Source organism: Motacilla alba, chromosome 1 (assembly GCF_015832195.1).
Source record: "Motacilla alba alba isolate MOTALB_02 chromosome 1, Motacilla_alba_V1.0_pri, whole genome shotgun sequence".
NCBI classification, from domain to species: domain Eukaryota; kingdom Metazoa; phylum Chordata; class Aves; order Passeriformes; family Motacillidae; genus Motacilla; species Motacilla alba.
The window spans coordinates 99,850,264-99,922,352 of record NC_052016.1 but is presented as its reverse complement, the minus strand read 5'-3'; the positions used below and the strand labels follow the sequence as shown (position 1 = coordinate 99,922,352).

Below are 72,089 nucleotides of genomic sequence, written 5' to 3'. Positions count from 1 at the left end.
ATGGAATGAGCAAGTACCTGTCCCTTTGTGCACCCTGGAAGGACACAGGGCAAGGTGCTCCAGAGGGCCATAGGGTCATGCCCAGCCCTAGAGAACATGCAGACCTTCAAGAGGTGTTTCTCTTGTGGTAGCTTGCCTGTGAAGCCACAGTTTATTGGTTTGCTGTGATTTATCTGCTTTATGCTAATGGAGAGCTGTTTCTGCAGCTTTTGAATTTATTTAGCCCAAAGCAAGACCAGCCAGCTCTCTTGTGTATACTGGAAGCCTACTGTAAGAATCAGGAGTGAAGATGAACATAACTGAACCCAAAGAACAGGTGCTGCTGTAGAAGACTGGGAGTTGGGACTAAACTGTCATTCACATGCACAAGCACAATTCCTACTGATTTCGTAACTCACATCTCTACTATCTACATGCACAGTGTCTTGTCACCCTGTCCTTGCCATCCTTCCCATCTTCTGTGACCAAATTTGCCATCAAATGAATTCCTACAACTTTCACCAAAGCCATGTGGAATTTCAAACATGTTTTACATTATATTTTAAGTAGAAGTCTTGTTTTCACAAGGATCACTGGGAATTCATTTTGTTGTATTAGCAGGTCTTGATTTTTCACAATGCAAATGTTAGTGGGCTTTTCTGAGATTGGACACATTAAATTGCTCTTTATGATTCCCCTGTCATCATGAAATGTCTTGCTCACAATGCCTGGGTAAGTGCAGATTTGCTAATCTTACCATGGGGAAAGTAAAAGAAATTTGCTAAACAGACCAACAAGGAAAATAAATTGGTGTCTGTAAGCTGAAATTGCTTATTAAAATGTTAAAAATATTACTGTAATAGGATGGTAGCACTTAAAATGGAACTCTTTAGAAAAGGGCAGAAGCAAAGATTGAAGTCAATATGGATAGAAACCTTGAGACGCTCATACCAAAACACGTCTCTGCTCCTGTGTCCTGTTACCCACTCCAGCAAAGACCTGATTGCATTCACCTGCCTCACATCGGATTCACTTCCAGTACCAGCATCAACTCTTTTCAGTTATCACTGGGTTGTGATCCAAGACCTGAATTTCCACCACGAAAGACCAGACACTGCTGTGACCTGAGCCGTGCTGCTCAGGCAGCCCCACACCTTCCCCCACGATGCCATCCAGGGAACGGCAGCCACCCCTTCACTGCAGCTCGCAGCTCAAAGCCAGACCTCTGCCCAAAGCAGATTTGCCTGCAGTCTGTACTGGGCCCATGGAAGTGCCCATTCACACACACACAGAGTCTGGTGACTCCCAAAAGGAAAAGCTTTTGGCTGCCCCAAATCCCCTCCCGGGGGGCCAGGGCCCCCACGCTCATCGGCAGGAGCCAGGTGAGTCAGTGTGGCTGAGGCACGGTGAGCACGAGCCCTGCTACACATTCTCTGGTCACTTCCCCTGCAGACCTGGCTGTGTTTATTTTGTGTTTATTTTGCAGATGATGAGCTGATCCTTTGAGCAGGAGAGTGAAGGAATGGCATCAGGAGCTAGGGCAGTAACCCCGGCGTTGCCTCTCTTCCCCCTTGTGCAGGAATGAGATCTACAAGGGTTATGTCACACTCAGCCTTAGGGAAGACATGAAATAAAAGAGACAGCTAGCAGCTAGTGGCAGAGAAAGAGAAGGAAAAAAAAGGGAGACTAAAAAAAGGTCTCTGTGAGTGGAAAGTTGACACTGGGATGCTGGTGGGATCTCTGAAACCTGAGATAACCATTGATGCAAATGAGTACAGGTACTCTGGAGCCTGGTTCAGCTGGGCAGTGCAACTGGTAAGCTGTTTAATTGCAGGCCAGCTTTCCATATGTAGTTGTTGGCTGCTGTTGTAGACCCATAAACTGTTTTTACATGGTTTTTTTTTTTTGTTTTTTTTTCTTTGTCTGAACTAGGTATTAAATAAGTTTTTTTCTCTCTTGGAAATAAGCAAATCAGCAAACATGCAGTATTAGAAGGGGTGCTTTAATGGAATGTGAAGAGGCTGAGGTTTGAATGGCCAGGTCCCCCTCCAAACACTGATGTTGTCAGTCCATCATTGCTCAAGCAGCTTCTCACAAACCTCTCACTCTTCTTGATTTCTCAGTTGTTGCCCTCCCTGAAGAAAAGTGCTTGGAAAATAAAATTTAAAAAATAGCAGCAGCATTAGAACGAATGAAATCCATATTTTTGAAAGAGTTGAAAAATATCAATACTTGCTTTTAAAGACCAGCAAATTGTTGCTTGAGAATTTCCATGTGGTCTGCAAAAATAAGTTTATCACACCATCCCTATGTGGAAGTGAAGGCTGAAGGAGACAGGAGGTATCCATGTGCTCAAGTGGCAGAGCAAGCTGGTGGGAAGCATGGATGGAACAAGCTGGGAGCTTGTAGCATGTTCTGAGGAGGGCAGAGCAGAAGGTGACATTTTGGCAGCCAATGTACTTTTAAATGGGGCCATGGTTACTGTTTCCCTTTATCTTATGATTTGGCTAAATCTTAACTCTATTTTTTTATTATTTAAAACACTATTTAGCAAACAGGACACTTCTGGGAAGGGGTGGCTGGCAGCCCTAGGGAGCAACGCCCTGTCTCCCAGTCTGGGGACAGTTTCTCCATGCACATTGCCCAGCCTTCCCTGTCCAGGCAGCCATCACCTTCCCTCCTCACGTGGCTGTGGCCAGCCTCTCCTGCAAGGAATGATGCTGCAGCAGGAGGCACCTGGGAGAAACCACACTCTGCTGGGCTCTGGGTCTTGGGCTATTTGTCTTCACCTTGCCTGAAGCCTGAGCTGCCAGTCCCTTCTCGGATCTCTCCGTACCTTCACTGTTGTTTCTGCTCCTTCACGTTGTTGTTCTGCTCATTCATATTCTTGGGAAAGTGGCTAAATTAAAATAGATTCTATAAATTGCATGGATAATATACAGCTTCAGTGACATGGCCTGAAGCTTTTATTAGTAACTGTTACATCTTACTGCAAAGCCTTTTTTGCACACAATTCCTCCCCACTAGGTTATGGAGAGGTTATTGCTGAGGCAATAATTTTCTCATATGCTTGTTTGTGATTTTGTTCTTTCAGCTCACAGGAGAGAGAAAATCACTGTCCAAAAACAGCATGCAGAGCCAGGTGCCCAGCTTGAAAGCGTGATGCAATTTTGGTATGGGGAGAGTGTGAAATAGGAATTTCTGGATGAAGAAATTTGTGCTGTGCAGAATTCATAGCCTGAGGGATTTCCCTTAGCATTACCTTTAATCAGCAAGAATCTTTCAATCACTTGCTTTTTGCCTTAGCAGCACATGGACAGGTGTTTGGTGTTTGGTCATGACCCCAAGCAGTGACCACTAGGTACAATCCTGCTGTTTGCTCATGCTGAGGAGGATTCCTGCTTCCACCTCTTCCTGCTTCTCGTCTCTGACCACACTGGGGGCACCGCCAACAGCAGGCAAGAAAAAAGTGCTGTCAGGTCAAGGTATTTATGCTTCCCAGTTCTTAAATGGTAGAGTAATGAAGAAAGACCTTTGCCTGGAGATCTGTATTTTCAAGAGTCACTACAAGCTTGAGGATGCAGTTTTGCAGGATGGTCAGACCAGAGCTGTGTGTCTCAGAGCTGTGTGGGATCACACCTGCTAGCAGGCAAAGCAGCACAAGTCTCGGCTCACATTTAAAATTCTTGTACTCCATCAAAAGACATCCAGAAATTTTGCCTCAGTTGTGCCAAAGCTGCCAGTGCCTTCACTGGACCCAGTCATCTGGTCCACCTTGCACCTCCTTGGTAGACTTCATCTCAAGGGGCTTTCCAGCCTTAATGATTCTGTAACCCTTCTTTTGCTCCTCAGTTTACTGAGCCCAGGCTTCCTTCCAGTGTGACAATCCTGGCTACATAATAGCTGCATTTGCTTTGGATACCTGGTGAAGAGGGTCTCTTTGTGTGTGTGTCTGTCTGTCTGTCTGTCTGCTCAGGGTAGGAGGAAAACCATGCCCTCAAGGATGGTATGTCAGATGCTTCCTTGAATTGCAAATTACAATACTATGTAATGCTTAATAATGTTCTAGGTACAACAAAATAAATTGACCAATCTATTCATCCGTTCTCAGATGAAAAGCTACTCCTTTGGACTGGCCTCATTTTCTTTGTCTGCAGCTCTCTGATCACATCCTATTTAATTTCCTCTTCCATCGAGACACCACACATCCAAATGTGAGTGTTGTAACCATGTTCTGCCTAATTAGCTATAATCATCCTTGTTGAGGGAGGCTGAATTCAGAGAAGTCCAGTAAAAACTGATTATTTTCCCCCTCCCCCACCATCAGCCTTGACTATCAGGCTGGTTTTTGTTGTTACAGTGCTAGCCACAGCTGGTATCATTTCCATAGCTCAAAGGCCATTAGTTGGGACAACTGGCATGGAAAGCATCTGGCATCTTCTGAAGGAGGATGAAGGCAGGCTTGAGCACCATCCTCCAGCTGGAGGCAGCCAGCAGAGACCTTGGATCAAAGCTCAGTTCATGGTGTACTCCTTCCAGAGGGGGTTTTGGCATTTTATTTACAGTACCTGAAGAGTTGGGAAACCGTGTCAGCAGGGATTTTAGGAGCCTCCAGACAAGGAGATGCCTGGGCTGCATGTTCTTACAGCTGTTACTTTCATGTGGAATTTTTTTGCAATGATATATTCCTTACTTGATTTCTCAATTGTTGCCCTCCCTGAAACTACTTTTTGGAGAGGTTTACACCCTGGTGTTGATGGAGCTTTTCAGTACCTATGCAACCAGTCCTCCCCATGAGGGAGGAGCCCATACCAGGCTGGCATGGAGCTACTGACCCTGCAGGTGGACAGATCATGGACTTGTCACCTCGGGTTCCACTGTGAAACCAGATTGATAGCCAGGCATCCTACTGAAAGATGCTTTCTTGCAGAAACAGCACATTGTCTGATGCATAACTGCATTACTTGACCTTATGTGTTCAAGGTGTGATTGTGCCCTGGGATGAGCCAGCAGCTGATGCAGCTCTGGGTGGATCTTGTGCTGCTCCTCAGGAAGGCACACCGGAGCCAATGCCCCTCAATTATTGCTCTCAGGCACATGGGGAGATTTTTCATGCTGTCCTGTGTAAGGACAGGATTTAGACTTGATGATTCTTGTGGGCCCCTTCCAGATCAGGATATTCTGTGATTCTGTGATTCACTTCTGAGGCTTTGGACACTTAAGAAGCATTGGGCTTACAGGTCAAGGCAGCAGCAGCTCTGCTGGCTGTGCGAGGCAATGAGAGGCATGCAAGCTGAGGGTCTCATTGTGAGGGCTTTTCCTGGGATTCAAGAAAGCTTTGTAAATGAACCATAGAGAAAAATGGCTGTAATTTTTCAGAGCTCACTGTATATAAAGATGACATTTACCCAGAGGAGAACTGTTTCCACAGCATACAGACATCTGGAATACACTGTTAGATTGATCCCTTGTAGCTGAAAATTACCATTACAGTTCAATTGCACACAGATATCTTAAATTATTAATGGAATTCCTGCCTGAGGGTAAACATTGTAGATTCGCATTCTGAGATTTTCTGAGAGCTCTTTGATTGCTCACAACTAGGGCTGTTAAATACAGTTATTTGCTTTATACATCTTAAATGGATCGATATCAACTGAAGAAATGTAAGGGGGAATGGAAAGTCAGAGTAAAGGAGTCAGAGTAAAGCTACCATCTGTATCCCTTGCATCTTAAGGGATTTTTAAATCTGGCTTGAGGTTTTGTCCCTTAACCTCTGTGGAGCAGTTTGGAAGCCAGCCCCAGACCTGCACTCTGCCCTTATAGTCATGGATGTCTCAGGGGCTGTTTTCTGGGGTACCAAAAGTCTGCAGCTTAGGAAGGGGGAAGGAGGAGACCACATGGCCCTTGCAGCAGGGATGCTGTCCTGGGCAGTTCCACGATCTCTTGGTAACCCAGAGAACTCATCTTTGTGCTTTTCTTTCCCTAAGAGAAGTTGTATTTTACTCCTAGATATGAATGGCTTCTTTCTAAAGACACACCAGTAGAGATGGCACACAGGGTTTCAGTCTGCTCTTTTCCTGTGTCCTGCACCTTTATTTGGCACCTGTGTCCACTACTGTTGTTCTTTCTAGTCCTGTCCCCTCACCAGCTTCTTAAAGCCAACTGCCACAGAAGAAAAGCCAGGCTGAGATGGAAGAAGCTGCTTTGCCTCCTTTCCTGGTTGCTGTTTGTGCTATTCCTCCTTTTGCAGCTGTCTTGGGGTAAGGTTTCCTAAGATGGTGTGAGCCAACAGAACAGCTCCCTGCTGCCAGAAGGGGGTGGTTCCCATGCCAGCCCCTGGCCAGAGCTCCTACCCCCACCTCTGCCAGGAATGGCATGCACCAGGCTCCTCTCTGAGCAAAACCAGTGGCCAGGTTTGGCCATTTTGGTGGGTGAATGGGAACAGGAGATGGTCTAAGAAGGTGCTAACCATGCAAGGTGTGGGGTAGTGGGGTCAGCAGCAGCAGAAGTGGGACCAAGTCCCTTTTCTCAGCCATGGGCAGCTCTGCAGGCTCAGCTGGGCATCCAGCTTCAGCGGCCAGCAGCAGCTCAGCTTTCTTTATGCAAGTGTTTCCCAGGTGCCATGTCTCTCCAGGCAGAAGGGAAGAGCCCTCAGGTTCAGGCAGACACCTGCTGGGTGCTGTGAGAGGGTGCCAGGTGCCCATGCTCGCAGGAGAAATGCGAGGGAGAATTTGAAGTCCTCCCTTTTGGCAGGATGGTGCTGTTTGCTATGACAAACTCAGTCATGCAAAAAGAGGAAAGCTTCTCCAGACAAAACTGGCACATAAGCAGAGTGCTAAAACATTGAAAAATACTTATGTCCAGGCTCTGAAGTATGTTTCTTTTTAATTCTTGTAAGCAAAATGACTTTCTCTTCAGGGAAAAGAGAGACCAACCCAGCTATTTTCTTTTTAACTCAGCCTAAACCTATGAAGACATTGGCATATCCTTTCTGATATCAAGATTCAGCCTCACTCGTGCCATTTCTATCTATTCCATTCAATCTACACCTTTCTTCATACAATCCTGCTGCCCTCTGACTTCCCAACAGTGTCAGAAAACTTCAGCACTGAAGTGAGGAAAATGGTGATTTAGCATGCCCTGTAGGACAAAGAGAAAAGATTCTTCTAACGCTGTGGAGAGAACTGTTGCTATATTTGATGCCCCATTTGCCACAAACAATATCTTAATACAAACATGTTTCACAATATGTTAATCTTAAATCAAGCATGTAATTATTGAGACTGCTGTAACACACCTAGAATCACAGCACAGTAATTAGTCCTTACAGTGCCATTAGTTTAGAGCATTTTAAAATGAATGGTGACATTCAGAGATATCGTAGGGTATGCTCACAATTCCCTAACAGTGAATCAGATAATTTCCTTCATCCCAATGTCAGCAAACATGTGGTCTGCTACAATACACACAAAATACGCACAATTGTATTTGGGATTTGAAAATGAGAATTAATTAACAAGATATGTGGGTCCGGAAAGATTGGATGGAGTTTCAAAGCCAGCATTTGAGCCATATATTAAGTGGATTCTGTGTCACTTTGCATGGTGAACAAGCACAGTGTAAGGCCCAGAAGTAAGCAAACAAAAAAAAATTAAAAATTTAAACCTCCCCAACAGCAACAACATTGCTTTTGATGGAATCAAAAAACTTTTGATGGAATCAAAAAACCTCTTAAAAAACTTTTGATGGAATCAAAAAACCTCTTAAAAAACTTTTAGGAGGTAAAATACCACACAGGCAAAGCATGATCATTCCAAATGCCCCAGGAAGTAAAAGCATAAGGGATATTGATACTACAACATGTTTTTGAAGACTGAAAACTCAAATCTGACCCCTGAAGACATATTTAGCTGGACTTGACATTCAGGCCCAGAAGGCTATGCCAAGTCATTGGAAAGTCCAGGGCCTCGTTTTTAGCCGGCTGTTCCTCCATTACAAATGCACAAATGCCATTCAAAGTTGACCTAGAAAGAATTACATGACACTAATATTGCAACATGAACCACCTTCAGGAGATGTTGCACAGCTGTGATTTTCTCTAATTCATTCTAGTAGTCAAGCTGAGGTTCAGAAGGGCTAGTGCAGTAATTTTTTAGCACTGGAGTACAAAAGCCATCCGACATAAGACAGGAAAATCCAAAACTGTGATATTTCAGCCATCTACCAGGGCTTTTGATAAAACTACCCCAAATCCCCCAAAGTACTTGAACGCTTTGAATGTATCACAGTCCATGGTGTGGATCATATCAGGGTCTAATAACCATAATAACCATCATCAAACACAGGTACTGCAAACACTTTTCAGTCATGTACGTGGTCCAAATCCTTCAGTGGCATAAATCAACCTGATTAGAGCCAAGGAGGTAATGAATGGTCCCCTTAAATCACAAAATCCTCCCTTGCAAGTCACTCTCCATCAGAGGCATTTCAAGGGCCATGGGCTGGCTGCCAGGGCCTCTTTGCTGGGCAGTGCCTGAACAGGGGGATTTGTGGGTGAAGGCACACTCAGGTTCAGGTGTTGAAGGCTCCCATTTCATGTGCCCTCCGCTTATTTATTATTCACTGATCATTGAACAAATTCTTCTCAGCCGTGAAAAAGCTGCAGATTTTTGCCAAAGAGGTTGTTAGAGAAAATTTTCTCCTTTAGCTATCACTTGATATTACTGGCTCTTACACTTGCCAGATGACTTATGACAGAAACCTCTCTGTGTCCGGCATCCTCCAACACATGTGCTGAACTGTGTGCACTGTTACTTTGTCCCAGGGCATCCTGTTCAGCAGTTTGCTGTTTATATACGGAACATCACCACCTCCTGGCTTACTTTGAGATCACTTTACTGCTCAACAAGGCTCAAAATGGAAATAAACCAGGTTTATGTGATCAAAGTAAAGTGTTAAACAAGTGTAAAGTGCTAACCTGCTTACAAAAGATTGTACCTGCCGCCCATCCTGTGTTTTAGATGTACTTTTCTCTTTGACTGCCTGCTTGACACAGCTTTACTTCAAACAAGTTTTTTTAGCAAGGAATCCTTTTCTTAACTCTTTTATTCCTGTTTGCATGTGGACATTTTATGTTTGCTCTTGAAGTGCCAAAGCATGTGGCTTTACAAAAGTGGAGTACCTCCATGTTGTGCTGATATGTTTATACTAATGAAGTGTCTTTTAAATGTGAGCTGTTTGAGTAGAGAGTCCTCGATCTCCTGTTTTTTCCTCATCTATTTACCCCTTCTCTCAAGTGTCAAGCAATTTGCAACCCTCAGATGACTTCCTAACATTTTACAAATCACACATACAGAAGAAGCCCCGGGGGACAGCACTTTTTTGTCTTCTCAGAGATGATGGGAGCCCTTTCGTGAGCTGCATGAAAATTTCCCACTTACAGAGTCTAAAATGCCTGACTTTGACACACTTCTGTTTGTGTAGTTCATGTATCTGCAGGGGCTGCACATGACTGTGGGATCGCAGATGTCTGACCCGGCAGGCCAGGTGCCAGGGGAGTCTCTGGCAGAGCATTGGTGTTGAAGTTTTGTGAGAGAAGTGCACTTCAGGAGAAAGTTGAAAAACCAATAAAGTCACCAACACAAGGAGCCTCATTGCTGCATTTCAGCTTTTTTGTCATTAGCCAGATCTCGATCTCCCTTGGCAATTTTTTCAGATTTCTTCCTCTGAAATTGGTGTAATAATAGGCTAGTGAAGATCTAAGTGGTGAGTTGTATTACTCCAGCCCTGACCTTTAAAATTCAATGCTAACATGGTTTGAGGCTAGTGAACAAAAAAAAAAAAAAAAAACCAACCAAAACCAAAACCAACCCACCAAAAACTATTTTTTATTTAAAGGGATTCTTGTCTCTCTTGCACAGTAATCATTCCCACTAAAGTAATAAAAATTGAAGGGTCTTCAGACCTCTGTCTTATATTGAGTACTGAGTTCAGAATTAAGTTCTGTAGCTCTTAGATTAGGCTGTAGGAGAAACAGCAGGCAAAAAAAAAAACAAAACCAAGGAGTGGGTGAGCTGGTCTGTCTGTACTGTGACAAACATGGGGTTAACAGCACTTTTCTTCCTCACTTGTTAGCTTCATCCAAGTGGAGAGTAGCTCAAGAAATCCCTCATGCTTCAAGTGTTCCCCCAGCACGGGATGTGCAAGACCAGGGATGGGCCCCAGGCAGCTTTTGTGTCTCACTGCTGCACAGCAGCCCTCTCCAGGAGCGAGCAGAGCGACGTGTACAGGATGGGGATGCCAGATTTGCCGTGGGTTGGAAACATCTGGAGGGCTTGCCTGAGGGAGAGCTGCTCTCCATGCCCGGTGGTGAGAGAAGAGCTGCGTCCTGCCCATCCTGCATGAAGAAGCAAGGGCTGCTCCCTTTATCCTGACGGCCCAGGGTATGAGGATATGAGGGAGGTGGGCTTGCTGGAGAGTCCCTTTAGTGGGTAGTGTGCTTCTTCAGGTTCCACCCCATCTCAGACCATGCTGCCCTTGGACTGATCACACTGTGAAGCTGTGGCAGCCATTTCTGAGCAGTCCCCTCCCAGGTCCCCATCTCAGCTCTCTCACATGCCTTTTGCAGGCTACAGCTGGGGCAAGGATGAGGGTCTGGCTGATGTTGGGTGTGCGCAAGCACGAGCTTCTGCGGCGTGTCTGCACAGAGCGCACGGTGCTGCCGTGGAATCAGTGCACGGTCCTCCCTCAGGTGCCACCTTTGGGGTTTCAGGGCAGAAGATTGGCAAGGCCACCACAGGTTATTGGGGCTGACAGTGTAGAGGTCTTGTGGCTCTAACAGGGATGGCCTCAGATCCAGCATTCCCAGCTTTCCATCTCCCTTGACTCCCCCAGTCCACCTGCTCTGCTCATAAAGAGGAATCACCTGTCAGGCTGGTCACCCACAGGGGGACAACCACACAGTCCTAGCCCATGTCAGTGAGCAGCTGTCTGCTATCTGCTCAGGCTTTCAGGACTTTTCTAGGCGAGTTCTCCTGATGGCTTTCCATTTAAACCTTCTCCCCGTTAAGAGAGTCTCCCCAGGTGTCAAAGCGCTCCTCAAATGTTTCAGTAGAAGGTGTACAGGCGGCACATTTACACCAGGTCCACCTTGGTTTCAGGAAGGTTATAGAAAAATGCCGGGTTTGCTTCAGGCAGAGGCAACTCTCCCTCTGCCCTAACAAAGCCATAACTCTGATGGCTTGCAAAGAGGCATGTGGTGAGACTGGCTGTGGAGCCTCCCAGCGCAGAACTGGGCAGCCCCGAGTCTCCAAAAAGCAGTAGGAGAGGTCCTCCTGTCTCAGGGATGAGACTGTTTCTCCCAGGTGTCCTCTTGCCAGGGTTGCACTGATGTGATGCCACTTACCTACCCTGGTAAAAGTGACTTTGTACTAAATACTTGTTTAGAGCCTGCATTATTTGAGAAAGGCCAGTTCCATGCAGTTTCTAACAAGTGATGCAGATTTCAGGTTGTGGACGCCTTCTGCTGCAGACTGACCATGCTCTGAAAAGTCAGCTCAGGCCAGTGGACAGTGCTGGCCTTTGGTTCTTCCCCCAGGTCTCTTCATGGAAAATCTTTGAAGAAACAAGGATACAGAAAAGCTTTAACATTAGCTTTAGGAGTAGGGATATAAAAGTAGGGATAAATAAGCAGCTGAAATGAGGATATGGGTGAAGCCTGAGAGAAATTTATGTTGTGATCTACATCATTCAAAATACTTGTAAGTGATGTAGGAAGAAAAGCATCCATCATGAGGTGGGAGGCTTTGTTGGTCAGAGAGTCATAGGATTGTTGAGGTTGGAAAAGACCTCTCAGATCATCGAGCCCACCTGTTAAAGCAGCATGCCTAAACCACGTTCCTAAGGCCACATCTGCAAAATTATCCCAAGGTATCTGAACTGTGACCAGCTGCAGACGGTAGCAGAAGATCTCGTGGTACAAAGTAACTGGAAGTAAAGGCAGAGGTGAAAGCTGGTGTTACAGCATTCACCCCAGGTGAGGTAAGGAAAACAATCTTAACTACATACACACAAGTATTGGTGGGCTCTCCATTTCCTCTAAATGCATAAGAAATATCTGACAGTGCTTTGAGAACACCATTTCAGTGTTAAGGAGTAAAGAGACTCTTGGTAATTACTAGGAAAAGAAGGGAGCACAAAACAGCAGGCATCATTACACCGTAAATTTATGATGCATCCTCTTTTCATACACTGTCATCTCATCTCAAAAGGTTATCATGGAAATGGAAAAGAGGTACAGGAAATAACAAGAATATGCTGTATAGATCCACTTCAAAAAAGCACTGAACAGAATGTGATTCTTCTGCTTGGGAAACAGATGATTGAGGAGAAATATGATGTAGCTCTACAAAATTGTGTGCTGCATAAGAAAATCTGTTCAATGCTTCTCACAGAACTGTGGGTCACCAAATGAAACCACCAGAGACAGCAAATGAAAATGAGCCCTTTTCAATGAAAATTGAATTTTCACAAAATACTGATTTTTTTGAGCTCACTGGCAAAGGATGTTGTAGTAGTCAAAATTATGAGCAGTTTCAAAAGCAATGAGACCAACTGATGAAGAGGAGGCAGTCAAGGGGTATGGGAAACTGGCAGCAGATACACACTCTGACTGGGGCAGCGAGCTGGGCAGGAGTTGGTGGCAGAGACAGGCAGCAGCACCTGGGCTGCAGCAGCAGGAGCACAGTGAGGAGCTCAGGGCAGGACCCCCGTGCCCAGCCCTCGTTGTCAGGGCACATCTGGGCAGCACCAGTTTGGTGCCCCGGCGCAGAAAGACGCCGATAACCGGAGCGAGCTCAGCCCTGCAGGGCTCAGGGCTGGAGCCTGGCCCCGTGAGCAGAGGCTGGGGCTGGTCCAGCCTGGGCAGAGACAGCTTTGGGGGCACCTCACAGACACCCCGGAGCCCGTGGGGAGGGAAGGAGAGGAGGCAGCCGAGCCCTCAGCAGCAGGAACTGAAATGAGAGGGCTCAGGCTGGGCACTGAAACATTCCCATGAGGAGAGGCAGGTCCTGCACAGGGAGGCTGGGCAGGTTCCATCCTTGGGGGATTATGAAACCTGGCTGGGCAAAGCCCTGAGCAACCTGGTCTGACCTCACTGCTGGCCCTGCTGTGGTGCAGGAGGCACCTCCTGTGGTCCCCTCCAGCCTGAATTTCTCAGTGATCCTATCCTCTTATTCTCTGATTCTCTAATTGTAATTCCTTTCGGGACAAATTTTCAGAGGTCAGAAAGGGGGAAAATATATGGGGCAAAATATTATATTGAACAGGACCACCCCTGATTTGAATTCAATGCATCTGTTTATTTTTAATGTGTTCTTACAAAGAAATAAATGTAGACAGTAAGAAAAAAATAGAATTTTATAAAAAGTGGAGCACAGTTCTGGGGATAACAGTACGCGAGGAGAAACCCTGAAGCCTGAGAGTGACCCGAGCCTTATGAGAGTATGAAACTGTAACTGCAGTTGATTCATGTCTATCCTGAGGAGTTATTTAAAGGAAGAAAAGTAGTTTAAGGCATCCATTCTGTCTTGTACATCTTCAGCTGGTTCCTTTTGCAAGTTCCTATTACTCAGCCAATCAATCACTCCTGCCCTGTGGCTGCAGAGGTGTCAATGAAAGCCTTCAGTACAGCACAGCCCTGAATGCACTCACTGGTGTGTCAGGCAGAGAAAAAAACAAGCTCAGACCTGTGTTCCTGGGCTGAGTTTGTAGGTTTTGTGGCTGAGAAGACTTAGCACAGGTGTTTTCCACAGCGACCCGAGCTACTGGATCTGAAGTGTAGAAAACACAGATGTGTTTTTCAACTAATTTCACACAAGGCCATTTTTCACCCAATTTCAGCCTAAGTTTTGGTACTGAGTGAATTTCTGAAAGGGTTGCAAGTGGAAACTACAGTTAAAGAGCTGTTGGTTTCCTGGAAGTCTCAGGGTGATGTTTCAAAAATGTCCATGGTGCGAGGAGGCTGCAGCTCACCTACTGGTGCAGAGCAGATGTTGTATGGACTGCAGGGTGGGAACAGTGCAAGAGACATTTCCAACCATTTCTTGGTTACAGAGAAATCTTTGTGCTGTTTAGCAGCATCCTTTTTTTTTTTTTTTTTCTTTATAGCTTTTTAGCTTTTTATAAGAAGGACAAACCAGGTCCTCCATCAAGTGCTAGACAGATGCTGGCAAATGTTGTTTCCTTCATGCCATGGGACTCTCTGAGATAGTTGTGTGTTCATGAGTCATTTCATGATGATGCACATTCATTTTACCCTCAGGTAAATTTTGGGCACAAGTGGGCTTTCCTGGCAGAGAAGAAGACCTTGGTGACACTGTATCTGAAATCTAGACTTAGCAATGGATCTGGTTAGAAGGGATCACAGTGGTCATCTCATGCAACCACCTTGCTCAAGAGGAATCATCCCAGAGCACAGGGCACAGGACTGTGTCCAGGCAGTTCTTGAATATCTCCAGTGAGGGAGACTCCACACCCTCTCTGGGCAAGCTGTTCCAGTGCATGGTGACTGCACAGCAAAGAAGTTCTTCCTCAAGATCAGGTGCAACTTTCTGTGCCTCAGTTTCTGTCCACTGCCTCTTGTCCCATTGCTTGGCACCACTGAGCAGAGCCTGGCTCCATCCTCTGACACCCTCCCTTCAGATACTGAGAGACACTGACGAGGTCCCCTCTCAGTCACCTCTTCCTAAGGCTGAACTGGCCCAGCTCCCTCAGCCTTTACTCATAAGAGAGATACTCCTGTCCCTTAAACATCTTTGCAGTCCTCCACTGGGCCCAATCCAGGAGCCCTGTGTCTCCTTTGTACTGAGGAGCCCAGACTGGGACACCATTGTGTCTCAATCAATGCCTTGTTCCACTTTGTGTAAGAGCTGAGGAGCAGGCTTAGAGCATCATGCTTTCCTGTCCCTAAACAGCAATGCCTGATTTCCCAGGGCAAGACATCACACTTCCAAATTAATCGACATAGATGTTTCCAAAGTTTGATACCAAGAAAGAAATTAATTTCAGAGTGCAGGAGCCCTGTACTTTCTTTCCCTCTCAAATCAGTTCCAAATGCTTCACTCAACAAGTTTCTCCTCTTTTCAATTACAGTTCTCCAGTGGTAGCAAATAAATTTATTTCAAACACACACTTTCCTTTTCAATTATAGTATCCTCTCAAGTAATTTAATTTCTTTCAAGTCTTCAATTCACATCCAACTCTCTCTCTAGCAAATGTGTAGCTGGTAACAGAAATGCATTCCAGGCTCTATTTTTCCATGGAGGGTTTGTGAGGTGTTTTTTTTCTCCATTACCTCTGAATTGACTGAAGCAGTTCCACGAGAGATACTGACTCATAACACATGAAAGCTGCACCAAACAAAAGTGGCCTTTTGTTTGGGCCATCTCCTTTGGTTCCAGCAGCTGCCCTAATCCAGCCACAGGAGGGACTGGAGTGCTGAATGCCAGAGCTCTCAACCCCATTTTGATAAACATTTACTCGCTATGATTTGCAGCAGTAGCTGATGTGATAGTGAAACCCAAGAAGGCCTCATCATTGGCTGCTGCAGGCTGATATTGATCTGCACCTTGTCTTCACTGAGTAACTGAAGATGTGGAGAAGGACGGGGCTGACGAGGCACATGAGGTATGGACAGAGGGGTGAAGGAGCTGGAGGTCAGCGACTTCCTTGGAGCTGAGACTGGGATGATCAGTACAGTGTCTGGCTGCTCTGGGAGGGGTGTCCTGAAAGACTGGAGGACAAGGCAAACCTAGGAGGGGTGTCCTGAAAGACTGGAGGACAAGGCAAACCTAGGAGGGGTGTCCTGAAAGACTGGAGGACAAGGCAATCTGCCAGTACGTGCACCCGATCTCTCCTGAGGATAAACAGAGGACTGAGGTGACCATTTGGCCACAGTGTTCCACATGTGCATATATTCAAGAGAGGAAAGGTGGTGGAAAATGCACATAAATTCATTACAACAAGCATTCATTTAAACTGCCCACGTGACAGTGAGGGGTTCAGGTAGTGAGGCTGTGCATGGTTCTCACTCAGCATAGCAGAGATAGGTGCTTGGACTCTGGGATATTTGTTGAGTCAGCCAGTTGAGTCAGTAGCTCATGGAACAGGCATGAATATTTCTCTGATGCTTTACTACAGCCACCTGTCAGAGGATGGGTAGAGCAGTCAGTAATCCACAGAGATCCCCAAGGAGCTTTCTGCTGCCTTTGTTGGCTTAATCACGGCAGCGAGCAGCGATGATTCAGGCTTTCCTTAGAGCTGTGTGAGGGTTGTGAGAGTGAGGACAGCTCTCCTGAGTCAGCTCTTCTGAGCTCCAATGATCTGATCTCGACAGCTGGCACGTAGGGACTGAGGTGCTGTGGTGTTTTCACTGTTCCCACCCGCTCCGTGCCCTGGCAGGTCACCAAGCAGGCAGGACCGCTCCTCCCATGGCACTGGGCAGATGGACCTCAGTGCCTGTGGTGGACAGCCACAGCCACACCATCTCCTGATGGCCATGGGAAACAGATGCTCGCACTTGCTCTCATTCTGGACATTAAAATAGAAAGCATGTTTCTGTCTTCAGGCTCCTCAGCTAATAGTGGTTTATTTCTCTCTGGATTTGGCTTTTATTGTGCACCCCAATTGACACTCACTGTTTTTTTTATTGAATCTGTTTTGATGAGTCTTTTTTTTTTCCTTTTCTTTAATTTTTTGTTGTTGTTTTGGTTTTTGTTTGTTTGCTTGGGTTTTTATTGATAATTTCTCTCTCCCCATTTCACTGTGGTTCCAGTTCATTCAGTAGCTTCCTAGTTCCATAGCTCTGACCCCGGATCTGGCACAGTACTCAGTCTGTCTCTCTGCCTATACAATACCATTTCTTTCCTTACAAAGGCTTGTTTTCCTAACATCTAAATTGTGCAGAGAGGCCCATATGTTTCCATAGCCCATGTGCTCTAAAGCACAGCAAACCACTATTTAGAAAGAGTGCTCTGCAGTCCCCTGTGCAAGCCAAAACACTCTCCTTGGCACAATGCCACTCCCATTTACAGAGCAAAGCAGTCTCAGGGAGAAGGTTCTCAAGAGGGCACCAGAGCTGATGTGCACAGCAGAAATATAGGTGCAACCAGAGACCAACTCAGCCAGTATGCTCAACATGTAATAATCTGAAAGACAGAAACCTCCCACATCTTAAATGCCACACAAGGCACATGCTGAGCTCCCCTTCCTGCGGTGTGCAACGATTAAACTCCTTCAGAGGTTCCTAAGAACACCTCTAGCCATTTGAAGCAGACAAGGGATTGTGTGGGAGTGCACAAAATGTTTGCTGGGGCTTCATTAAATGCCTTCCCCACTTTGCTTTTGTCCTTTCCCATTTTTCTTCTGTGTCAAACATCTGTTCTCACAACTGTCTCCCAATTCACTCCCTTCACCATTTGAGAGGGATTTTTGTTCCCACTGCACCAGCACACCTCATTGAAAGCCTTGGCAGTGGAAATGATGGGAATGAGGGGAGCTTGCTTGTGATCTGCCACAAAAAGCACTTACTCTCTCCTGGCAGCTGTGGCTTCTGCTGAACAGGGGAACTGCCCCTTGCTGGCAGCCCCAGGCAGGGTGGGGGAACATCTGCTTGCTGCAGACAACAGTGACAAAGGAGCTGTGCTGCATCCTGCCAGGAAGAGCCAGTGGCTCTGCACACCTTTGGGTTCAGGCACTGGGAAGGGACAGAGGGACAAAGTAGCTGCTGGAAGGATTCTTCCAACCTCTTGGCTGGCTGTCCTTCATGTCAGTCCTGTTTGACCCTGTAAATTGATTCCAGGTGGGAAATTGGGTGTGGAATCTGCTTCTCACTCCAGAGTCTTCCTGCAGCATTTAGCCTTCCACAAAGCAAGGAAGCCCTCTCCAGGACTGGGACCTCCTTCCCATCCTCCCTCCTCCTGTGAGCCATGTACCTCCATTGCTGCAGTTTGATATCCTAAGTATTGTTTGTCCTTGTTTTGGTTTTGGTTTCTTTTTCCTAGCACATTTGGAAGAATCAGTTTTGGCTTCTTTCTCTCTCTGTTTGCTGGTGCCTCTTCACTTTCAGTTTTAGGGTATTGCCCAAGCTCTGCACACCCTCAGGGAGCAGCAGAGAACCCAAGGTGGGGTTAGAGCAGAGCTGCACTCAGGGCTGCAGACAATAAATAGTGTAAGGAGGGATGGGGAATACTACACATTTGTGTTGCCTGAGAAATCAGAAGAGGGTCTTAAGATGAAATCTGAGGTAAAGGAAGGATTTTTTTTCAGACTGACATATTACAGGAGCAGGATGTGGAGGAAGACTGTTCTTAAATGTATAGTAAATCAAACTTTTCTTGCACATAATCACAGTGGGACACAATCTGTAACATTCGGAGTATTTGATATTTTTAAATAGGTTCCTATGGGAGAACATAGAGAAGAAGAGGAGAAAAGACAACATCTCAATGTTACTGCCACTCCATGTTGGAGCTGCTGTTTTCTGGACTTCTTTCAGGATGAAAAGAGGCAATCACACTCATGTTTGCTGTCTTTAGTCTCACAGTACCCAGCTGACCTGTCCAGGAGTCACCTGTGCCTGACTTGGTTCCTCCACTCTGCGAATTGAGTCCAAGGGATGATCCTGTTGTCCAGTCTCTGGATTCAGCAGGATTATTCCCTCAGCTGTTCTGCCTTTTACTATTGGGGTCATGGCAGGCTTAACCCCAGGCAGACTACCAAAGACCTAATAAATAGAGCTTGCTATTTTGGGCTCGGTGCCACGCTAACCTGGTTACAGAGCACCCAGCTGGCACACATCTGGCTGGGGCTGTGCAGTGCTGGTCAGAGCAGCTCATCAACAGCTTGAGGAACGCAGGGCTGCTGCAGCCAGTGTGCCCACCAAGCCTGTGCCATTCCCAGCAGGGGATGCCTGGCACCAGGGACTGGGAAGGCTGCTGGAAGCTTTCATCCTGCAGCCCTTGGCCCCTGCAGGCCACGCAGCAGGTCTAGCACCACTCCACCCTGCTGATGGGCAGGGGCTGCCCGTGTCAGGAGAAACTGGCTTTGCAGGCACCTTGGAAATGTGAAGGTGGGTGCTGCCACTGTGGTTCAGATCCTGGCTCCTTTTCACACCAGTGTAGTTGTGATATTTTGTGAAAATCCCTTTGCTAGGATTTTCTTCTCCTGAGAAGCTGAGAGGGCCTCAGCTTCAAGTGAAAACAATTTGTTACCTGCTACTGTGGAATGCAGCAGGTGCTTTCTCGACTGGTCAGTGTGGGATGTTTCTACTTGGTGGCCAGTCGAGGAGGCAGCAGCTCTGGGACTCTCTGGGAGTCACAGAACTTTGTTATTCATTCCTTTCTATTCCTGTCTCGCCTTCTGATGAATCTTTCTCTATGTTCTTTGTAGTATAGTTATAATGTAGTCTTTTCTAATGTAATATATATCATAATATAATAAACCAACTTTCTGAAATAGAGTCAAGATCTCTCCTTCCCTTCACCAAGTCCTAACTGCCCAGAAGACCCACGGTAATACACCAGCATGGATAATGGTGATTCTTTAGCTCCAAAAGAGCAGCTGGAATACTCTTGCCTCCTGTAAAGCTGCCATCTACCAGATGTGACAGGACAGCTGCCCCCATGGATGGAGGCAGCACTGCTCATGGAGAGAATTGCTGTGCATTCAAAAAAGGGGTGATCAATGATGTTTTATGTGATTACTGCCAGCAATGCCAACCTGTACCTGCAGGATGATGCTCTAGGATGAAGAGTGAAGATCTATCTAGGAAATGGTGACAGTTTCAGTGAAACAGTGTCCAACCCATCAGCTAATGGAAAGCACCTCTGTCATTTATCAATACTAGAATTTCAGCTGAAAAGGCAGATTTGAAATATTATTTATGTATATAGTCCAATAAATAAATCCCTAGGCATTTTATTAGAATGTACTGTATATAAAAAAATCCTAAGGATTTTACACTTCCTAGAATTTACAGGATTTTTAGTTTGGACATCTTATAGTAGGAAGAACTCCACAATCTCATGAACTACCTTTTAAGTAAGTGCTTTTTTACATCATGCATATACTTTTTGCTTGGTTCTTCTTACATTGTGTACCCGCCTGATTTTCATAATTTGTCTTTTTGGTACTGATTCTTAGAAAATATTTGTATTATACTCTGTGTTGAATATGAAGCAGAATAAATTTCAGGTTCTAAGCTAGGTAGCTAATGTTACTGACACGTGATCCAACTGGCAACACCTTTTAGAAACAATGAGAACAAAGGGAACAAACCTCAACTTCTCCCCCACACAAAACCTGCAGGCATTGTGAAGTTTGTGGCTGGAAAGCACAAGTGTCTTTGGTGAGGCTGAGCTGCCAGCTAGCACAAACAGCGCTTGACCTTTCAATAACATCAAAAGGAGAAGTCGTCTAATACGTGGTATTTCCTCTGCAGTAAGATTACATCCTGCCTTTGCAGCAAAAGAAACTCAGACAAACTTATTTTTCTCCTTTAACTTACAGTTTTAGCTGGCAAGAAGAAATATAGTTAAAACTATGCAACTTAATTTTGTGTTCAGCTTCAAATACTTGGTTATTTCCCTTGTGGAACACTGCTCAGATTAGTGATCGAGCCAGGGCACTTGTCTTCAGTATCAAATGTGTCTCCTCTGATTGCACTTCAGCCAGCTAAGCCTAATTCCTACTGATCTGGAAATGGTTATCAAGTCCTGTATGCGCAGCTCCATCTCAAGGAAGCAAAGAGAAGTTACTCATCAACACTTAAGCTTTTTGGTGAGAGAGATGATGCCCAGCTTTCATTCTCATACCACAGGTAACATTCATTATGCTTTTTGGGGAACGGGGTATGATTTTGAGAGTGATAAAGCTTTTAAATTGGATATTAATAATTCCCATAACAGACTGAAGTAGATGGATATTTTATAAATTATTCCACTGTATTAAAAAAAAATTAAAGCCAGATATGCTTTAAAAATAAACCATCTGCCTTAAACCAGAGTTCTTTTGATCCTTGCCTGTGAACAACCAGGCACCAATATGAGACAGGAAACTCTGGGAAAGGAAGGAGAGGTGTGAAATGTCTGGGAGTCATTAAGCAGCGCAGCAGAAATGTAGTTACCAGTCGCCAGGAATAGTAAATCCTGCTTACACAAGACTCTTTTTTTTTTTTTTTTTTTTTTTCCTGATTCAGCTGGGTCTCAAGGATTTTGGCTCTGTGAATCTGTGTTCCCCAGTCCTGCAGCAGCAGCAAAGTGGGATGCTCCCAGGGTACCATCTTCTACTCCTCCCCGTTATGCTTCAGCCGAACTGCTGCACAGCACTGTCCAGCACGGGAAGGTGCCACTGCTATTCCTTTTGTCCCTGTAGGATATCCACAACACTGCTCCATCCCCAGGTTACCTGACCCCAAACATGGCATCCAGGACTTCCACCCTGGAGCATCAAGAAATTGATTTTAGCTGTGTCGGGTGTCACCCCCGGATTGGGGTGACCCCAAAAGATGGAAAAGTCTCTCCTCCAACCTGTGCCTTCAAAGAAAGACTCAGTAGTCCTCTGTTGTCTGGTCTCAAGGTAGTTTATTGTTGGTTATCTAAAAGATTCTTTTCCTGAACTGCTGTGGCCCGTTCAGCAGCTCAGACAAAGGCACACTGCCCTCCCAGGGGGCTGGTGCCATCTTTTATATCACACATTACGTACTACATGTTTATACCTTTTCCCCAATGCCTATTATCTATATTGAATGGTGACTTTCTACTCTAAACCAATCTGTGAGTGCCAACATCACCAAAGACATGGAGGTTAGGAAGGAGAAAGGAGGAGGACAGGGCACACCCAAATCCCTCCATCTTAGAACCCCTGACCCCCATGTACAAAACTTGGACCCCTGCATACAAGGCGTAAAACCCCCCTGTACAGCACTCAAAAATCCTACCCTTCACTTCGTGACTACTTCTACTATAATATCTAAACTTTTGTGACTTCTTGTTCTTCCTGCAAAGTTGGTAAACTGTTCCATGGGTCAGATTCAAAGCCACAGGGGTCTCTGGCTGCATGCCAGGGTCTCAGATGCTTCTGACCTGGGTCTGGAACGTCCGAGAATGTCTGTGGGACATTCTGAGTTCCGACATAGCTGCACCTTGACACAAAGCCATACTTACATTTAGGGGCAAATAACAACAACAACAAAAAAAAAACAAAAAACAATCACTTATTAGAGTGCCAGAGAAGGTGTGGGGTTTTTGTCACAAAGGCCCCTAAAAGCACAATTAAAAAGAATTTCACCGTGTTAGTTACCAGCCTGGAGAAAATGTATCAGGGTTTGAATATGCCAGTGGGAAGCTGCAGTGTGTGTCACAGGTAATGGCGCCAGCAAGGGAGGAGTGCTCCAGCTACCTCACCCTCTGCTGCTGCCACTGCCCTGCATTCCCAGATCAGGGAATGTACACAGAGGATGTACTGCACTGGCTGTGTCAGCGTGGAAACACAAACTGGGCAGCTTGGGAAGGTGTTTGTCACTGACTTTGGCAGTTTGTTTGGGAAGGTGTTTGTCACCAACTGGGAGAAAGTGGCAGTGCACACAATAGGTGGAGACGCGTGCAAGGCTGTGGCTGAGAAAGCGTGTGTGTAACAGCTGTACACTAGGTTGTCCCTTGTGGGGACATCCTACAACGAAGGATGGAATTCCCAGCAAGGAATCCTTCTGTGTCCCGGTGTGTTTTCTGCTCAGGACTTATTTCCATGTGTTGTGAGGCAGCTCTTTTGGATGTATTACATTTGCAATTGGAATGACAGATGCTCGGTAGTGATTTGTAACTTGGATATGAACAGGAAATGGGGTTCAGTTTCAGACTGCAGAAGGCCAAGAGTTTGTTAAAGAAGTGAAATGCACTGTATTACAGAGTGTCTCTGGCTAGCTCGCCGAATGAGAGCCAGAGCGAGGATCAGGATTTGGTCAGTAAGATGCAAGACCAGCAATGAGGAAAGTTCACAGGGTGTGAGTTATTTGCATCTGCTCTCAAAGCCAAGCAGCATCTCATCTTAATCTAATACCTCTCTCAAATGAAAGCCTCCTTTCATCACTGTTAGAAGTTTAGACTAGATTTTATTTGGAATCAGGGGATTGTTAAAAATATTGAGAACTCTAACTACGTAAGAAGTAGTGTAACACTTCCCTCTTCCCTCTTGCAAGGTTGCTAATTTTAACTACTCAGTCAGAAATATTCTGTATCAAAATACTGCCTGAATCTGTGCTGACTTGTATTTCTGCCAAAACTCTGCAAATGGTTTTGAAAAACAAAATAGGAAAGCAGCTACATTTAGGGGGAATTAGGGCAAAAACATCTGCATCAGCCAGAAAGAAATATACTAAAATTTCACACAAAATTGAGACTCAAAGAGATTATGAGGAAGATGGTGAGAGTAACCAGTTAGCAAACTCCATATGACATTTGCAGTGGTGCTATCGAGTTACATCTGGCAGATGGAAAGAAAACTTTGCTTTTGGACAGCCATTTCCAGAACCAAAGTAAGAGTAAGACAAAGCAATACCTAAAAAAAAAAAAAAAAAAAAAAGTTTGCTTGAGGCACGCATTGAGAATTCAAGACTTGGACAAAAGGCTGAAGTATGAACAGTGCTACAATACTACTGCCCTTGCCAGGCAAAGAGCTGGTGAGACTTTATCTCCAGGTGTTTAAAACCCAGCAGTCTCTTCAGAACTGCAAAGCACAGCTTCATTCAAGTGGCTCAGCACTGCTGTCAGCAGAATCCGAGACTCAGTAACTCAGGCCTGAGGAGGGTTTGTGAGCTCTGACACGCTTCTCAGACTACCTCAGCTGCTCCAGCACAGCAACCCCAGGACAGTCTTCTGCATTTTAACAGCAAGATATTTAAAAACAAGGCCTCTGCATCATCAATAGTTAATGTGCCTGCCCACTGCAGGAGGTTTGGAAGTAGATGATTTTTAAGGTCCTTTCTAATGCAGGCCATGCTATGATTCTGTGGTATGGAAAGACACAGCAGCACCTGGCAGAGCTCATTCTGTGCTTGACAATCCTTTACCTACCAGTTCAGCACAGAAGGGCAGCTGGATCGGCTGAGCTCATGACTTTTATAACTTATTGCTCACATGTATCTCAAATTACAAGAAAAACTGAAATGCAGAAAATTCCAAGAAAGCATGAGAAATTTTTTTTCCTGTGTGGTATGGGCTCCCGACAGCAGCAAACACTTGGGTATGTATTCAACAGCTTCAACCATGCTGGGATTCTTTGATTCCCTATTTCACGTTTCATTGAAGATTTATGGGATAATTTAAAAACAAGACTTTAGATGGCCTTTGCAGTAAATAAATATCTTGTCTCACGGAGCACCTGCAAAAATGCCATTTTTGGATTCTTACCCTTATTTGATGTTTTAAAATTTGTACATCTCAGCTCTTGCCTGAGTCATCCTCTGTCACAGAGCTCCACCTTTGCAACATTAACTGCAGACAAAGATACCTGGGGGACACACACAGTGCACCCACATCATATGGCCCCTCACTGGTCTTCTCCACGTAATCCTAATTTAACAATTGGCTTTAATGGGGCCTGACAACAGATACAGACCTGCAAATCTGTCTCTGTCAGCATGTGGCTGAACACACAGGCACAGAAGTGCTTTTTAAAATAATTTGAAGTACAATGCCTTCCAAGGTATTTTTAGGTGAAAATGTGTGAAGAGCAAGTGAATGAAAACCAAATGTACACAGATTTTAAAAATCTTGCCTTATGAACAGAGTATAAATCTTATCTTGCTAAAATTATCTACCTAACATTACACCCTCATATGCCAACTTACCAAAGTTGTACCCAAAGCAAGCTCTCTAGGGATCAGTTTACAGCCATGGTAAGATGGAGTAAGGTAAGATGGCAGTGCTTATTATGAACTGCTTTGATTTATTTGAAGAAATATCAGAAAGCATGTGGAGCAAATTTGGCAAGTACTAAGATCCCCAAGCTCAAAAGCTACAGCAAATGAGAGTCACTGTCTCCTGTCAGTACAAAGGCAATGGCCCATGCTCCTCTGGGCACTACACCAGCAAATGAAACCATCTAAATCCAGGGCCCAGGTACAGCTGTCCAAGCACAAGCAAGTGGTTAACATGCATGCCAGAGCAGCTCATCTCAGGGGACACTCAGCTTTCACTAATGGGCTTTTTTCTTCTTTTTTTTTTTTTTTTTTTTTTTTGCTTCCAGAAGGCACTGACGAGTTCTGCTGGTCTGCAAAAGAAGTGGTCAATCTTCCTGTCAGTCCTACTCTCAATCTGAATACACTGTGAGCACCTTGTGCCTAGTGAACCATGTAGAGTGTAAAGGCTAATTCAAACACTGGCCTCTCTGCAATGAGTAGCATTTTGCTTTAAAATGTTTGAATGAGACCATATTTTTTTTTATTTACAGACAGGCAATATTTTAACCCAGTATTTTTTAAGCTGAAGGCTGATGCGCCTTGTCATACACCTGATATCCAGTTTGTGTTTCTGTAATTCAATAAAGGAGAACTTGTTGGGCTGTTCCCATTTGCTTTCATATACTGACAAGAAGAAATTCACCAGCAGCACTGAGCAAGATTATGAGAATTGTGACTTATAAACTACAGAACGCTTTCTCAATTTGCCGCTAAAATAACAATATCTAAACAAAATATTCAGATACAATGTAATATGTTTCTTTATTTTTTTAAAATCCAATTTGTAAAGGTCCCTTTTTAAACAAAACAAGAACAAAAAAATCAACACAATTCAGAGGGCTTATCTCATTTACCATATTCTTCCCCACTCTTCACTTACAACACAAGCAGCAACTTATAGTATTAGTGCTCATATAGTGCACTTATATGAATTCTGATTTGTGTATTAAGCATTAAATACAATGTATTTTCCATGAGCATAGCCCAAAGAGTACACAACGTTACATTTTCAAAGCATATGTTAAAAAAAAAAAGACAATAAATGTATATCCAGGACAGTCAAACTCAAATGTTTTGACTTGGCAAATTCTATAACGAGTAACAGCAATTTTAAACTGCGTACAAAGCAGAACAGTGCCAACATGCCTCCAGTCTGTGAGCCATGGTAAAACATCAAGCACACATACAAAGGAGAGAAGCCAAAGAAACCCACCACAGAGCTAACCTGAGGCACACCCAACTGCGACTGAACAAAGGCAGCCCACGTCCCCACTCTGTAATGCAAAGAGCCCAACAACAACAAAAAGCACTTCTACGCTACAGAAAGTGAACAGCAACTTCTTCCAAATTTGTCTCTGCATTTTTAAACAACTCGCTCAAAAAATTTAAAGATGAACATCTAATTATACCAAACAAATATACAAACTATAAAGTCAGAGAAGCTCCAGAAGATTGCCACTTTCAACCTTGCATAGTGAGAGCTGGCATTGATATTGCTACCATAGCTTCAGCAGAAGATACGGAAAAGAAAAAAATTTACCTCTAAGTGATGCACATATGTAGCATTTTCTTCACAAAATTCAGTTAAACATTGTTTTAATAAAAGGGAAAACAGCTCTAAAAAGGGAAAGATAGTGTTCACAAGCTTAGAAAAAAATACAAAACCAGAACATTCCATAATAAAAAAATAAAAACAATAAACATTCCATCATGACAGCACCTATTTTATCACTAAATAAGCCCCATACATGCAACAAACTACAACTATTGTATAAGGCCATCAAATTAAAAGGTTTACTTTTCGTATAAACAAAGTGTAAAAATAGCAACAAGTTGCGATCTTCAAATTTAATGCTATGTGAGGATTCTGTCCCCCCAGTTTCATTTGGTAGCAATTTCAATATGCATTTGCTAAAAACGTCATTCATCTAGGAACCGTGGTACAAATACATTGTGCCTAGAACAGTATTGTCATATCTCTGTTCGACCTTGACAGAATTGGAATGCTCAACAACACTACTGAGTTCAGGGATGCTTTCAGCAGTATCCCCAAAACCATGGTAGTGTCCATAGTGCAAAGTGTCTCCAGGGTCTTCCACCCACGAGGGCCGGTTAGAAACACAGCTGCTCGGGCTCCCGTTCAGGTGCAGAGATCCGCACATTTCGGTGGAATTGCTCATGGCTTTGTCGGGCTCCTCGGTGCCGTTACTGGTGTGAATCCGATGCCTGCTGGGAGAAGTTACTCCAGGCATTACTCCGTTAGGTGTTAATGCTAAGCACTCCTCACGCCTGGCATCCATCCCACTGAGCTGCTGTGCGGTGGTGAAATCCAAATGTCCATTGATGGCACATCCATTTGTCAGTGCATTCAATATGGAGCTACTGCTATTCATATCTGCATTAAGAAATACACCTGTCACCAACAATTAAGAATAAATCGAAATACATCAAAATGTCTCCACTATACTTCACTTACTTAAAAACGTTTCCATACACAGCTTTGAAAATAAATCTATCCTTTCTTTTTAACAATTTAGGTAGTTCCAAGTAGTGAGATCTGACCAGTAAATTTGCAGCATGGATTCTTACGTTGAAAATGCAACTATCTATCCACATTCATTTTGAAAATATGCCTATATTAATCTTTGCAAAGACAATGTGAACTTCTCAGATTTTTCATTTAACTGTAAGAAGTAAGTGACAACATTCTAGGCAGTGTTTTCAAGGGAGGAATAAAAGTGATCTTTCCACCTTAACTGTAATGCCCTCTTGGGATGGAAGATTATGTACATACAAGAACTGAGTATCTGTGAGAGGGTGAAGGGTGGTTTTTTTCCCATTTTTCAGCTGTAATTTAACTGTGGCCTTTTTTTTATTATTTTAACTCTCAGAGTACAGTATGCACTGAAGTAAGCCACATAAAGAAATGTTACATTGGAGTGCTAATATGAAATGTTTCCAAGTTCCTTTATTCAGAACGTACTTCAATGTACCCAGCAGCTTGCTAAATAACATACTGGGCAAGTTTGTATTTAATGCTATGTTTATAACAGCATGTGTACAATCCACATGCAAAATGCCATACAACAGCAACAGCAGAGTGCACAGAAGACTAAAAAATAGTAGTAGGAAACAAAATTCTAAAAATGTGCATGCAAAAATCACTGACAACTGTTTTGAAGCAATTTCCCCTTTGAAGTTAGTAATTAGTACAGTAGGTTTTGTTTCCATGAACAGATTTAAACAGTCTGTCTGAAATGCATGTTTTTGCAGTGGTACTCAAAAGTACTAGCACAAAAAATGCATGATACATTCTGCCTTTAAAATATAATTTATGTCTATATTGGTAAAGATGAGCAAGGCAAACATAGCAACTACAGAGCTATGTGGTGACATTTTAGGATTTTACATTCTGTGATTATCCTTGGATACATGCACATATGTTTATGTCTCCATGAATGCATAAACCCATGTGCAAAACAGGACTGCATTTAGCGAGTGTATGCAAATTAATTCAGTTAATTTAGTCTGCTGGCAACTTCCCACATTTGTGAAACACTGGGTTCCCGTTTAAGTGACACATAATGAGTACCACTGTCTGACAAGGAAGAATCTGGAGTTTTGTTCTGTTTTTTTGCACGGCTATTATTTGAAGTACGAATTACAACACTGATACTTCACAGACACCAGTATGTTACACGAGAAATGTGTCCAATTTGTAACTCCCTGGATGTACTAACTGGAGTTTCCCATTTAGTCCCTACATCAGTTAAAATAACAACATCAGCCAACCTCACTAAGCACGACTTCTCATTAGAAGTGGAAAAAAACCCCCACAAACCCATCAGGACATCGAAATTAATACTTCACTGATAAAAACGCACAGAAGGAGTTTCATATAGTGTTTATTAACTGAAAAGTGCAAAATTTTAACTGTTTAGAAAGAAACCATTATAGGCTGGTTTTGCCAAATCAAATTTAATAAATCTGGCACTTCTATTAGTTAATATGCAAAAGTAGGTAATGAATAGTTTTAGTGATCATTATAGAATGTTATTATTGGTTAAAAATGAGCACCTATAGTAATACAACAATAGTATATATTTATGAAAGAAAAATTTTCCATAAATAAGAACACTTAGTAATTATCACTGGAAAATACCATAGTGTACTTTTAAAGTATTGATTATATATATGTATATCTATTTATTCCTAATATATTAAAATATCTATTATTAACATTCCCTTTGTTGAATTGGATCTGTGGTACAAAGCATAAACATATTTCTGGCAGAAAAAATTGATAGAAGGGAAATAAATTTCTGAATGTAATAATGCACGACTGTAGTAACTCCATGTCTTAACCTACAAAGTGCAAAAAAGGCTGACCCAAGACAGTTTTAATCAAACCCTATACACATCCTGTCACCAAAAGCATCTTAAGCAGCCCTTAAAAAATCTAGAGCATTAATATTGACCAATCCTAGTAACATTTTGACTGTTTCATTATGATTGGTACAAAACACAAAATCTGTTTTCCCAGGTACACTAGTTCTAAATAGTAGATTAGAACTGTGATGTCTGGTCATTTATTTACATAAAAAACCCACAGCAGGATCCTGCACTTACGTCATTGTGTCTGAGCAAGTTCTGAACACAGGGTGTATGTCTAGACTATTCTCTATAGTATTTATTGTACTATTTTGAATATAGTTTTGTCACAACATGTTATTTTCAAAGCTAGAATATGCTTCCCTATCAAGTCTTCTTACTATCTACTCAATCAAAATTAAATAAATAATTTAATTTATTTTTGAATTCCCTTTAACTCAAAATTATAGCAACTAGAAGCAAGGCACAACGTAATACAAGCCTCAGGTTAAAAGTGAAACAGCCATCGTGGACTTGTTTACTTGAAATGTTAAGAAATTACTAATAAACCTTCTCTTTCACCATTACAATACATTGCATGAAACAGCTAATTTTTGATACCTACTAAACTCCCAATATAATGGGTGTTACAGCAATACAATAGTTCTCAAGACTCCAGACAACAATGTGCAAAAATAAAGGACTAAGTTTTATACTTAAATTAAAAATAAAATGCATATTGATTCTTGCAACGACAAGGAGTTTGCATTGCAGAAACAGTGTATATTTCAATTTCTTTTGGTCCAACAGAAGTACTCTCCTGTTGTTTGGTGTCTTCAACCATTTGAATGTTGTTGTAGTTAACAGGAAACTGTCCACTCCCACCTGATACAACAGCAAACTCTCTATCAATGTGCATATTGTCAGCATCGTCCTCAGCTCCTCCATTCAGCATTGGTATTAAGCCATCAAAGCTGTAGGCTGATAAAAAAAGTCATGTTTAGTCATAAGTGCCCACTTGAAAACTCAGCCAACAAAAAGATGAGTACTTTGATTATTAAAGCAAAACAGAAAATTACCGGGGTACCTATCAGACTTTGCACCCACATATTAAAGTTACTAGTCTGATGTACAAATAGGTTGAATGAGGAGAAATTTAAGTTACTCATACGTAGGCTTACAGGCGATGTGGCAAAACCAGCACACTGGCCAACTCCTATTTGTCTACTATTAGTCAGTTTAGACTGCTCTATTTTCCACTCTCAAGTGTCAGGTCCCAAAACCCCACCCTTATCCACACAAGACTGCTCCAGGGATCTCTTCAAGAGCTGAACAAGCAGAACTGTCTTCTGAAACAAACTGCCCAAGTGGTTAGACTGCTGGAGGGAATGCTTTAATAAGCAAGATGGGCTTGATTTCATTACTTCTTGTACCTACCCAGAGCACTGCTCCACTACTGTCCCAGCAGGCCCTGCCCAGCTCTCACACTGACATCAGCACACTTTTCTACACACACTGCACACACTCTCAGTATTACGTTGTAAATGCCTGCTTTGGTGGACTGCAATTCAGCTCCCATTACCTTGTGCACAACCAGAAATTTCTTAAGCTACTCATTTTCAAAGAACCTTAAGTCCTGAAGTGTTCCAGGGCCAAAGAGATCTTAAATGACATCAGGGCCCTTAGATCAGCAGGCTTCAAATTACCCTAAACCAGGAAAGACTTTTTTTTTTTTTTTTTAGTTAACTAGAGGAATATGTAAGTGCAGTTTCACATTGGCCAATTCCAAGGCCCAGTTCCAGGAACGCCCTCCATCACACCTCACACAGAACACCCAAAGCATCTGGGCTGAGGCCTGGACTAGAGGGGTCAGGATTATGACTGACACCAACACAGCTGTGTGACCAGTTGGCCCAGTGTGCATCATCATCATCATCACTGGACCTGTGCACCCTCTGCTGATCTTCTGGAAATGAAATTTCTGGAATTGGTTTCAGAAAAATGGACATAAAATGCAGTTTATGTTTCTAAATCAAAATTAAAAACTATTTGGCATATATTCTGAAAGTGGTCACCAATTTACTTCTGTTAATTACACTTGAGTAATTAGTTTCTGATACAGTGTGTCATGTGTCAGCATTGCCTAATTTTGAGGCTTAAGGCTTTTTTTTTAGTACTATGCACCCGTTAGCAGATACATCTGTGTGCATATAAAGAAATACAAGTAATGCCCATCCACTGCCCAGTTCAGTTACTCCAGGGTGAAGCACACCTTAAGCGTTTCTCTTCTCTCAACTCCGGTGCTTACGATGCTGTTGCAGCAAGTTGTTTCAAAGCTGACTGTTCCAATTTGGGGTATGGCTATCAAAACCTGACTTTTCCCTGCAAATATAGGTTGGCTTCACTCTCTGAACATCTGGAATTGCCTGTGCAAATAGTCTTTAAAGGACAACAGACTAGTGTGGGTTTAGTAAGGGTTTAAAAATAACACAAAATCGGGTTTGTTCTGTGAAAAGGCCAGCTAAGCACAAAGATGTACTGATAATTATATCTATTTGTTGTTTACCAAAATGCCTCAGGAACAGTGACTCACTCTCAGTGCAAGAGACTTTTTAGTCTCTTGCACTGAGATGCAATAGTTACTACTGATGCTGATGTCTCTGAGGGCAAACTCGTCAGATTAGACACTCCCACAGCTAGGATGCATCTCTAATTACTCCAAAAACCTTCAAGCAAAAGCAGCAAAGCTTTTGCATTTGTTTGTGAAGGTCTTAAAAAGTCATACTGTTAACAATTTCAAAAATAATCTTTCTGTAATTGTTCAGGAGCACTTGTTCACTTCAAGCACTGTCTGTTTATTTGCTCAATCTAACTCAGGTGCTGGACCAACTCTGAACAGTGAACGGTAATGCAGATACAGCGCCACTCCCCCCAGCTGTGGGGAAACGCTGCCCACTGACTAGCTTGGAGCATATTCTGAAAGAGCTGCTTAGGAACACTCTGATGGATCAGCTCTTCAAAATCCAAGGTAAGTTAACTTGACTTCAAGCAGTGCCTCCTGGTAGATCAATGTCTGAAAACATCTTTGTGCAGTTGTTACAGACGCTTTGTAGTGGGCAAGTTTTCTTATTCTGTGTAGCTACTTAGGAAATACTTATTCCTGAAGTCTTGTAGTTAATTGCCTAGAGACCCTTCGCCATAAAGAAATTTATCATTTACATCACCTACATGAAGCAACATATCCTGTTTATGATTGGCCATGGAGTACCCAGTTAAGGTCTCTGATCCTGGTATGGGTGAAGTGGTGTTTGAATAGCAAGTACTGAACAAACAGCAGTGTTGATACTGATGTGATTTATGTTGCCTATGTCATATTTAGAAACATGGTTTAGGTGTCAATTCCCCCCTTGCTATCTGGAATCAAGCACTGTTTAAACCTATTCTATTTGGCTCACTGGAAGTCACTTATGTTAGAACATCAACTTTAACTGAACAAAGTGCCTTCAATGAAGACCGATGAAGTCCCTTTCCTGATGCGGAAGAAAAGCATCCCTTAACATCATCAGGAAAAAGGTGGTTTGAGTGCAGAATTACTCCTTTTGTTTTTAGTAAGAATTTAGTGGGATGACAAATAGAAAGGAAGAAGACAATTCTCCTCCATCAGGTTACTTGAGGTATTTCTAGAAACATATAAAATCTAGTAAGATTTCGCTACCAAAAAGTATCTTTAGGTTGCACTAATTCAGTATCGCTGACAAAGCAGAATCCTCAACATACAGGCGGGATAGGAAACCTTAAGGTTCATTCTGTTCTTACACTCTGGTGTAAGATAGCAGTTCCCCTTGGAAAACAATCCTGGAAACTTAGGGTATGTTAATTTACAGACATAACCCCTCTTGATTTGGGAAATCCTAGTGCATTTAATTTCTTCCATCTACCTTATGTAGCAGTTTCTGAACTGTGAATTAATCCCTGAATGGGAAATTACTATCAGAACATCCAAGCATCTCTGTGAATCAAAGGAACATTACTCGGCCCTCCTGAAGCTGAAGAAACTGAGGAAGGAGTAGAAGCTAATTTCAACTCCTACTCCTCTGGGTAATTATTCTCAGCATCATGCAGCTTCAGCACTCTCTGGAAATAGAAATTTCTGAAGACGCAAAGATGATGACACGGAGAACTGGAATCTTGTGGCATGGAGTAATTGTATTAATCTGCTTGCATTAATATGTAATTTAGATATGTGAGTTTGTCAAAAATACTCAACATCCACTCCAAAAGACTTTAAAACATTTATTTTTCTTTCTCAGCAACAGTATCAACCCATCCCTTTTACCTCTGGGGTCTCACCTTCTGTTCTAGCCTTCTTCACTCCAGCAGACTCCGTATCTTCAAAGGATCTCTTTCGACTTGTCCCACCACTGAATGGATTGGGACCTGCATTCTGATGAACCCCATTTAAGGTGCCATTGCTATAGAAACGATTCAGGTGACAGTTCTGGAGGTTCAAGAGAAACTGGGCACATTCTTGGAAGCCCTGGGTATGTGCAAGGTCTGCTGCTGTCAGGCCACTGGCATTTCTCAAGCTGTACAATACAAAGAAACTGGATTACACTCATTCATCAGGCTAGCTGGCTGCTGCTGCTGCCCTTACTGACTATCTATCTGCTGGTGATGAGAGAAAACATACACTTAGCAAATTTTCCATTACGAAATTAGTTATCAATCTTAGTTTCATAACTATCTTAACTTCTTGCACATATATCTTACTTCTAAGCAAAATTTGGGAGACAACACACTTTTAAATAAAATCAATATACTATGTGCCTTAAACCATCTTCCTATTTAAACTTCTCAAAATGCTTTATTCTAAAATAGTCTGAAGTAGCTGATCTTTACATAAACTTCAGACTAATTTAAGTGTTGAATTTTACCATCTTCTGCAGTTTATTCTGCAATCTATTGCTTTAACTTGAGCAAAAGATCAAATACTCAAAACAAACTTAACATGACTTGGCAATTGTCCATGGCATTCTGGTTTCTAAGGTAACAACAACAGAACTATTTTTCCTAACAACAAAATACATACATATATAGTAAAAGATAGATAAAGATGCTATACTTAGCTGTGCTTTGCTTATGCTTTTGTTTCAGGTTTGTTTGTCATTTCAAAGTGTGTGACATCATAAGTACTGGGACTTGCTTTGGTAATTTCAACCAAGACTTTTCTGTGCACAAGAGAATGGCACTGGATTTTTCTAGTGCATCAAGGAGGTTAAGAAGGAAATTAGGGAGAACATATGCAGAGGTTTAATCTGAAAAAGTGTTGTATCACGTGCACTTACACAAACACACAGGATGTCTTGTGCTTAGCAATTTAGGCTAACTTCATCAGGGAGAGCATAAAGTGGTGACAAGAAGGCCAGGAATGACAAAACTAGATGGTGATGCAAAAGATGCCCATTAATCTTTCCTAATATTTTTCCAGAGAGATGTAACTAGTCAGAGAAGTGGAATTTTTTTTTCTTGGCTTCAGTCATTTAGACAAGTACCTTGCTTAAAAATCCAGAAACAGACCTGCTAACAGAACAAAAATTCAGAAGATGTAACAGACCTGATTCCCTTAAAACTCCAGCTCAGGAGAAGAAATCAAAGAACAAAGCCCAGATTTGCTTCCTAGATCACTGTAACTTACTTGCAATAAATAAGAAAACCTTTAGAAACTGACTATTACAGAATCACAAAACCCATAATCTAAACCAGGGTTAATTTCATTCCATACTGTACTATTCTAAGTCATTATTTACTTGGACTACAAGTGAAAATTCATAGAACAGCAGTCAAGAGTGCTCTAGAAAGTAAGACTTCAGAATACTGAAAAACCTAGTTAGTCAAAAGAAATGAAATTTCCAGGTGGTATTAAATACCCACAGGAGAACTGCACAGTGCTGTGCATCCAGTGTAGGCAATATATGAATGGGATTAATATGAACAAAGGAGAATTAAAGCTAACACGAGGAGAAAGTTTTAGAGTATAAAGGTTGCTGAATCTTGAGAGGAGTCTCTTCTTCTCATTGTAAGAGCTACCTATGATATCAGAAATCCTTCTGTCAATCCTTTCCCCTGCTGAACTAAATGACCTGTTGAAGCTGCTGCCAAGCAACAAATATTTGACACTCCTTTAGCAATTCTGATTTACTTGCACAGCATAAGGATGTAGAATAATGAAACTACAGTTTAGGAAACAGAAATTTTAACAGATCTGTTCCGTTCAAGAAGAAAAGCTCAGTTCTTCGACATATTTTTTAAATTTCTGAGCCTCAAAAGAACAATAAAGGAAATCTAAGCAAGAGCAAAACAAAGTTACGCAAAGATAAAAATGACAAAACCAAAATGGTATTGAATGGCCATCTAATTTAAGAGAAGTTCAAGTAATTCTATTACTTAGCAAGTACAATTGAACACTAACTCTGCTTTTCAAAATTAACTGTAAGAGACCCAGTTAAGTCACCATTTTCCAAAGAATCGTCAATGTAAGATGCCAGAGGCATTTGGAGATTTATAAACTAACATCAAAGTGTGTAAAGCTACACAACCAAACTCTGGGAAAGAAAAACTAAATTTCCCAGGAAAAAAATAAACAGGAGTTGTAGGCTGCAAAACTTAAAAATGTAATGATCCTTGATATTTAAAGATCTGTCCCATTCCTACCTCTTCCTGAACAAATATTACTCTTTAACAGGTAGACAAATATGTGCTTGTTTTACAGAAATATCCTGGAAGCACTGCATAGATTTCAAGGGACTCAAGCCTACTGGATTAGACATTCTTGCTTCTGAAGTTTAGAAACACCTCTTTTAAAGGTGTGAATCTGAATTTAGCCTATCAAGTTAGTAATGAAAAGAAAAACAAATTTCAATGACATAAGAGGAAATTATAAGTTCTAGATGATTCTGAAAACTGTTTGAACAAATGTTATGGAAGACGACAGAGATGTTCTCTCTGCTCACTTACAGTGGGAACCCTAATTTGAATTATTTTTCCTATATCCAGTTGTCCATGTACATGATTTTAATCAAAGCCTGATTATTCTTGGACTTTCATATACTTTGAAATTTCTGTTATAGTGCCTTGCATTCCAATATTAACAGGACGCATTAAAGGAAAAGCTGACAAATTTTGCAGAAATCTTCCGACACTTTCTCACAACAGGGTAGAAAGATGAAAGAAAGACCTACTTCTTCAGCTGATTCCTCTAGCTTTCTCTAGGAGGAAAAAATCTGTCAGTGGGAACACAAGAGGCAGCAAGAGCTATCTGTGCTATATTACCCTATCATAACAAAATGCAAGTAACAAAAAAAAAAAAAATTGCTAATATAAATAGGAACAAAATAGGAAAGAAAATGCTTTTAACAGATACCACAGAGTTTTACCAGACTGGAATAGTTTATGTATTTTCAAAATAATTTAGGAATACTGTCAATGACTATAAGGATTCTGAGTCTGTAACAGAAAAATAGTGTAAAATACAGTCCTTCCAGAAAGCCTGGAGTACTTGAATGGATTAAAATGCTAGGATATCTACTAGACCATTCTTTAAAAGTGTTAATCTGAACTTGGAGTGGAACCAACCTGTTACAGCTGTAATTACAAGGAACTAGGAACACATCTAATACTAAATCTGCTGCCCATGTCTGGCGGTGAAGTGTCTGCCTCAGCTTATCCCAGGAGCTAAGAATTTAAGTGTCATTACTGAAGACAGACTAGATTATATAGATGAAAATAGAAATGGTTCACTGTCCCAGTCACACATAAGAGGAGTTCAACCTCTTATGTGCAATCCCTGTTAGCCCTTGGTTATGAACTGCAATGATATGCAAACTGACTATCAAGTGAAAAATGAGGAGGAATAGTATGTGATTCATTTGGCTACAAAGTGTAGCAGCCACGTGACATGGAATGCGTGGCTAAAAAAAATGGAAGAAAAATCAACCAGCAGGAAACTCAGAGATAATCACTATATTCAAATAAATTTACAGCTCTTTCAGTTATTAGGTATCCCTTGAAAGGTACTTCATTTATTGCAGCTGCTGACATAAAGAAAAAGGATTGGTAAAGGATATTATAACTGAAAGTAACTTCAAGACCTGGGCTGCAAAAGAAAAATGCTGGAAGAAACAGTGGACAACATGGACAGAACTACCTCAAGGTCATGGGTCTTGAAAAAAAAAAATCTTCTTTTCCACCCATCCTCCACTTTATTTAGTTAGTTAAAAATCTCTCTGGTACCAGCTTTGATCTTTTATCCTAAACACCTTGAAACAGTGAAAGCTCCAAGAAGCTAAAAACACACTGATACTAAGTCTTCAGGCAAACTGTCCTTTTGTCATTGCTAATCATACAGCAAATATGATAGGTCTATTTCTGCAGCTGAATTACTCAAAATTTAAAAATGGGGATAGAAATTTCTATCAGGTTTTACACTTTGTTTTGTAGGGGGTTTTGTTGATTTTGGCTTTTTTAAAAAACTTTTTAATGACGCCAAACTTCAGGACAAGCTTATGTTTCTTTTTAAGGTTTGTCTCTCAGCTAGGCTTCTAGCTGAAATAAGACAAATAGCAGGTCATAAACACTGCATTTTTCTCATTAATTCATTATGAAGGAAGAAGCCAGCAGCAAGGAAGGTGTGGAAGGATAGAAGGAAGACATAAGAAAGAAAATCAGAATAAGTCTTGGAAAGTGGCATGTGTTTTATCCTTTGTCAGCCTGTATTAAATAGTATTTACTGACTTCATGCAGAATTTTCTAAAGGTTGGCCTAGTAACTACCAAATCAGATAGCAGTGCTCCAAAAACTTATTTCCTTCTCTCTCTCCAGTAAAAAAGAAAAAAGTCAAAAACTAAAGACAACTCTGAAGGTCAGTCTAGCTACAGGAACAGGTGGAAAAACTGAAGAAAGGACACTAAAAACAAAAGCTCTGAAAATGTCATTCCTTTTTTGGCACCTGCTCCAGACAGGAATATACATGAAGGCACAAACTGACAAACAAGAGAAAAATTCCTTACTTAACATTGCCCAGGGCTAAAGGCAGCCACCAGGAAGTCAATTCACTCCATGTTTAGAAAACACATATCTTGCATCCTTTCCAAGGCAATTCAAGTATTTGAAAAATGACTGAGTCCTGTTCAGGGTTTTTCACTAAGCAGCAATTTTTTGCTATATACTTTATTCATTGTTTCCATGTAATTCTTATGACTAGAAACAAATTAAAATCATGAAGCATGCTATTATTTACCCTCAGCCTTCTCACAAGTTAAAATCCAGGAGCTGGGAATAAAAACATCTTGTTTTCTTCAAAGTACAGAAGTATAAGATGCTAACTCCAATGCAAAAAAAGAAAGCCAAATGTAAGGAAGGATACATTTTCATATTATAAAGCTATTCTAAATAGAAAAAAATCCATGAGAAAAGATGATGGAAGTCTGAATATGGATGAGTAGGTGATCTTGAAGTTTCTTGACGTATGACACTTGCTCATCACACTCTGTAGTGACAGGTGTTTTCATAAATAAACTCAAAACACAAACTGATATATTGAGTTAACACTCTGACTTGTGCATATGCATTTATTCACAGACCTACAGTGCTTAAAACACTCTTATAACGTGTTTTTCTTCTTCCATCAAGTGATGACCACAGGCAGTCTTCAAAATTGACTGATCTTGGCATGAAGAGGACTTGTTTTTAGGATCCATTCTTCTCCCTCTGGGTTGACGTCATCTGAACTCCCATTCTAAATGCCCAGTTCATCTGAAAGTCCTGGTACCCAATTAAAGCAGCTATAAAGAGGACACTGATGAAGCATGACTTTAGGTATTTCCTTCTTCTGAAATGCTTTTTCCAAAATGTTGGCTGTGAGTGTAATTCAATTGTTGCTCTAAACCAAGAGACAAGTGCGTTATCTGGCCAAACAGGACTGGTGTACAGAAACACGAATTTAACTTTCAGCTTAGCTTTATTTAGGAGGAAATTTTTATTATTTCAACCTAATTTAAGAAGTTTACTAAAGGAAGATAAAACTGAGGCAAGCTTTTAGAAAATATTCAAGATGCTTCCACTATGGCTAACCCATAGAAAGTAAAAGAAAAAAAGAAACCCAACAAAAAAAAACCCCAACAAAAACAAAACAAAAAAAAACCCACAACAAAACATCCAAAATTTAGAATTGTTTAAATATGACTTTGTGTAAGGAAGATTTACTTCAGTGTAACGTACAGAATTTATTCTGAAAGATCTGTAGAAAGAAAGCAAAGACTTGTGCTTCTCATATTGAATTATAAACGCTATTGAATTTACTTCAAAAAAATTGCTTCTAAGTTGCTTCAATTGTTGATTTTTCATATTCATTGGCAGAAAAAAATCAGGTAGATGTCCTTTGTCTTTTCAACATAGAAATATCTTAGAAATACACTATCTTCAACTTATAATGTCACATACCTTGAAAAACAAAACAAACACTTGCTACAGAAAAAGTCAACAATAAATATTTTTGAAAATCATATATGTAAAAAAAATCTCCTGAATGTTTAATTTGAAACAGTGATTACAGCACCTACAGCTTACTGTGTTTTTGTTAATGCCATGCGACAATCTAAGAAAATAAACCACAGTTTTCGTATATCAATGTAATATCTGTTAAAAATTACTGATCTCAACTTATCTATTGTTAGTTTACAAATAAAAATGTAGATAATTGTAAATTAGGGTAAGCAAAGCATGCAAATCTATAGATTCTATATCTGAATTCCTAGATTAGCATTAAAACCAATCACCGCAACAAATACCTCAACAGTATGCCTTGTGTGCAGAAAGGAAGCGATACTGAACATTCAATGCCACAACTGTAAGGTTTTCGGAGAAGCACCTGTGGCAGTTTCAGCAGTTTCTATATGGAATGCTCCCCCTTTCTAGGATTACTTGAAAAAATCAAGTCAATTCGAATTACGTAGCTGTAAAACATTGACATGTGTAGTTTTTACAGTTTCAGAATCTTCTGTTTGATTTAAACGGGCAATGGTGCATAAACAGGAAACTTATATCATAAGGGATCACATATTTGCAGGCAACATTAAGATTAAAAGTACATTAACATACATAAAGTGCTGTAGCACATTATTCAATATGTAAGCCATTATCATGTGACCACCTTAACAACAAGATACTAAGCCTTTTATGCCTTGAAAAGCATTATAACTTCCATCCTGAAACCAATTGTTCAGTTCTTCACTGCAATTTATATAGAATGGATTAAAGTTACCGGTCAACTCATGGCTTCAATTACTTTAAATTTAGTAGGCTGTATCTCAAAAGAATTAGTAGCTATTCCTATATACAAAAATTAGCAGATACAAGGATTAAAACAAAACAAAAGAAGAAAGAGAAAAAAAAAGATCAGAACACTAAAACGCCCACAGTGAAAAAAATTGTTTCCTATATAAACAGTAGTATACTAGTGTAAAATTTCTAAAGCAAAATTATTTTAAAATACTAAACTTTAAGTGTTTTAACCCTTTGGTGTCCAAATACAGAAGTTATAAAATTGTTTCAAACTTTTTTTTCCAGATACCAAGAGAAAAATAATCTTAACTAAACAGATGTGTGTCACTGCTGGGGCAGCTATACAAATTCATGCTAGAATTACACACTGGGCATCTACAAAAGCACAAGTTGGTGCCACGTTTTTATTTCACAACAAAGCATCTAGCAGCTGAAATTATTTTACACTTCTAAAACCAGTGGTAGAGTTCCTGTGAACATCATCCAAAATCACAACAAGAGGAATATACTGAACAGGACTCTGCTTTGTGAAGCCACTTTCTCCACAGGAAAATCAAAGTTCACTATGAATTATGCAGCTATAATTAGCTCCTAGATACTTTAACTCCTGACTGAGCAAACATTGGCAGAAGAAAGAATTCATTAACCATGGTAGACAACACTGCAGTTACCACAAACATCACCATCAGGATTTTTTGTTGTATCTGTATTCCCCATTCATATGCTTTACTAAAGACCTCAAGCAGTGCACTTCATTTTCAGTACCTTTTGTACAAAATATTCACATGACCAAGTAAACCTTCCCCTTATTAATACAGGCTTGACTTGGCCTGGTTCCAGCAACAATATTTTAAAATTCATTTTTCATTACTTAAGAAGTGATTCCTAATAACAATAATTCACAAAGGGAAGGTAGGTAATACTATGGTAATTTTTGAAACAGTCTGATTGCAATACAGCATGACCAAAAAGACCTTTCCTACTAAAATGAAAGTATTTCCTAGATCACTAGCAAAATTTAATTCCAAATGAGCATCTTTATAGTGCTGCAGCCACTTTAAACACAAGGAGAGAGTAAGAGTTACTTAGCCCACCTCATGACAATGAGAACTATCATTGCTGTTAACTTCATGTTTCTAGAAACAGAGCAAGAATTGCAAATAAAGTTGCTAACAAAGAAGAAAGTGTAATGGAAAACTACGGAGAACAGGTTCAGAGAAAACTCTAACTTGAAAAGATAAAACAACCTTGGAACACAGATACCCACCAAGATGACTAGTAGCAAATAAAATGACATTATTTCTCCTCAACATAGCAAATGAAACCCAAAGGTAGCTTAGAATTAGAGAAATGAAGGAAGAAAGCTTCTCTCAAATGTACCAAACCTTAAAGTTCAAGCTGTTCAGTACAAACAGCATGGACAGTGGAAGTTTGGAAATAAAAATGAAGAGGTAAATTAATGTTAAGGTAGTTTTGTGCCAAAAGCAGGGCAAAAAATCAAGAATGAAAGGACTGTAGGTAGTATATGGTTTCATTATTTTCCCATAATAGGGACACTATCAAACTACACAGTCTTGTTGGGGTGTTTTTGGTGTCAAAAATAACTTGGTGTGTTTGCTCAGGCAGACATAAAATCTTCTGGATTAAGGAACCACATAAAACCAGTTTAAATGAGCTTCACAAAAAAAAGCTTTTGAAACGTAGATTTTTCTCCCTTTATAAGAAAATTTATCCATCATATATAAGCCCGATCAAGCAAAACAGAATGAAGCTGAAGAGTAATATTTTCCCTAAGTTATGATTACCAAAGCTCTTCCATGGTTTGTTAAGCCTCCATGTCATGAGATACATCTTGTACTCAGTAGTGCATGACACACGTAAGAAAACTTTTCTGACCAACCTGAACATGTTCTGGGCCACACCACAACTACCTCCTGGGGTTTTTTTTTGTCCAGAGGCTACTAGGTACTAGTTGGTCTATGAACAACTTTACTGAAAGCACATAAACCAGATCAGCAAACAAAACCCAAATCAACACGGCAGGCTAGAGAGGCTAGAGCAGACGTTGCAATAAACAATCCTCTCATCACATATCTAGTAAAAAACTATTGCCAGATCAAGCATAGCATCCCTACACATGACCATCACTGACATCTGGACTAACCATCAGAACTAGTAAGACTACTGTGTCTGGGATATAATTGCTTCTTTCACTGTATTTAACTCTGGCAAAGCTCCTCTTGATGATACTTTGGTTTCTCCACTTGACTTAACTGTACCTGGGTTTCTGTAGCCAGAATAGCAACAGAATAGCTTATCTTGCAGGAAAAAAAAAATCTATCTCAAGGGAAACTGCACACATTTATGTGAACATCAGCACAGTATCCACAGTATCTTACATGAAGGTAGCTCAGTCCCAACAAAAAAAACCCCAAACATTCCTGCCAGAAATCTGAGCAATCTGCATATAAAAGTCTTGATAACACTTCCATATTCTTTACTCAGCTCTCTTGGAGTGAAGTCAAGAAACCAGTGCTATAAGGCTTCTCACTAATGAATAAGCTAAACTATCAAGCTCACATGCATCTAGTGAATTTCCTCTTTATGTTCCAGAAAGGTCCTGAGTATCATTGCTTTAATGATGGATTTTACTTTATTCATAAAAAGCACAGCCTCTCACACTCTGTGCTATTTTCCAGCTGATGTCAGTAATCACTGTTGTTATTCCACCCCCACTAAGAATAATCTGCATTCGAATGGAACAGGAATTCAGTGGTTTCCCTCAGCTTCCTGCAATTATTAGAAGTGTCAGTAACTCTGAAAACTACATTTTTCCAGACTGGTTTAGTCTAAGACTGCACCTCTCTCATTTTTTGTCAGTCACCCATGCATATACATTCTGCTGTAGTATTTCCAAATCTTTTCTTCAGACTAAATCCAAATTACTGCCCTACTTCATAATCACAAGCTCCTACAAACCACCTCAAGTACTGCTACAACCATAGCAACCAAACAGGAAACCAAACATGGAAGAAATTACCAAGCTTTACTTGCAGTTCTTTTAAAGGAGAATTAGTGTTTCACCGTTGAAATGAACCATTTGAATTTGCCCTCCCACAACAATTTATATAAAATGGGAAAGGCAGAATAAATTCCAACACGTGTATCCTCTACACTGAAAAATGGTCACTTACAAGAATACCACAGTGATGGCCCTTAAAATGCTTGTTACATACAATTAAACAAGAATTGCCATGTATTCTTCCTTAATTATACAGCAATGTTTAATAATGCAACAACAGCAATTAATCCAGCAGTTTAACTAGTATTTGGAGGCAATCAGGTTCGTAAAAAGAATGTGTATAAAGTGGTCTGAGTTTGGAAAGTACCAAACAGATTATACAAGCACTAATATACTAGTTAACAGATAAGAACCTCTCAGTTGAAAAAGCACCAAAATCCAAATGATCAGTAAGATCCAGAAGCATTACTCTGAAGATGAGGTTAATTTAATGACTGTAAGAAAGTAGAATGTTGCTTCTTCTACATTGAATCGATGCTGTAATACAACTTCTGAAGTAAGGAGGTGACATAGTTGTGGCACTTCACCAGTATGTTAACCCCAGAAATGGACTGCAGCTCAGTATTAAAAGCTTGGTAGTTAAGTTAGCTAGGCAAGAAAAACAAGCTCACAGTAAGAACCTGCAAATAGCTCCTAAGATTTTAAGAAATCGATCCATTAACTAAGACAGGAGATTTCTGAACCCTGAGACCCTTCAAGAAAACAGGCCATGTAAGCTTCCCCTCCAGACTGAAAAGGAATTGAGAGTTTGCATCAGAAAGGAATGGCCGACTTGTGTGCCGTCATGAAAACGACACATCACTGTCTCTTCACTAGAGGTGGCTGATTTTCAGGAAGTCAAGAAATCTCAAAAGTACAAATGAGAAGAATAAAAGCTGAGATATCACAAGAGTGGTGACGTTAAACAAAGATACAAGAATTTCACAAAGGACTAATCCAGCAGCACTAAAAAATCACAGCAGACCGATTTCTGTAATGGAAGATGGATAGCAGTTGTGAAGAAAAATTATATTAATATTGCCTTTTTAAACAACACAATGCAGTTTGGGACATATGAGTTTGAAAAGAATAAATAAAATTAAGTAAATCCCTGTCAAAGAATGAGAATAAAGGTCTTGCTGAAAAACTTAGTATCAGTGATAGGACATTTCTGGCATTGAATTTACACACTCAGATGAATGCCAGACAGCTTTAACAAGAAAGTGGCTGAAGTGTCTGCCTAAACCAGATCAACATCACAGTATGAATCTGTCATCTGGTGGAAACAGATGTACTGGTTTATTTATCTCAGCATGTCACTGCTTCTACTCAAACCTTGAGACCAGAGTATATTAAACTAGAAAGGAAATTATCTTTTTAGGGAATCATAACATGCCATCATGGTATACAACCCAAATTTACCCAAATCCTGAAGATTTCTGCCAGGCAAATAAAAAGCTTTTCTATAATACTATTCAAATGTTGTGATCAGTAAAATCTTTATGCAAGCAAGAATTTGTGTTCAATTGGATGGGTGGATACCAAGCCACAGCCCATTCCACAAGTTACACCTCTCTCTACTCCAGGATAACACAGTGTTTGAAACTTCCCTCTAAGCTCAAAATCAAGACACTAAGGAATACACAACTGCTTAAATGACAGCTGCAGAAGAATTTTTATTAAGAGATAAGTGGACACAATGCACAAGTGCACCACATGCAAATGGGCATGAAGCAGGATAATCAACACTTGCATCTGCTTGTTTTTGGTTCAACAGTGTCCTGTGTTTACAGCTGAATTTTGTATTTTTATATATGCTGTGATACAATCTATATAACTACATTAAAACACAGCATTTACTAACAGTGCAAAAGAGCAAAACAAAACATGGCACCAAGAAGGCTTTTCCTCTGTCATAAAGATCTGTGGACACTTGTCTGTCACCATGATAAATAATACACAATTAACCATACATAAATATGCCTTTTAGTGAAAATCCAGCAGTAATTATGGATACTTTAAAAGGTACTATCCACATTAAAAAGTCAGTTACACAGCAAACCTTTTCACTCATATGAGGACATTGTGACCACCTGCTTCCCCCTCTTCAAGGGTCCATGAATACCATAGTTAGTGGAGCAACCATTTTTATGGCTGTAGGACATACTGTGCACAGAATATGCTTCAGCTAAAATGAGAAGGTAAATACCACAAAAAATCAAAATATTTTTACTAGGGTACAATTATTATTTTTTAATATTATTAAAAATTTACACAGGAATAGAGACCCAAATTCTCTCTCATCAATTAGGAAAACAATGCAACAGCTTAATGAGACTTATACTGCAACATCCTGTCTTTCTCTGCAAAAGCAACACACTAGCAAGCCTGAAATATAATAAACTAGAAAAATTCAAGTGAGGCTATTTTATTAAAACTAAAATTCTTGCTTTTATCCTTGACTATTATCAAGATTCTTTGTCTTTCAATATAACCAAAGGAGGAAATAAAGTAGAAATGTGGTAAACACTGGTAACAAGATTTCTTGAGTTCAAGTTACTTCATTTTAACAGCAATAATCAGTCATTAACAAAAAATACATTTCTTGTAATATTACATTAGTGGTTACTAGTGTTTGTGCAATACCAAAATCTTATCATCCCTGTTCTACTTGCTATAAAAAACTAGGGATGATGGCATTTTGGACATGTATTATAAATATAATGTAAAAGTAGTATACTTGACTATTTGCAGTCCCAAGGGGTATTTCATTCATCCTTATGAAACTAGACTTCAATACTGTTAACTATACTAAGAAATAAAGAAAAAAATGGATTAGAGGATCTAATCCCTGTAAAAATAGAAAGTACTTATTCATCATCAGTACAGATCAGCAGTTTAATTCTAGTTAGTTCTTAGTTCTGTATTTCATGAAGTTCTTGCCTTGGTTTTATCAATCAATTATCAGTCAATTATCATTTCAGTTAATATATACAATTAAAACTCAAATATATGACTGAAATCCCTCTCCTTTTCTTTTAACTAGAGTCATAAAATAAAGGAGTCAGAACTTCCAGAGCACCTACATTTTTGTACTTCTACAAAAACAAGGAAATCTACATACCACTAATCAGGGCCAGCCTTCAAAACCAGCTGCCCCAAAATTAATGAATGTCAAAAGCATATACATGGATTTGGCCTAATTAAACATACTGAACCTGGAAACTGGATTCTAAGGGAAAAAATCCTCACCCCTATCAGTCAATAGCTAACTCCCTCAGGTGACAAGGCCAAATCCTTATTCTCTAAATGATTAAACTTGGGTTGCTCCACAAGCCTTTTATCCCCAATTTTACCATTCCCATGACAGGACCTGATGTTTAATTATCTGAAACATAGATGGAATTCAAAGTTAGAAAACTGAGAATTCACATTATTTCCTGTTCACTAAAACTGCTATAAACCTACACTGCTTCTGCTGCAAAAAGTTTTGGTCAAAGACAGGTATCACCCATTTCACATTGTTTATGCAGTTCCACAACTTCCTTTTGGTTAGCTGCTTTGTTAAAACCACAAGATTACATACTAATTGATGATGATAATTAAGGTTTGCTCAATTCCACAGTAAATTTAATTCCAAGTTTATCTTAAAAATATCCAAAAGTGAGTGAAAAATGGGAAATTATACATTTAAGACTGATTTAATATGCTTGTCAATAACTGAGACAGCTTATTTCATTTTTCCATAAAGAAATCTCTTCATACAAAGCAATTAGTTCACTACAATTAACTTAAAGGTAATATATTCCCTGAATACTCTTATGACACAGCTAAAAGAGTTAAATTTTATGGTAGATTTATCAAGGCAGCATTACAAAAACAGTAAGATGGAAACCAAAGGGTAAAACAAGAAATTAACTACATGATTCTTATTTCACTTACAACTTCAAAGTTTCATAGTGCAGGTTAAAATACAGTAACTAGTTACCATTTAAGATAATAAAGCTAGTTCTAATTAAAACATATTGCTAAAGTATTGATATTATTTATAAGCCATAGAGCTTATACTCAACATTTCTAGGTGAAAACTGCATCCATTTTGTCCATGCTGTAAGTTGCAAAAGTTTGTGAGCTTTTCTGAATGTTTTTGCAGTACATAAACCTTTAAAGAAAAAAGTTAACAGGGCAAATACACAAGACACTAACAAACAGTAATAAACTAATGGTGAAGTGTGTGAATTGCTGTTTTGCACATAATGTTGCTTTTGCATTGTTTTCTATATTTATTCACCTGTGCAAGGTGTAAATTTCTCATAAAAATAACTACATTATGAATAAAGTGTACAGTTTGGGTCATCTGACAGAAGCACAATAAATATTTTACTGTATCAGATGTATGTGCAACACTAACGTAGCACAATGGTATAATTTAATTAAAATTAATTTTATTACTAGACATGCAAAATATCTTAGGCTTCATTACAGTTGAACATGTCTAGCTGTCATTATTATTTGGATCATGTGTCTGCTGTTTTGACTTTTCTTTCTGAAATTAGTATCTATGTTTACTGATCTAAGTTAGTCAGCTACACACACAACAATCAACAACAACAAAAAAATACCTCACTTACTCTATTTGCGCACCATGAGCCACAAGGGCACTTATGGAATCCATACTACCAGACCGTGCTGCTTTATGAATAGGAGTTTCACCAACATAATCCTGTAAAGACAAACTACATTTTGTCAAGCATAATCTTTCTAAAAATTAAAATATGATTATTACATTACTTTAATTAAGAGAGCAGATATATAAAAGAAGCATTTATTATTAGCTAGCAAATACATCAGGTACTTTATCATTACTTTAAAGTCTGCAGTTGGCTGTCAAGTACATTAGACTTTTAGCAAGAAGTAACATTAAAGGCATTTAACTCACAAGATAAGCCTTATCCAATAGCTCAACAATCAGCAGACTTATATTCAGAAAACTGGTTAACCCTCCCAACATCCACCACCGTAGCACATTATTCTAACACCTTCATTTCCTGGCACTCCTTTCCCAATACACTGGACTGCACAAGCCCTCGTGAGCTTGGGAGCAGCAAGGCAGAGTCTGTGGGACTGTGCTGCTTTCAGATCCTGCTGGCACACTGACTCAGTCCTTGAGGGTTGCACCATCAGTACTTGGCAGGAGAGGAGCACATACGCAGAGCTCTACTGCAATAGAGGTGTTCATAGGACAGGCCAGATCTCTCCCAACACATACACATTGATTCACATCCTATATATTTGTCTTTTCTGACTGTCTGTCAATTTATATTCCATTATTATTAACCAGCACATCAAATAATTTGATTCTTTTGCATAATTGCAGACATACTGAGGGTAGAGTATTGCTGTTCAGGCAACTCCTCCCCACTAACTGTCTTACAGGTAACAGGGAGGATCTACAACAATTTCACAAATCCAAGCAAGCAGCAAGTAAATTCATGCATCATGATCTACAGGCTGCAGAGGAAATTCAGTACTTGCAATTAACCACCAGCATTAGGAACCACTGAGAAGAATCTGTAATGAAACACTGCCTTGGAGTAGCAAGTAAATGTTTTCACTGATCTGTTAATGTGATTCATCCTCAACACTTCCACAGTGCAGCAAGGGTTTTTTTAGGGTTTTTTTTGCTTTGTTTTCTTCCCCCTTCTCTTTGTCTCCAAACTTTTGACAGACTTCACTAGTCTGTTCCAGATATTAAACTTGTTCTAACTGTATGTGCCTCAGTTTAGCTTCCCTGTTCCTTTTATTAAAATATCAACAACAATAGCTATTATTTATTAAAATATCAACAACAATAGCTATTAAATTAACACAGCACCTTTACTGATTCACCAGTGTTTACACACAACAGTGTTCATGCCTAACTCCACAGTACTGGCTAGACTTCAGCTCTACTTGAAATGTGAATCTATGCAAAATATGATCATACCACCTAGAAGCTACTAAGTGTCTTAAATTGTCTGCCAAGCTTTTGAGAAATTTAATCCTATCTTTTAGACCATATAAGTATAACTTGAAAATGAATTTTGGATTATAAGGTATGTATTCTCAATTTTCAACTTAACAATTTAATTTCATGATGAAATATCTTTATAACAAGTTACAAATTCACTGATGGTAAGCCAGTTTACCAGTGTTTAAGACATATATTCAGCCAAACAGTGAACTACCCAGCACACCCAGCAGGGAACAACAATGGCATCAAACAAAGTTTACTTTCTTATAAAATAAGGAAAATTGTTGAGGCTGACGACGTTTGGACACAGGAAAGAGGTGCAAATGTCTTAGAGATTAGACAAGGGCTAGAAAGCCATTATTCCAAAGTGTCTTCAGCTTCAGCTGATGGATAGAAGATTGCTTTCCAGTGAAGTTTATGCAAATTTTCCTTATTTGTAACTTCCCCTGAAGTAACAGGAAGAGAATGAAGTTTAAGAAAGGATACAATGTTTTAAACTATCATACACGGAAATATATTCAAGGCTGATTTATCCAGAAAAAATTTATTTGGGTAATAAATTTTCCAGTCATAAAAGCTGTCTTCTATTCATCATTCTGTTACTGTGTCCTCCCCTCCCCCCTTTTGGTAAAGTGGTCAAAGTATAGAAAGTAAATTATTTGCCTCTTTTGGTCAGCATTAGTATCTACAAGCCCCAGGCTTAGTTACAAGAGATTCACTCAATATGAAGTTCATATTGAGGTTAGGGTTAGTTGGCCATGCATATGACAAAGATAAAAAAATCTTCCCTAGCCCTATAAACCTGGCACACTGCCCACAGTAAGATCTAGAGAACTGAACTCCAACATTGCTGTGGAGAAACAAAGAGGAGAGAAGACCTTGGCAAAAGGACTCTCCAGCTTTACATAAGAAGTATAAGTTAAGCGTATAGCAGCAATCACTTCCATCACCAAACAGAAAAGATTAGTACTTCAGAAGGGAATATATGTCTTGAGAAGGGCTGCTTTTAATCACTGGCCCAGAAAACCATGTGTCTAAAGTTAAGGAATTCAAAAAATATTTTAAAAATGACAGAATACACAGATTTAGATTTTTATAGCATTCCTTTTAATTACAGCACCCAAATTTCAGTCATCACTACTATTATGTTGCTTTGAAATTCTCATAAGGGGCCAAATATATTTGCACTGAAACACTTTGCTAGCTCTCCTCAGAAATTCTCTCTAGATTATAAGTTTGACTAAATGGAAAAGAAATATATATGGAAAAATATATATATCCCACTGAAAGATGGCTTTTATATCTTTCAATGCATACAGAAGAAAACAAAAGTAGTCTGTATGAGTCTCAGAACAATTGTTTTGATTCAACAACTGGAATGGATGTGACCTAACAGGAAAACAAAGTAACAATTTTTTCCAAGAATTTTCTGAGGGCAGTTCAGGGTACAGCCTGACAGCACATTCTCATATGTAAGATGCTTCTTTCCTATCTCTTTAATCTCGCAAAAGAAGTTATTTTGAGAAGCTCTATTAATTCCTGATTACCCTGATAACACCTCATAATCCTTTAAATTGATCATACTCCCCATCCGTGCTTGAGTCTGATACAATCCCTTTTGTAATAATATTCCAGGAAGAGAAGCATCAATGACTTGAATTTGTCCCTCTGTTGCAACACTGCACAAACAGCCCAAACTTGTCGCACAATCTAGGGGATGCATTATAAACAAAGGAGTAGAAACTCAAACTAAGTTCCATTAATTTAGCATTCAAGATAATACATTTGATTGGTTCTGTGGTTACTAAATAGTTTGCACAAAGTGCTCTTAAGAAATGGCAAAAAGAATTCATGAAGCATCACAAACACATTTAGTTTTTGCAACTCATTGCTGAATGCCTTCCTCCTTTCCCTTGGAAAGAATGGCTACCCCTCACACAGACAAGGGCAGTTTTCTCTAGCTTGGGGTCATGACCAGATTACCTTTGACTTCTATTTCATTTTACTGAATAAACATCTAGCTTCCTTCCTTATTATCTCTTTATTTATGTGGCTGAAGAGTATTTTGCTTTTTTTGGCTTTAATCAGTAAATCTATCTCAGCTTGATTAGTCAGTTTCCAGTTCCTCACTATGCTCTTAACCTCAAAAGACACTTCCTCTACTGATTAAATACTTTCTCAAACTCTCTTCCCAGGCCTCCTTCATGTATGGGTATTTTTTTTCAATTCAGTCTAAAGCCATTTTTTACTCCATTTTTCTTCCTTCTGTCTTTTTGGGACCTGAATTCTGTTTGGCTTGAGGACGGACCAGTTGAATTCAGAACACATTTTCTATTTTGTTCTCCAAATTCCAAGTCCCTGGACATGATTCAACTGCTTGCACTCATTGGTACCTTTATATTCCTTCCATTTATCAAAAAAAGCAACCAAACAAAAAAAACCAAAACAAACAAAAAAACCATAACAAAACAAAAAACCCAAAACAACAAAACCCCAAAACCTAAACAACCCACCCAACCAAAAGCAACTTACTTGCGGGAATTTATTTTTAAAATAAAAAGCTCCCACACACATTTACACTGAAAACTTTCAACTATGTATACTGTTTTGGATGGGACAGAGGTAATTTTCTTGATAGTGCCTGGTAAGATGTTTTGGGTTTGTGACCAGCAAAGTGTTATTAGTACACCAATGTTGTAGCTAGGAGTAGGCTGGGATGTGTCACAGCTGGGACCACTGACCCAAATGCCATATGACACCATGCTCAGCAAGCAGAACTGGGGCTGTCATTGCTCCAGCACTGGCTGGCATCACTGAGGTAGCAGTGAGCAACAAAGCTTTTTGCACTGTGCTGTGAGGTTTTTAAAAATGTTTTATCACTTGATTTTCTTGGATTTCTTTTTATTTGTTTCCTTTTTTTACCTGTTAACCTGTCTTTATTTCAACACATGAGTTCTCACACCTCCCCTCTGATTCTCCCCCCCCACCTCACTGGGTGGGGGAACAAGGAAGCAGCTGTGCAGTGCTTAGGCATCCCCTGGGATTAAACCTCAACACTGTGCAAGCACTTCTAAAATACTTCTGCTAGCAATATCTGACTAAGACACAGAGGCTCTTACTTGATAAGAAATACAAACTAACTCTATTCCTTAACTCAACTGACTGAATTTCAATCATCTATCAGATGATCACATTTCCAAACACTACTAATTTCTTAGAACCTGTATCCTTTCTGAAGCTAGGAAGCAGAAACTAGAGATCACCGAGTACTTTTCCTCCTTTGCTAAAAAGGCTTTTGTGTGCAAGTGAGAACTTATGGAATCTTTTTATCTGGATTTAGACCTAATTGTTGTTTAAAATAAAAACTGTAATATATCTAAAGAATGTTTTCTACCTCCCCACCAAGGATATCAGACTACTTACAGTTCTTGCTCCAATGGGTAGTCTAACCCTCCTAAAACTATCTGCCACCACTGCCATGTGATGTTAACTGACGGCATGAACAGTAAGTTGCATCCCCTGTAAGGGTGCAGCATTTCTTTTCCCTTCCCTTTATGACAGGCCACACAACACTTTTTTGGCCAATCAACAAAGGCAACATACAAAAGAAATGTTTAATAGGCTGAGGCTAGAGAGAAAATATATTTAAATAAAGTTAATGGTTTTCTAAATCAGAAAGTACTTATTATCTGATATATCTAATACATACAACAGCCCAGAACCAATCTGTAGTGTGACAAGGATAAAAATCAGAAAAAACAATCCTCAGGAAAACTAGCAGGATAATTGCATTGCACTGTTACAGTGAACTAGAGCAGGCAGGCAGCCAAACGCAGGTCCTGAGTCACACTACTAACAACTATTAGCAGGCACAGCCCACTGAGGGTAAAAAAAAAAGAAAAATCAGAAACAGTAGGACATTGTCTTGAATACACTGATGGGTAGAAACAGACCATTGCTTGGCACTTCAGCTTTCCTCCTGTGTATTTTTATATGGTGATCCTGGGGTAAGGAACTGCCCACTCATGAGAGACAGATGTGATTCTAGCCAGCACATACAGTTACATAAGAGGGCTGGGCATCACAGGATATACTCACAGAATTTTTTTGGGGAGCAAAGTGCAGTTGGGACAAGCAGTTTTCAGCATTTGTCCTTCATTGCTGCTGCCTGAGAAGTGTCCTGGGCAACTGTCACCAGCAACAAGATAAGACATGTTTAAGTTTTCCTAAACTTCAGGGCAGGCAGCATGAGCTAGAATACAATACCTCAGGGCAGATACAAAAGCATGCATGCAAACTCTACTGAGTACCGGAGCTTTACGGTAAAACTGAGACTCGAGTGGATTCCTTTTCAGAAGCTATCCTTTTCTTTTTCCAGAAGTGAAGGGTTAGTCTGTAGCCAATGACCAGAAGTCAGTTTGCAAGGAAAAGTTTACTAGTTTAAATATCAAGCATTCCCAGATCTTTCTCAGCATGTGTTTTGTATCCAGTGTCCATGGAACACTTGTCCTCACACAAGCATTAGCCAGTGACTATGTCTGTTTGGAGTACAGCATCAGTCAGCGAGCTGGAAGGAATAAACAAAATACACATCAGGAAATAGTGCTCCAAAAGCTCAAAAGTGTGGGTGGAAGCCCTAGATGATCACCTAAAAGTGCTTGCAAGTTAAATAAGGAACAAAGATCATTTAAGGAGTTCAAATCAAACAAGAATAGTAGAATTTGACTGCAATTCAATAAACAGCTGAAGGAACTGGGGACAGCAAAGCATGCACTGTGCTTTACATAGCCATGTATGAAACATTCCAACTATCTGTGGGATGAGCTTTCTGCTTTAGTTATCACCAAGGCACACTGCCTAGCTTTCAGTGCTTGTGTATGAGAAAACAGTGTGACTGACCAGTTGTATCCTACAAACTTAAGAGGCTTTTTTGTTTCTACTACCATTTTAATTAATCAGAGATTTCTTACTTTGTCACTAAACTGAGTCTGAAATACCTCTGGTCATATGTTCAATTAGTATTTTGTGGGTGCAAAAAAGAAGTTACTATATTGAAGTGTAACTTGAGCCTATCATTAACGACATACAAGGCACCCACCATGTCAGCTCTAGCACCCATCTCTGTTGTGTCCATGGTCTGTCACTGCCTCAGTCTGTCCCTAGAAGTCTATAGGATACTAGCATCACTATCTGAGAACTTGACAATGTGGAAGGCCTTTTGCTCTGGCAACAAGCCAGCAACACACAGACTCCTGAGTCACTGGCTTGCCTTAGTAAATTCTTTTAAGCTGGAATGAGTCTCCTGCCCATTTTTAACTGCATATTATACTGCCTTCTGCTTTCTTTTAGAGTCATCTACATGTTGCCCTCAGCCCATGGAGAGATCTCTCCACACTGTTCTCCTCTTCTTCTGGGAGCTAGCTGCTACTTTCTTCTTTGCTACAACCTCACTCGCTACATGTGATTTTTTTCCCCCTCATCATGTTCCAGGACATCAAGCTTGTTCTTCAACTCCATTTCAACCTCACTGGTCAGTTCTTCTCTGTATCCTCATAGCTGGAAACTTTCATTCTTCTCATTCATTCACTTTCATTCATTCTTCTCTTCTCATTTAGCAGTTATTTGTATATCTTTATTCTGTGCATGCCACGTTTCCTCTCTAATCAGCATTTCTTTACATTCTTACCTGGTCTCCAGATGCATTTACAGTTCTTGTATTTTCTCTTCTGAAGATTCTACCACTATGCAGCAATAACTTTTTGCATAAGTTACTTTTGTCAGGTATCAAGGAGAAGATGCGATCTATAGCCTCTGCATCCAGCCACCTTCATTGTTTCTACAATTCTCCTGGTGTCTCACAGCTGTTCTCAATGCACCAGACTTCTTTTCTGAAAACTCAACACAAACTTCCCCATTTCTTATTTTTGCACAGCTTAAAAAAAAAAAAGAACCAAACTCTAGAAATGCAAAATGTTTTAGTTCTTCAGCAGACTTAGCTTAACTCTACTGCATATAAAACGCAGTCTGGCCCTTAAATATTTTAAGAAAAGTATAATGCAAGATTTAACAGGCCAGACATTTTATGGATGCTGTGCTATACCACAGCTTTTAACAACAGCATATGCTGTAGTATTAATTAGTCTCAGAATATTATTAAAAATACTTTGATTACCATTAAAAAGGATGTTATGTATGACCAGCATACATAACAGATTCATTCAGTACTTCAAACATTTTCTTCAAAAACATGATGATAGTTTTTAAGTATTGATTCTGTTACTGTACCAAAGTACAACACTCCTTTGCAGGAATTTTGCTATATTAATGTATTCTCTTCTACCAAATAAATTACATACTCACCTAAAACTAATCAAAATTATAGTAAAAAAAAAAGGGCAAAAGAAATTTTTAAAATCACCTATTCATTCTTTGTTAGTCAAGTACATGTCTCTGGTCTATTTTCAGAAAGCTACTAGAAAAGCTTTAGAAATAATCTAAAAGAAAAACAACATAAAACCAGATGCACCTTAAAATAAATCAAGGCATCTCTTACTAGTTAGATGTATGAGTAAATCATGAAGCCCCACAAAGGTTTCATGGTTCTGTAGGTAATAGTAAATTTTTCAATTCTTAGCATATTCACTAAGTATTATGTTCCTCACTAGTCTTTTTCTTGCCCCTGCAGCAGCACTACAGTATCAGGGTATTTGCTAATGCTGCCAATACCAAGGCAACATTACCACTTTGTTCAAGAAGCAAGCAAGATGTCAATTCCTAAAACAAATATCCTCCAAACCCCTAGAGGCTTAAAGGACATTTATTAGTCCTACCTCTACTGCAATGTAAAATGCCTATAACTGTAAAATGCCTATAATTAAGTCACTTGACTTCAGCTGATGTCAAAAATGAAGCATCTGTATGTTAATGTAAGGCTCATACACGTCATAAAAAGGGATCAAGACACTCCTTGCAGAACTATATGCATACATGAAATACACATTAATCCGTACCTGTTTGTTTATGTTGGCCCCCACTTGAATCAACCAATTCAGGCACTGTGGATGTCCTCCAAAAGCAGCAATGTGGGCTGGTGTTTGAGCAAAACGTGTTGTACTGGCATTTACAGAAGCTCCAGCTCTTACTAACTGCATTAGGCACTCCAGCTTTAAAGACATGAGGGAAAATAAAACCAAAAACGTTACACAGATGTGCTATGACAATTAGCATGTGATAGTAAATACATAAAACCTAGAAGAGTTAAACTTACTAGTAAGACTACATGAATGATAAATAAGACAGACTATGAAATTTAGATTTCCTCCCTCCTCCTACACTCCTTCCTCGTTTGGTCACAGACCATGCCTGAGAAGTACTTAATTCTCACCTCTCAAACTGAATTTCACCTTTAATTTGAGAAAAGAGGACATAAACACTTCAATCCTGACTACAACAAGAGATGTTCAGTTCACTTTTGTTAAAAGGGTGGAAAGGGAAGAAAGAAAAGGAAAGGGAAAAAAAAAAAAGGAGGAGAACTGATCCAGCAAACATGATACTAACCAGAGATATTATTAGATAACATTTGCCAAAACAAAAGTGTTGTTAGGAGATACACAGATGCTGGACTCATGCTCTCAGCAGAGTTTGTATAAAAAAGGTAGATCAGAAAAACAAAAGATTTTTTATTTCTTCAATGTATTCCTGGAGTGACAGAAGATTAGTCAAGAAAACTAATACTTAAGAATATATATAATGTGTTAAATCTATAAAAGGGATCATTTAATTCCACCATTTTCTTGTTATTTCAGATAAGAAACTTAAAAACTAAACAGGCTTCTTGTTTGTGGCACCATAAAGATAATAAAAGCCTTTTTTCTTTTAAAAAAATTGCAGTAATTGTCAAATTATATTCTGCCTTTTTTCCTAACATACTAACAAGAAGTGTCAGATAGCCAGATACTATTTTTAAAGGTTCATAACTTCTCATTTGTAGAAACTAGGCAAACCACAGCTACGATGACCTCAACTTTCAAAAATAGTCAAAACAACACTCCTTTCCTGTCACACAGTAACATTGTCTTGTTGATAGGAAAAGAGACTCACTATGCTGAAATAAACAGTTTAGTCTAGGCATCCATTTACTGTGAGTAGAAAACAAATACCACTGCACACAAATGCAACAGCAAAACAAAGACCCTTACACCAGCTCCAGCATTGGTTCATATAAAACAAATCTGTGGGTGTCTCAGGGTATCACAATTAAAGAAATCATCAGCCATACCACAGCTGTGGAATAGTCTGTCCATGAAGGAGCAACTAAAAATCATCTGAATGTGGGTTGGCAACTCGACTCAGACAGAAGCATCAACATCAGGATTATAACATTCTTCTCCACTGCTGTATGTCAGCCTTTCTTTCTCCCTCTCTTAACCTCTAAATTTCCTGATCTTGCCAAATTACACAAAAGATAAAAGTACCAACCCCTGTAATGAAGTATTTTATAAATACGTTGTCAATTTCATTTGTTTCCTTCCCCCATAAAATTCAAACAACACATATGAACCCTATCCCTTGGGATATACAGAAGTCTTTTTTTTTGGACTGTAATGGAGTTAAGGCTGAACACAGTTGTACCAGGAACTCACTAACTGCATGAAGTAAGGGTGAGGATAACTGGAATATTGCATAGTAATGAAAAAAAACCCCACATCCAATAACTTGTTTAAGAAAATGTATAATTTCAACACTAGACTACTGAACTACATTTTGTATTTGCCAATATTAGACTTTCCACGATCTTCACATGTTAGCACCTATAATATTGTTGTCAATCCTTAGTAGTGTTAATTAAGTTGTAACAATGCAATTATTAATAAGTCATGTGATGGAAAACACCCCTCCAGATACACCAAGAGGTTCATCTGTGGTAACTGAAGGCAAAAATAAATTTCAGCCAGTTTTGAGAACAATAGACTTTATTAATAGAGTTCATTTGGAAACACTTCCAGACAAGCATTACAACTTCAGGAAAGAATAGTACTTCCTGCACAGGCACCAGACCGAAAGAATTCCTTAATTAGACAGGCATTACAGCCCATCGACTGAAAAGGAAAAAACACAAACTGATTCACCAGCACTATCCTGCACTGCTTAAATCTAAGATGGCCACACACCATGATTATCCATGCAACTTCATTTTTATACATTGTTTTTCTTTTTTTTTTTCATACTCTGACTTTAGAGTCATAGGGCTTTAAATATGAATATGTTTCATCCCATTAAAAGCTTGAGTGTGGATCTTCTGTATCATGGCTGTCAGAAAAACCTGCTTCTTCCAACTTTATGGAAGAACAAGATTATTCCATCCATGAACAGGAAAAGTCAACATGACAAAAAACAATACCTCACTTGATCACTTATGCTTGAGATCAGGATACACTTTCATTAAATAACCTAAATTTAATACAGTAGATATTTTCCAACCTAAAGCAGAGGTTAAATTGATTTAGTGAAGAAAGACAGGCCTCCATACAGGCCACAACACTGGCAAAATACCAAGCAGGAGACAGGCATTTTTATCTCTACCACTTTTGTTCCAAAAGAAACACAACATATTTACTACTATTTTACTTCCTATAATGTAAACAGTCAAATGACAAAAAACAAAAGCAGGCAAAGAGCACAAGCAAAGAGATGTGGTCAGAGAAAATAAAAATTCAATTGCACGTGATTAAAAAGAAAATTAAGGTTAGTCCAAAATAAAGTGAATTAAGATCAAAATCAATTTTTTTATGCAAGTCCTGTATTTTCTACCTCTCTGGTAGTTTTTTAGACTATGAACATTTTTACATTCTGACCCATCTTCTCAGAAATCTGTGGAATACCAGTGTAATTTAGGGCATCATATAATTAACTCCAATTAAAATACAGAAACTCTAATGGGAATTAATGCACATCTCAGGAGACAAGCACTTTTCTGCAGTCAGGGAATGTCCTGAAAATGCAAACTCCACCACAGGTACTCGACACAGCAAGTAAATCTGCACTTGCTGTGATCTCTAAAAGGAGTGCCATACTGTCATTAAATGCCCAGCGATTACAACTAGAAACACGAGCTGCAATATCCATCACCTCCAACTGACTTTGCTGGTAATTTAAGTAGTACATGCAAACTGTAGAAGTGCGTTTTAGAGTAAGTTATCCAAGAGCTGTGTTTTCACTTTTAGTTGTAGGAGACCCCATTTTTTCTGGTACTGGTGATACACCAGTATTTTCTCCCCCATTAGCCACCTTTCCTCTTTCACATATTCATTTATAACCAACTTGACAGCTGCTGCTACTTCCTTCCTGAAGTTTATCTACAACTGCATGCAAGAATTTAGCTTTACATAGCTTCACTGTAAAATTCTTTTGCACTGCCTTCTGATGCAGGGAGAATCATCTTCCATGTTCAACCTGTGCCACAGGCAGAGGGAAAGGAAACTGTCTTTGAAGTTCATCAAACCCGGACTCCTGCTGTGTGTGCAGGCACACAGGTGTGTACATGAATGAACTGGGTTAAATTTCATTGCTCACAAGCAGTTCCAGAAAAGAACAAAACCAATTTTCTCTTTTCAGCATCCTACAGAGCTGCAGTGAGAAGCAATGGTCTGGTGGACCATGTTACTAATTGGTCCTGTATCAGACCGACAAAGTCCTGTCATGACGTAATTTCTTCCAGGAAAAGAAAAGAACCAAACAAGTGAATTCCCTACAAAATCTAGAAAAACAAAGAAGTGAAGAGAAATAGACCTGTTCAGTAACTGTTAACCAACACTTCAAAAATTAACATTTGAAAACTGTGGTACTTTGAGAAACAGAAGAAATTTCCATTTCGTTTTCATGAATGTGAATTTGGGAAACAAAAATGCCATAAATATGAATGTAAGACACGCATCTGAGCAGCTCCTGTCTCACTGCTGGCAACACTCTGTCAATGGTGAAAGGTACAAGTGTAACTGTGCCACACAAGCACAAAGCCAGTCGGGTTTGGGATCCACTTACACTACTGTAACTTTTTCAAAGTGTTCTGAAGTCTTTGGCTCTGAGAAAGGAACACAACTTAACGAGACTATAAAGTACGTAGATAACTTCCATAAATTGTTGCCTGGATCTCATGGCTTTTAGGAAAAAACATATGAACAAAATTCTATAAAACCCATTTACAGCCTATGTTACCTTTGTAAGTCTCATTTCATCTGCCAGATTTCCCCCCCATTATGTAACACCACCACCCCTCAAATTTTGCCCATACCTAAAAATGAAAATAGCAAATACAAGCATAACATGTTGCAGGCTGACTTGTTCCCTTTGATTGCTATTTCTGCAAGAGTCTCTTCAACAGAAACTGGAATGCACACAAAAGCTCACCCAACCTAGGATGGTTAGCAGAAAGCTGAAGATGCCCAAAGAAAAAAAACCAACACATAAACTATCCAAAATCTTTATCTAATAATTAAATAACTACTACCTCGCAAAAGCACGAGTGCCAGAAGCTCATACTGAAGAGATTCTTAAAGACAGCAAAAAGAAACAGAAGATTGTAGGGCCAATTAGTACCTTAATACTTCCTGCGAGTACTTCACGAGGAAAATAAAGGCATTCCACTTTTTTCGGAGCACAGATTATTAGCGTCTTTCTCAACAGATAAAAGACTATTCTACATTTTGGATTTTGTGGGTTTAGGGATTTTTGTTTTCCTTCGTTTTAGGACTGGAAGACGACTTACCTAAAGCTGCTTCTAAAAGCTTCTCAAAGAAGCAACTGCAGATAAGATCACATAACCTACAGAAACCATCTCCTAACGTCCTTTTATAAACCATGACAACTCCCTAAGTACATCAATCTTCCTCCTCTGGCACACAACCAATAAGCAACTAGAAGTATATGGGAAATGGGAGGGAGAACAAGAACAAAAGCCCCTCGAATTCTGAACTCGGACAAATCAATGAGGGAAAAAACCAGATCCAAACCCTCTAGGCTGGAATCCTACATAGTCTGAGATACTCACTGCATCAGAAACAGGAAACGCATATATTAAAATCGAGAAATTAGAATATCGCTCATTCTAAGATGGGAAGTTAGCGTAGCTCTTATGTTTTGGTCTTTTCTGCAATGCAACGACGCCAATGCAGAAAATTCCATACGTATGAAGCGCAATTTATTTTTCCTACAGAAGGTAAAAGGGGAGCGCCTTACAGGCACAACAAGCACCTTCTACATAAACTCCTACGAGCCGGTTGTCATAACACGGGCACCACAACACATCGGTCTCCAGGTGCGGAGCCCGAGGGCGGTCCGGATCGCGGCCACACGGCGCAGACAAAGCGCCAAGGGCCCCGGGAGGAAGGGCCGGCATGGAAGCAGGATCACTCGAGGGCGGGGAAGAGGTCGCGCCGCGGCGGTGCCTCCAGCCCGCACGGCCGGCATCCCCCGGGGAATACCGGCTGCTCCTCGTCATTCGTTCCTGTGCCGGTGGCCCAGGAGCGAGGCGCGGGACCGCCGCTGTCAGCCGGGAAAGAAGCGGCGAGGGAAGAGGAGCGGCTGCCGCCGGCACCGGGGGCGGGATGAGTGATGCCGAGACGGCAGGTGCCGCCAGCCCCGTGACCTGCGCCACCCACGCCTCGCTGACCGCGGGGACAGGAACAGAGCCAAGCGCCGCGGCAGCCCGCTCCCGTCCCGCCCGATTCCCTGAGGAGCGGCAGGAGGCGGTGGGGGGGGGGGGGGGGGTGGGGGGGGGGGCGGCGGCGCCTGCCGGCACAGCGCGCGCTAGGGGCAAAGATGGCGCCGCGTTGCGCGCGAGCGGGAATCGCGCCCTCCTTCCCCTTCTCCTTCCCGTTCCCACCCCCGCTCCCGCCGCCGGCTGAGCCCGGCCAGGCCCCACCTTGCCGAAGTGCGCGGCCCAGTGGATGGGCGTCCAGCCATAGAAGGAATCCTCGGCCGCCAGGTCGGAGCGGGGCGAGCTCTGGAGCAGCGCGCACAGGGCGGGCAGGTCCCCATCGCGGCAGGCGCGGTGCAGGGGGAAGCGCAGGGTCAGCAGCTCCTCGCTGGAGAAGCCCGCCTCGGGGCCGGCTCCCAGCGACATGGCGAGCGGGAGATTGGTGAAAGGGAATAGGAAGGAATGGGGGAGGGAGAAGGGGAAAGAGGAGCGGGCGGGCGCGCGCTGCCCCGGCGGGAAGCGGCGGCGACTGCGGCTGGCGCGCGCGGCCCCGGCACAAAGGGAGCGGGGCGGGGCCGCGCGCGAGGCTCCGCCTCTCGGAGGGGCGGGGCCGCGCGGCCCTCAGGGAGCCCAGAGCGAGGCGGGCGGGCCGGCGTGAGGCGGGGCGCAGCGGGGAGAGCGCGGCCGCTCCCCTGCCCACCCTCCCGTCCCCTCCCCTCCCCTCCCCTCCCTTCCCTTCCCCTTCGTGCTCCTTCCTCCTCCCGCTGCGGCTTCGCCTGTCCCTGCTTCTCTCTCCGCGTCTCTCCGCTTTCCTCCCTCCCGCCCTCCCTTCCCTTCTCTCTCTCTCTACTCCCTTCCCTCACCCTTTCATCCTCTCTCTCCTTCTCGTTCCCTCTCCCTCTTTCTCCCTCCTCCCCTTCTCCCTCCTCCTCTCCCTCCCCTTTCTCCATTCCGCTCTTATCTCTCCCTCTCCTCGTCCGCGCCCGCATTTTTCCTTGTCGAGGCGGCAGAGCCGCTCTCGCCGCCGCCGCCCGGGGCCGGTGTGGCCGCGGCCGGGGCAGGACGGGAGCGCTTTGTGCTCCCCGGCGCCGCGGCTGACAGCGCCGGCCCGTGTGTGCGCGGGGAGAAGGTGCCGCCGACAGGGCTGAGCCGCGGGGCTGCGGCTGCCGTGGTTTGTTCCCGTACACCACGGACGTGCTGTCAAGCCGGCTTCAGCACTCGGAGGTCACTATGGGTTTGTGCTGCTCAGTGGTTTGCAAACCAAGGATAACCCTGTCAGTGTCTGGTTAAAATGACAATGCCGGATTTTAAATTGTTTAAACCAGAAACCAGTCCCTGACTAATGGCTCCGCAGAATTTTGAAGGAGCTTCTCTTGGTTGCTCCTAATTGTTTTCTGTCAGAAGTATTTGTGAACGTCTTTTTCTGACATCAGTAAAATTTAATTGATAATGAAGAGTACAATTGTTTAAATATAAGTACACTCACCTGTCGCTGAAAATCATGGAATCACAGAAGCATAGAATGGTTTCAGTTGGAAGGGACCGTCCAACCCCCCTGCCATGGTCAGGGACACCTTCCACTAGACCAGGTTGCTGAGATCTCCATCCAACCCCCCCTTGGATGCTTCCAGGGGCTTCCACAACTTCTCTGGGTGTCAAGGAATAGTCCTTGTTCAGTATACATTATTAAGCAATGCAAGCCAGGAATTCTATTCTGAGGAAAAGAAGGAACAAATAAATTTCTGTTAAAAGTGTCAAGAGACCCAGGCATTTAAAAAGCTTTCCTTTAACATCTGTCTAAATTGATCATTAAGATACTGTGAAATATCTTTTTCTTAATGTAGGACTTCTGACTTCTCAGAAATTGTTATTCTGTAGGCATTCCTTACACTTATTTGACTTCTTTGCATTTTGGCATGTATAAAGCCGTGTGTGTACACTATCCAGTGCTCAGAGATAAGGTTCCAGCACAAAGGAAAACACCTGCACACAGAAAGAACTGCACCTTGGCTTATAGCCCAGCATGAAACGCCCCTCTGACATATGCATCCTGTGGCAAGTACTCTTTTAGTACATATGTAAAATCTGAGAAAAGGAATTGGACAGAATTGGACAGTCAGCATATGGGGCCATTTTTTAGCCTCCAAGAAGGTGATTAAGGAATTCATTCATTGCGGAAAGGCGCTGACAGAGTGGATGATTGGTTGGATTGTACTGCTCTCATGTAGAGAAGGTCCTTTCCAGAAAGCTGTTGCAACAGCAAACTGGAGATTGGGCTTAAGATTTTCCTTAAAATATCACAGGGATGGCCTGAGCTACAAACCATGGATTTAGACTGTAAAAATCATAGCAAAATGAAACACCTTTTTTTGTTCTCAAAGTTTTGTTTTGATCTGCACATAATAATATTCATCTCCCTGTATTTAGGACTAGAAGTGCAAGTCTGGTATTAAGATATTTAACTCTAAATTCATAAAAATTATTCACTTGAAATTTGGCTATATTTTTATAACTGTACCAAGTCAGAATATGAAGATGGAAATCTTGCTTTCAGAAACTTTTCTTTTAAACTTAGCTGTCTTTTTTTTTTTTTTTTAAACTATAAGGCTTATATAATTTTTTTAATCTGCAAAATGAGAATAATAAAATCCTGTCCTGAGTGGCGGTAAGAAGCTCAATTAATCAAAGTGCTTCGAGGTAAAAAAACATAACACTGTGATATGCATATACAGACAAGGCATTTCAACATGAGGCATTTCTGCAGCTAATATTTGTATCTCCTATATATTGTTATATATTCACCAAAATAAAATATTGCTTCAGCTTCTAGAATGCTGCCAAGTTATAGGTCTCAGAATAAGTGCAAAGGAGGATGGATGACAAATCAGCCCTTTTATAGATGGTGACCCTGAAGCACGGGAAAGCGAAATGCTTTGGCCAGGGGAGGGAGTACTTTCAGCTGCAGCAACTTTCAGTTCAGTCCCTTACCCTTAGTCTTACAAAGACAAACATTTTATAGGACCATTTGATGTTGGACCCGGCCTTTGTTTTCAAAAGCTCTGAAAGTTCATCATCCTATATGCGCTTCTGATCGTGGGTTATGGCAATCTTTTTCCCATGTGCAGCTAGGCAGATGCTAATACTTTTATATCTGCATGCCTGGTTTGAGAATTAAATAGTGCAGATCCTATATGATGGAGCAATTAAAAGAAAAAAAAAAGAAAAAAAACCACACAAAACCCAAAAATAAACCCCAGAAAGCCCAAAAACAAACAAGGAAAAAGCCAAACCAAAACAAAACCCCCAACATATACCACAGCTTATGTCATAAAAGTGGACCTTACCAAAATGTTTGGTATTAAAGAACATGGTTTCCCAGGTTGAAAAACCAATGTTTTTTATAGTGTAGTGTATAAGCACTGACATAGTTGTTCACATATTGTTTATAGCTATCATAAAAGGCAATAAATGTAAAGAACATGGGTTATTGTGAAGAGGAACAAAAATTAAAGATTCCTGACCTTGAGAAGATTAATATTCAAGATTTGCATGTATTTTTATCTCATACAGGGATATAGAAACTGCCACACCAGACAAAGGCGGGGGTCTGGCTAGTTTCCTTATGGACAGTGACTTATTTACCTGCTAGTGATTCCTAAAAGGTAGATGATTACCTCTGCATTTCTTTTGGAGGGGTGGAAGGAGAATGCAGGGATGGGAAGAGGCTTTAACAACACTGTGCAGGAATTCAGCATGTGGAAATGCACTCTGGTATATCTTGTTTTGTGACTAAATTCTTTGTTATGAGGTCAATCTTTTTTATTTCCATGCTAGTGATCTACACCAAAAGTTCCAAAATAGCACAGCACGGTGCTCTCTATATGAGAGTGGTTCCTTAATCAGTCTGTAGTTGGCATATGACTTGTGAAATCACATTTGTCTCTCTATTTTTTGAAATGTGAATCATTATCCAGATAAATGTAAAAACATGTATGTTTTCATATTCTGCATTTCCTTCGACTTCCTTAAAATATTTTGGCAATGGACTTCATAAGTTATTTAAATTTAATCAAAGTAAAATCTTTAACTACTGTCATATCTTGTGGAACTGAGGACATGGAAATTCTGGGGTTTTTAACATTTTGTTTCAATTACATTATAATTTATTATTTTGTACTTCTCTATCATTATTGTGGATCAATTCTGTACAGAGCAAGACACATCTTAAAGAGATTTTCAACAGTCTTGCTGTGCAAAAGATCAGATACATAAAACATAAATCTGTTTTGTGATTCTAACTTATTTCTAGATGACAGATCTGGTTTCCTTGACCTGCTATTATAGTCTGTTTGCATGTGGCATAATTGAAGAAGTTGAGAGTCATGGGTTAAACTGTGATTTACAAACTTTCATGAGAAGGGGCATAGTAATATGTAATATTTCAGGTTCTTTGTATTTGCTGGCTTATATAAAGACCTTTCAGTGTTTAATACATTTTTAAACCAAAGTCTTTATTGGAATTCAGTAATTAGTATTGTAAAAGCTTGTGGTATTATTTATTTAAAAAATACATTATTGGTTTTTTAAATTACTCAGAAAGTTCACCTACTAAACTTAGTAGAACTCATTTTTGTATATTTGAAAAAAAGTAGTTATTTGCAGTCCTATTTGCATTAATTTCATCCTCAGTTCTATTCTTGGTCTTTTAAGGGAAGTGAGAAGCTTTGTTTCTGTTTCTGTCAGATCAAGGAGGTAGACTCCATGTTTTGTTGGGGTGTTTAACAGAATTAAATTTCAAACAGCAGAACACACAGAGGAGCTTATAGGCAAAGTGGAGTGGAAGAAGAAATTGGCTCTGTTTTAGCTAAGTTTGCTATTATGTTCTCTTTTGGCTAATGGCACAGAAATAAAATGGTCTAGAAATGAAGGCTTCTTGAATATTCATTAGTCAAGCAAGTATATATTTTAAAAGTTAACATGTTATTTTAAACACGTGGTTTGTGGAAAAGGATTTGCTATGTTATTTAGCTGTGGATGTCTTCTCTGTGCCACTCTGATACAAATAAGTTATATTTGCCTGTTTTTCTTTTCAGACAGGTTGAATATGGAGCATTTTATAATAACTTGCACTGGACAAAGTCAGGATTCTGTTGTGGGAAGGGGTTTTTGGTGGGTTTTTTTTTTTTTGTGTGTGTGTGTGTGTGTGTGTGTGTGTGTGTGTGTGTGTGGGTTTTTTTTGGGGGGGGGGCTTATTTTTTTAGAAAGTACTTTATAATTTAATCAAATACAGAATTCATTCAAATTCCTCCATGCTTGCTGTAGCAAGTTCGCACTGGTTAGCACTTAGGGCTTTATTTAGTTGCCCATACATACATTTCTAGCGCCATTTGAGATGCCCAAGAGTATTTGTCCCTGTTGCCAGCTGCTGCTGCAGGACAGGATAAGTTTACACAAGTTCTCTGCCGTGTCTGCACAGAGCTGATAGATATCTTGTGAGTCTGAAGGCTTCTTAGGCTAACACTTCTCCACAAATGTCATTTAAATTGATGTGCCCAGTCACGTAAGGAGTTCCTCAAATTTTGTCTGGTCCTGAGTCCCATTAAACCTCTTGTCTTTGAAGGAGGTTGTCACAGAGTCGCTGTTTACATCCTACGTTATGCCTGAATGTAGTTCTGGGTCTGTGGGTCATTGGAGAAGCTACTTGTGTTTCCTTCTGTTTTCCTGTCTTTGAGGGTGATTTTCTAAAAGGACAAACTTATTAAGATGTTATTCATCTTCCTTTTTTCTTTTTCCTTTTTTTTCCCCCTAAAACTCTCAGTGAACTGTAATGAAAATGTAACATTTCTTTAGATGCCATGATTTTTTTAGCAATGGTGGGAACTTTACATCATTTTTCTAGTGTAAATAGAGACTGACTCATAATTTTCAGGGAGTAGTTCAAAGATTAGCTTTACTTCCTATTTTTGGTTAAATTAAACCACAGCTCAGTGATGCACCACTTGAAGTATGTTGTTCTTATCTAGATTTTTAGCTGTCTTCACCTTTTTTCAGCGAAGACCAAGTGTTCTATTTAAATCACTCCTGAAACAGAATGGGAAATAAACACTTTCTTGTTTTTTTCAGATGGAGGTTATTGGGTAAAAGAGCCGAAACATTTTGTAAAAGCTAATTTCATAAACTTAGAAACATTGGTGTTCAAGTGCTAAAACTGAGTGTGCATAGTATGTGAGGCCTCTGGAGGTACAAAGATCAGAAAATTAATAGCAGCAGTAGCTGCTAACATGGAAAAAAAAGTCATGAGTGGAAAAACAGTAAACTGAAAATCCTTTATCCTCCTTTCCACTCCTCAGTTCTCAGAGTTTTGTCTGGCAAGAAGAGCAAGGAATCTGTCTGACTTTCAAATAATTACTGATGTATTACTCTGTTGGAGGCTAGTAGCAAAGAGCAGCTGTGCCCTGTAGACAGAGCCAATTTCTCCTTTTCCCATCCCCCATTTCTGACTGCCTTCCCTGGAGAAAGCAATCTCACTGCTAAATAAACTAGGGTTGGGTTGCAAGACAAACCAAGAGTTCATTGGGAAAATATTTACTCATGCGTAAAGAAGCCCTTTTAAAAAACTTTGCTGCTTAGGAAACGATGCAATTTTGTGGGTAATAAATAAAAATGGATTTCTTGCACTACAGTTGTAAAGCTGCCATCTTTTATGAGCCTGGGAAGAATGACCTTTTTCATCATAAGGCTTTGTCAATTCTGCCTCTGTGCAACTCTCCCCTTCTTTTCTTCATAGAAGTGAATCATCTGGGCTGTGCTCAGCTGAGAGGTCTAGTCCCTAAAAGATAAGGTCTAGAGGTCCCTAAAACATAAATTAATTATAATTCTTGGCTTTTTGACAAACTACCTTTCTTTTCCCCACATTCCTTATCAATTTTAACTGAAAAGTAACATTTCTTGAGTGGCAAAATACCAGTATTGTGGTTAAAAACAGTGCTGTCAGAAATCAATACCACACCATTTCCATTTATATTGAGCCTGAACCACTGTAACAAGAAGAAGGTTCTTCAATGTCCTCATCTTCAAATTGTATCCTGACTGTAAAAAAAATATATAAAGGAAAAAAAAAGTTAACATTTAGGGTGAATATAAATCTCACTTGCTGATTACTTGGATTCAGTAAATAACTCCTATCTGGAAACCTGGATGGGTTAATTGTGTAATAATCTAGAAACCTTCACATGGGAAGGTATTTCATAAAGAAGAGAGGAAACAAAATGAAGAGAGGAAACAAAAATCCAGAGGAAAGTGAAGAGTGTGAAACATCTGTCTCTGAGCCTAGCAAGCGTTCTTGAAACCTGCATCCTATGCAGTGAGATTAGATGTATTTGAGGGATTTAGTTCTTACTTCTCAAAAAGACTATGCTCCTCTCTAAACCATGATTTAACAAAGCAATTGTGGCCCCACATTTTCATTGGAGATTGGTGTCTGGTGTTTCAGGAGAGAGGTTGAAAAAAAACAAAGCAGCCTGTGCTCTCAGGAATGGTTTCTATTTCAGCTTGCATCATATGAAAGGAGCCATCTTGTGGTTGTCTCCTTTGAAAATAAAATGTTGCTGTAAGATTGCCTTGAAAAGCTGAAGTGAAACATGTTTCTACACCTCTGTGATGAATTTTCATCTGTTGTTTAGAAATGCAACCTTCCAAATAACACTTGACCTTTCAAATGTTTTTACTCAGAGAATTTTTTTTTCTATCAGGTCCCAGTTCTACCAAATCTTCTGAATTAAAATAGCACATCTGTCTGTTCATACGGGATTAAACTAGATGTGTTCAGTCTGATTTCACTGCTAGTCAGTTCATCCCAGTAATTGCTAGTCCTCTGAGCTCTGTTCAGACAAACACAGTAGTCTGTGCTCTAAATTTTGCTTTAAACTGACAATCAACATCATGTCCTCTGAAATACAACTCTTAGAGGAACTGTTTGTGATGCTAAGTGATCTGTATCTGTATCTATATCTATATGTATGGATGTATCTATCTATCTATCTATAGATATGTAATCTTCATTGAAATATTGCTAGCTAGGAAGTCTGTGCATTGCAGGTACAAGGCATCCCCACCCTTTGCTCCTGTGCTTCTAACTTGTCTTGGGGAGCCAACATTTAGATGATGCAGAAGTCAGATTTTTTCACCTCTCTTCTGATACACAATAGCACTTACCAGTTTTAGAGTTTGATAAATCCACAAAAGCCTTAATAGATAAGCAAATTTATTTTATGTAGATTAGCTCACTGATGCTTGTATCAATTTATTTAAATATCTTTTAAAAACTCCCCACCAAATAACCTTTGTTAGACCATATAAACACAAGCTTCAGTTATAATGTCTCATGTTCAATTTTCCTAATAACTTTGAGTAAGGTTATGTATGATTCAGCTTGGGTAGCCATCTGCCTACTGCAGTTTTTAGTAACTAAATGTAATATCCAGGCCAAGGATCACCATAACTTGCTGAAAATACAGAAAAATGTTACAGGTTTTATTTGATTGCTTTTTGATATTGATTGGAAGGCAAAAATGCATGGAATCTATATTTCTGGTAAATTTGTGCACATATGACAACTGACAGATAAGTTAAGTCTTACTTTAGAATGCACCATTTGAGGTTTATTTTGTTCCTCAGAGTTGAAGAAAAGATTGTTCTAGGAAAATGAAAATCTGCAGTTGGGGTTTGAAGTGAGACTAATATTTGTTCCTGCTGAAATGGAAGGTAGACTTTGAGATCTAGGAGAGACAGGATAAGTAATAGTTTTTACTACATCTGGATTGGAAAGACATTATAAAAATATATTTTGGGAAATATATTTGAGACATTGGATTAAAATTAGACCCGATAAAATTTTCAATCAGAGGCTACTGATTGCTTTTTTACTGAAAATATGTGTGGGCTCCTTCAGAATATGTTTTCTTTGTCAAGTATAACATTTTTTAAATGAAAATCTGATTTTAAAAAATTACTGAAATAGTTCAAAACTTCATACTAAAAGTGGAATGTTTTTAAGCTGTTAAATAAGATGCTTAAGTTTCTTTTAATTTTTTAGTATTTTACTGATATTTTTACTTTTTCTGCTCAGTTAAATAGAAGTCTTAAAAAATTGTGTTTTTCTTGAGATGGAAAAATCAGTTTTCAGCGTCACTCTAAATAAGATCAAACAGTCAAATGACATCTCACTGTTTGAGAAAACTACTTAATTGAATGAAGCACTACGGTTGTAGAGAACATAAGCAGGGAAATGACAGGTATCATGCCATGTAGAATTTGGACATAATCTACCAGTAAGATTCTGTTTGCTCTGCTGTAAGCAACAATAATTTTCATGTGTAATCATAGATCTTTTCTTTCTATTTTAATTACTGCTCTCGATCTTGCATCTAGTAAATGAGATACAATCCCTGGAATGAAAGATGTAGGAGAGGATTGTAACCGATTTCTTGGAAATAGGTTAAAAGCAAATGAGTTCAACTATCTTCCCTCTAAAAGTGTTGCTGGTATGACAGTGATGATTATTCTGACTGCTGGAATAAGAGAAACAAAATATATATGGGATTATTTTTCACACAAATAA

The 72,089-nt window shown here is 40.3% G+C and overlaps 1 protein-coding gene across 4 annotated transcripts; it reads right to left on the bottom strand.

Moving 5' to 3' along the window:
* Window positions 1-25,731: 25,731 nt before the first annotated feature.
* Window positions 25,732-63,046, bottom strand: ANKRD10 (ankyrin repeat domain 10). 4 transcript variants are annotated; one of them, XM_038128368.1, is made up of 6 exons: window positions 62,696-63,046; window positions 56,787-56,939; window positions 48,395-48,486; window positions 33,716-33,951; window positions 30,251-30,346; window positions 25,732-27,407 (listed from the first exon to the last, which is right to left on the bottom strand). In XM_038128368.1, the coding sequence occupies exons 1-6, from the start codon at window positions 62,894-62,896 to the stop codon at window positions 26,923-26,925; spliced, it is 1,263 nt and encodes a 420-aa protein (XP_037984296.1). In that variant the 5' UTR covers window positions 62,897-63,046; the 3' UTR covers window positions 25,732-26,922. The 4 variants fall into 4 exon arrangements, 2 of the variants coding, with proteins under 2 accessions (XP_037984296.1, XP_037984304.1); XM_038128376.1 differs by having other exon boundaries at window positions 25,732-27,389; window positions 62,696-63,044; XR_005255861.1 differs by lacking the exon at window positions 62,696-63,046 and having other exon boundaries at window positions 26,948-27,389; window positions 40,210-48,486; window positions 55,463-56,929.
* Window positions 63,047-72,089: the final 9,043 nt, after the last annotated feature.

What these genes read in the sequence shown, in the direction of transcription:
- ANKRD10 (XM_038128368.1), bottom strand. Translation starts at nt 62,896, where the DNA reads ATGTCGCTGGGAGCCGGCCCCGAGGCGGGCTTCTCCAGCGAGGAGCTG. An exon ending in GGGCCGCGCACTTCGGCAAG is followed by an intron (nt 56,940 to 62,695) that starts GTGGGGCCTGGC and finishes ATGTCTTTAAAG; the next exon opens with CTGGAGTGCCTAATGCAGTT. An exon ending in GAAGAAGGCTAGAACAGAAG is followed by an intron (nt 30,347 to 33,715) that starts GTGAGACCCCAG and finishes TTTTTTTATCAG; the next exon opens with CCTACAGCTTTGATGGCTTA.